This window comes from Anolis sagrei, chromosome 6, assembly GCF_037176765.1.
Source record: "Anolis sagrei isolate rAnoSag1 chromosome 6, rAnoSag1.mat, whole genome shotgun sequence".
NCBI lineage: Eukaryota > Metazoa > Chordata > Lepidosauria > Squamata > Dactyloidae > Anolis > Anolis sagrei.
In genome coordinates, this window is record NC_090026.1 from 26,904,279 (window position 1) to 26,976,367 (window position 72,089).

The following is a 72,089-nucleotide window of genomic DNA, read 5'->3' on the forward strand; positions in this document are numbered from 1 at the left end:
TTCTCTTCCTTTTTGGAAAAAGACATGGAATCATCCCACCAAAAGCCCTCCTCTGCCAGCCTCTCAGCCGACCTCTCAATCAAGGGGAGGGTTGTTTCTGAGACTCCAAGTGGGAGGGGAGAGAAGGTGTGCTCTGCGAATAGCAGGTGTGCTCGGCACATGGTGCGCATATGTGGATGAGGGAAAGCATGTGAGGGCTAATCCTGAGACTCCAAATGGAGAGGCGAGAGTAGGTGTGCTTGACACATGGCAGTTTGGTGCGCATGTGTGGGCGAGGGAGAGCGTGTGAGGTTACAGGGAGGTTCGCACTAGCGAGTCCCTTCAAGACATGGGAGTTTTGTGTGTGAAGTTTGGCCCAATTCTATTATTGGTGGAGTTCAGAATGCTCTTTGATTGTTGGTGAATTGTAAATCCTAGTATCGGGTATTTGTGCCAAATTTGGTCCAGTGGATGAAAATACATCCTGCATATCAGATACTTACATTGTGATTCATAACCGGGTCTGTGGCGCAGCTGTCCGAGTGTCAGCTGCATTAAGATCACTTCTGACCACAAGGTCATGAGTTCGAAGCCAGCCCGGGTCGGAGTGAGCTTCCGACCAATTGTGTAGCTTGTTGTCAACCTTTGCAACCCGAAAGACAGTTGCATCTGTCAAGTAGGAAAATTAGGTACCACCTATGTGTGAGGAGGCTAATTTAACAAAATTTACGAGGCTATAAAAAAGACTCCAGCAAAGCACTCCAGCAAAAGCATGCGGGGAATGCGGAAGTACTTCATCAGTGTCGCAGATGGACGATGAAAGCAACAGCTCCCCTGGCAGCCAGAAAAAGTTAAAGCCTCTGTCTGTTTGTCTATATCTGTTGTGTGTCTTTGGCATTGAATGTTTGCCATATATGTGTACATTGTAATCCACCCTGAGTCCCCTGCGGGGTGAGAAGGGCGGAATATAAATACGGTAAACAAATTAAATAAATAAATAACACTAGCAAAATTACAGTTATGAAGTAGCAACTAAAATAATTTTATGGTTGGCAGTCACTGCAACATGAAGAACTATATCAAGGGGTTCCGGCATTAGGTAGGTTGAGAAACACTGCTCTAAGCGCCACAGATCCTGGACTTCCCAGTATGTTCAAGCAAAAGTAACCCGCTGCAGCTTCTCTTATCAATTCTTATCTTGACCACAGTCTAATGTTGCTTGATCATATCTATCCTGGTGTTCATCTGTGAAACATTGAAAGAAAAAAGATTTCTGCTTTGAGTAACAAAGCCCATTTCTTTCCAGGAGACAAATCCAATGTTGGCTTGTTTGTTTCCAACAGAAATTAGTTGTATCCTGCAATCTCTTCATCAACATTTTAAGGCAGATGATAGCAACAGCTTAATAAGGAGAAAACCAACCATAAAACTTATGTAAACATCAGATTTAAAAGAAATGCATAAAACCACTGCAAACGTCAGATTAAAAAGAAAGGCGGAAAGTGATTATAATAAAGATTCCCAGTCAAAGCAGCTGCTTTGTTCCTGGCTTTTAGGAAATGTGAACTTTTTTGGACTGCACAGGGTGGGGAAAAGTTTACAAGGCAAAGGATCCAGATAGAAGCCTTAAAGCAGCACCACTTGTGTTGGTCTCACAGTCTGACAAAGGTAGGGTTGTGATTTATGTGTGTAAGAAATTTGTGTGAATCCTAGTAGCATTGAAAACCAGTTCCTATTTCAATCCTATTTATAGCTGAAGTTTCAAGAGATCTAAACCAGTGTTAGATATAATATTTCTAGGAGCTGGTGGATGTCTCCCCTCCCCTGAACTTTCTTATATTGTTGTACACCAGTTTAAAGGATTCCACTGATGACATGCAGAACGGCCTTGGAAAAACAAGAGAAGCTTGTTCTCTTTTCCCATAATCTTATCAGTCCAACCATAACATTAAATAATCCAGTCCTGGGGAATGCAAAAGCATAAATACAAGAGGTTTGAAAACTAGCAAGGCAGAAAAGGCAGGCTACAGACAGCAAGGAAAAGAAATAGTTGTTTCAGTAGGGAAATGGTATCAAGGGGATTATGGAAAATCTATACTTGCATTATAATTTTAAAACTAGAAGTTATCTAATACTGACCTTATTCTAATGATTTAACTCTGTTCATCCAAACTGTACATGCATTTCAATTTATCCAAGTTAAGGTTGTCTGAACTTAATCTATCAATTTACACAGTTTGACACTACAAACTCAATGGCTCAGTGTGATGGGATCTTGGGATTTGTAGTTTGGTGAGGCACCAGAACTCTTTGGCAGAGAAACCTAAAGACCTTGTAAAACTACAACATCCATGATTTCATTGAGCGGCAATTACAAGGGATGAATTGTCGAAGGCTTTCATGGCTGGAATCACTGGGTTGCTGTGAGTTTTCCAGGCTGTATGGCCGTAATCCAGAAGCATTCTCTCTTGATGTTTCACCTGCATCTATGTCAGGCATCCTCAGAGGTTGTGGGGTGTGCTGGAAGCTAAGCAAGTGGAGTTTATATATCTGTGGAAAGTCCAGCATGGGAGAAATAACTCTTGTCAGTTTGAGGCAGATTTGAATGTTGCAACTGGCCACCTTGATTAGCATTTAATGGCCTTGCAGTTTTGAAGCCTGGCTGCTTACTGCCTGGGGGAATCCTCTGTTTGGAGGTGATTAGCTGGCCCTGATTGTTTCTTGTCTGGAATTCTTTGTTTTTGAGTGTGGTTCTTTATTTACTGTTAAGATTTTAGAATTTTTTAATACTGGTAGCCAGATTTTGTTCATTTTCATGGTTTCCTCCTTTCTGTTGAAATTGTCCACATGCATTACAAGTGATGTCTATTTATAATTAGTGTTTTCCCATTTTTAATACGTATGCATATATCTGCAGTCTTTAGGACATAACAAAATCCCTGCTGCTCCAAGAGAAAAGAGAAATGACAGTATGCTTCATAACACCATGTAAAAGGGAGTCCTCCTAAGACCACTGTTACTTAAGGTAGTGACATTGGGCCTAATGCCAGTCTGTGAGTCATCTGCTTCTGATTCCCAGTGAGTTTCTGGGAAATTAACGAAAAGCCAATGGGCAGAAACATGATACCAGTTCCTGACACATTGGAGAAGAAATGCCAGTCCTTACATAAAATAGGATGGAAAGCACAGCACTTACCTTCCATGTCAACAATTACCCAGCTCCGCCACTGGATGTCAGACCTCCGACAAAACAATTGCAGCAGTGATGAGAAAAGGTGAAGAAAATGAGGTAGAATGAAAAGAGACAAGAAATAGACAGTCAGTGTATTTCATTCCCTGCCCAATACAACAACCTGCTACTAAGCTTTAGAAGCTATAATAGCTGCTAATACAAACAACCGTCTTGCGGTACCTTAAGGACTAACAAAAATTATTTGGCATAAGTATTTTGGGATTGCAAGCTAAACAAGATAATGCTAAATAAAACATATCTTCACTCTTGCAAGACTCACATTGTGGCTTCAAAAGACTAATAAGGCTGTCCCTCTTCAGAAAGCAAATTATGGGAAGTATATGCTTTCTGGGATGGAGGAGCAACAGCTCTGTGACTACCTTGAAGGAATCGAGTACAAAACAGAGGGTAAATAGTACCAGTTTTGCTTTATGGCCATTTACGCCAGACCATACATTTTTTATCTCTGTTTATATGTGCCTTCAAGGTTCCTGTTGATTTATGGCAAACCCAAGAGTTTCACAGGGTTTTCTTAAGCAATTAATACTTAGAAGTGGTTTTGACAGTCCCCGCTTTAGATAATATAGCCTGTAGCTTCTTAATAGTCTCTGATCCAAGTATTAACCAGGGCATATCCTGGTTAGTGTAAAAAATCAAGCAGGATCTGATTCCTTTATTGTATTTAGGCCTTTATCAGTCTTGTTGTTGTGTACCTTCAAGACATTTCTGACCTTTAGCTACCCTAAGGCAAACCTATAAAGAGTTGTTCAATGATTTCATGACATAATGCAGTGAAAGTGGAACCATAGTGCTATGTTTGTGCAGTGTAAAAGGGTCCTAAAGTACAGTCCAATGTGTTATCTTGGAACTACACTAAAAACCACACATGCACATTTACATACCCTCATATAATCCAGTTTAATGCAGAAAACCTGGGATAAGATCTCGGATATAGGGCCTGTCTGGAAGGGCCTATGATGTAATTGATAAGATTTGGGGCGCAACTGCACTGTATAATTATTGTAGTTTGACATCACTTTAACTGCCATGGCTGGATGCTATGGAATCATGGGGCCCTTCCAAACATCCCTATATCCAGAATATGAAGGCAGAAAATCTCACAATAGCTGATTTGACTTGTGTTACATGGGTTTGCCTCTGAAGACTGCCTGGAAGCTCCAACTAGTCCAATGTTCACAACCAGGCAGCTCACTGGGGCTGGGTACAGGGAGTGCACAACGCCCTTGTTACACCAGCTCCACTGGCTGCCTATTAGCTTCCAAGCACAATTCAAAGTGCTGGCTTTGACCTATAAAGCCCTTAATAGTTCTAGCCCAGTTTACTTGTCTGAACGTATCTCCCACTGTGCTCCACCTAGGGCCCTAAGATCATCTGAGGATACCCTGCTTGCTGTCCCCCCATTGTCGCAATCGTGTTTGATGGGGAAAAGGGACAGGGCCTTTTCTTTGGTAGCCCCTCGGCTATGGAACTCCGTCCCGAGTGAAATTAGATCAGCTGCATCCCTCTTGTCCTTCCAGAAAAAAGTAAAATCCTGGCTATGGGATAAGGCTTTTGGAGAGTAGGCTGACTTGCTAACGTGTTGACCTATATAGAACTGATGGACTGCCTTTGGATAATGTTTAAATCGGTGACCACTGACTGCTTGTTGTCTGTTTTTATACTGCTTTTATATTGTTCACATGGTTTTATACTGTTTATACTGCTTATATTGCTGTTTTATTATATTGTTGTTAAATTGTATATTCATGTTTTGATGTGGGCGCCATGGGTGCCGATTTGTTAGCTGTCCTGAGTCCCTCTGCAGGGGTTGAGAATAAATAAATAAATAATCTGAGGGCCTTTAGGGTCTAACCCAGGGGTCCTCAAACTAAGGCCCGGGGCTGGATACAGCCCTCCAAGCTCATTTACCCGGCCCTTGCTCAAAGTCAACCTAAGTCTGAAACAACTTGAAAGCACACAACAACAACAGCAGTCCTATCTCATCAGCCAAAAGCAGGTCAACACTTCCCATTGAAATACTAATAAGTTTATATTTGTTAAAATTGTTCTTCATTTTAATTATAGTATTGTTTCTATTTTTCCAAATATTTTTATTGGTTTTCTTAGAATACATCAATACATCAGTACCTTCAATAATCTTATATTCCATCCTCGATTCATTACATCAACCAAAGTGTGTATATACCTTGTATAGTATTGTTTCTAAGTGTTTTTTGCATGACAAATAAGATATGTGCCGTGTGCCTAGGAATTCATTCATGCTTTTTTCAAATTATAATCCGGCCCTCCAACAGTTTTGAGGGACTGTGACCTGGCCCTCTGTTTAAAATGTTTGAGGACCCCTGGTGTAGACTCATATAATCCAGTTCAATGCAGTTCAGTCTGCATTATATGAGTCTACGCTATCATTTAATGCTGTTTCAGAATGCAGATTAACTGCATTGAATTGGATTAGAGACTACACTGCCATATAATTTAGTTCAATGAAGTTAATTTGAATTCTAACACTGCATTATATGGTCTACCCCATTGTGCCACTGAGGGTGCTGAAATAGAACTGAAGAAACTGGGACTTTTAATATCCCCTTGCAACAGAATGTCTGCAATAAACTAAACTAAACTGGGAAAGACATCTGATCTTTCCATTGCCCTGTGTGTTATCCCACCACTGGTAAGGTAAACAGCAGCTGCCCCCAGAATCCTTTAGTGAATATCCCTATCAGCAAAACAGAATGCCTTCCACACAGCCTTATATCAAGGCAGACAATTCCACGATATCTTCTTTGAACTGGGCTGAGACCACACTCAGATAATGTGGGATTTTCTGGCCGGCTACAGGTTGTGCATGCCCAGCAGCCTTGTGGTCTGTTCTCACTTGAAGGGTTAATACCAGCGAGACGGAGCTGGCGGGCAAAGGGAAGGGCGGAGATAGCTAAGGAAACATCCTCTGTGGAGGGGGAGGGATGGAGGGCCTCCGCGCATGCGCCTGCGCGGGCGGCAGCGCGCTCGCGGACCGGAAGTGAGTCCGACTTCGGACTCACTTCCGGTCCGCGAGCGCGCTGCCGCCCGCGCAGGCGCATGCGCGGAGGCCCTCCTTCACCCACCCACCTCGGAGGGTGTTTCCTTGGCTTCCCAGGCCCTGAGGTTGGCGCGCCTTCCGGAGGCGCCTCAGTTCCCCCGCCGGAGCCTTTCCCCGGGGCTGCTTTCGGTGAGAGCTCCGAAGAAGGGAGATAGAATGGAGTCCTGACCGTCTATGCATAAATATCAATAGATACCTATGGGCGAGGAAGGACAGTGAGTGCGAGGGAAGGTCTACATTTGTGAGGAGTCGCCTCTTCTCCTTCCCCCTCTTTGTCTTTTCCCTCCTTTTTGAATTAGGCGGGATTATCCGTTTATATCCCATTTGGATATTAGTCTCTCTGTGCCCGCCGTTATTCTAGGATTGTGTGGGTGGGTGTGTTTGGGGAATGCCTTCGAAGCACCGTCTTTTCCATCTTCTAACTGAATGTCTGTTGCAAGCTGATTGAGACAAGGCCCTTCCACACTGCCATATAACCCAGAATATCAAGGTTAATAATCCACAATATCTGGACTATATGGCAGGGTGGACTCATAATCCAGTTCAAAGCAGATATGGTGGATTATCAACCTTGATATTCTGGGTTATATGGCTGTTGAAGATATTGACAAGCTGGAATGTGTCCAGAGTAGGCTGACTAAAATGATAAAGGGTCTGAAGAACAAGCCCAATGAGGAGCGGTTTAAAGAGCTGGGCATGTTTACCCTGAAGAAGAGAAAGCTGAGAGGAGAGATATTTTTTTTTTTTGGTCGTGTCAGGAGTGACTCCTGTTGTGAGAGAATTGGCCGTCTGCAAGGATGTTGCCCAGGGGACGCCTGGATGATTTGATGTTTTTATCATCCTTGTGGGAGGCTTCTCTCATTTCCCCGCATGAGGAGCTGGAGCTGATAGAGGGAGCTCATCCGCCTCTCCCCAGATTCAAACCTGCAACCTGTCGGTCTTCAGTCCTGCCGGCACAGGGGTTTAACCCATTGCGCCTCCGGGGGCTCAAGAGACATGATGAGGGCCATGTATAAATATGTGAGAGGAAGTCACAGGGAGGAGGGAGCAAGCTTGTTTTCTGCTTCCTTGGAGACTAGGATGCGGAACAATGGCTTTGAACTACAAGAGAGGAGATTCCAACTGAACATTAGGAAGAACTTCCTGACTGTGAGAGCCGTTCAACAGTGAAACTCTCTGGAGAGTGTGGTGGAAGCTCCTTCTTTGGAAGCTTTTAAACACAGGCTGGATGGCCATCTGTCGGGGTGCTTTGAATGCAATTTTCCTTCTTCTTTGCAAGGGGTTGGACTGGATGGCCCATGAGGTCTCTTCCAACTCTTATGATTCTAAGGGCCTCATGCCCTATGAGGAGCGGCTTAAAGAGCTGGGCATGTTTAGCTTCCAGAAGAGAAAGTTGACAGGAGACACGATAGCCATGTATAAAGTTGTGAAAGGGTGTCATAAGGAAGAGGGACCAGGGTTGTTTTCTGCTGCCCAGGAAACTAGGACCTGGAAGAATGGGTTCAAATGACAAGAAAGGAGATTGAACATTAGGAAGAACTTTGTGACGGTAGGAGCTGTTCAGTAGTGGAACTCTCTGCCTCTAAGTGTGGTGGAAGGTCCTTCCTAGGAAACTTTTAAACAGAGGGATACTTATGGCCCTTCCCCACAGCCAGATAACTCAGAATGTCAAGACAGAATAACCCACAATATCTGCTTTGATGTAGGGACCCTTCCACACAGCCCTATATTCCAGAATATCAAGGCAGAAAATCCCACAGATCAGTTTCTGCCTTAATATTCAGGGATATAGGGCTGTATGGAAGGGCCCTGGGTTATCTGAATCCACATTTGAACCCTCATTTCCCAGGCCCCTTCTACACTACCAAATAAAATTCAGATCATCTGCTTTGAACTGAATTATATGGCAGTGTAGAAGGGGCCCGAGACTCTTAGGGTGCATCTCATACTGTGGAATGAATGCAGTTTGACACCATTTTAATGGCCTTAAAACAATGATATGGTATCATAGCAGTTTGGTAAGACACTGGCTCTCTTTGGCAGAGAAAGCTAAAGAGCTTTGAAACTACAATTCCCATAAATCTGCTTAGAAAGGATGAGGCATTACTTGGTGACACAATGGTACTCTATGTATGCTTAGGGCCCTTCCAGACAGGCCCTATATCCCAGGATCTGATCCCAGGTTTTCTGTTTATCCCAGATTATCTGACAGTGCTGACTCATATAATCCAGTTTAAAACAGAAAACCTGGGATATTGAGCCTGTCTGGAAGGGCCCTCAGAGGTACATTCTTCTTTCATATGATTACATACATTTTAGGGCTGAGCTCTGGCTGTTGTCTGCCTTCAAGTCATTTCTGAATTAGGGTGTTTTTTCTTAACAAAAAAGTTTAGCCTTTGCTTTCTTTGGAGGCTGAGAGCATGCGACTTGCCCAAGGTCATATAATAGATTTCTATGGCTGAGTGGGCATTTGAACCCTGGCCTTCCAGTGTCTTCCAGGGCACCTACATTGTAGAAGTAGTGCAGTTTCATGCACTTTAATTGTCATAGCTCAATGCAATGGAATCATGGAGGTTGAAGTTTTACAAGAACTTTGGCCCTATCTCACTAAATTACAACTCCCAAGATTTCATAGCATTGAGCTATGGCAGTTAAAGTAGTGTAAAACTGCATTAATTCTACAGTGTAGGTACTCCCCAAGTGGCTGAACCCATTTTGAAGGAAGGCTTCAGTACCCTGGACAGCTTATTCAAAATTCATTTTCAAGCCCAGATCTAATTTACGAATCCTCTGATGTGGAAGCCACTGGTTACCACTGTGATGGTGGGATTATAATGTAATGGATTACTGACACAAGTTGGAAAAATTATTTTTGGGATTACAACTCTCAGAGTCACATAGCACATCAAGACTTGAAACAGAAGTAGGGAACTTCTTGCTGTCTAGTTCTTTGGTATTACAGTTCCCCATAGCCACGTGGTAGCATGGCTCATGATAAGAATAGTACAAGGAATAATCTAGAATAGAACTACTGAAAGTAGTAGTCCTTGGCCCAGCACTTATCCATGAGCCATAGTCAGATAATCCCTGACAGATTTCCAGAAAAGAAAGAAAACATTGTACCCAATGGGCACAAATTGGCACTTTAGAAGAAATTAATTGCTGCTCCACCACTTTAGATAACCTGAAAAGCACAGTTCTGGTACCTTTGGAGGGTTAAAGGTCTACATCCCTAGGTCTTAAGTTTATCTTTGGAAATTGCCAAGGAATGCATTAGCAAATGCATCCAAAAGAGCTTGCAGTGACACCATGAACACAAAAGCTAAAAGATCTGAGTACAGATATCTTACTCCATAATACCTTTCTGACCGCATCTTGGCCTACGAGCCCACGAGGACCTTGAGATCGTCTGGGGAGGCCCTTCTCTCGATCCCGCCTGCATCACAGGCACGGCTGGCGGGGACGAGGGAGAGGGCCTTCTCGGTGGTGGCCCCCCGGCTGTGGAACACTCTCCCTGCAGACATCAGACAGGCACCCTCCCTCATGCCCTTTCGAAAAAGCCTTAAGACCTGGCTGTTCGAGAGGGCATTTAATTAAGTGCTAAGCAACAAACAATACGGTAATGAGAACTGGAATGGTACAAGGAATATGAGACTGGCTATGATTCCACTAAGAGACGAAGCGGATTTTTGTGTAGTCTGTAATTGTTGTATAGTTATATGTTGTTGATACTGGCCTTTTGTAATTGTCTTTTATGTGTACTGTACACCGCCATGAGTCGCCCGTATGGGCTGAGAATGGCGGTTAATAAGTGCATCAAATAAATAAATAAATAAATAAATAATCCTAGATGCCTGGCCTGAGGGTGGTTTTATGTATTGATTTTTATGAACCTTCACTGTTGTGCCATTATAGCACCTGTAATGCCGCACATAACAAAGTGGAATTTTATTTTGTATGCTGGATGATATTTATTTATTTATTTACTATATTTTTATCCCACCTTTTTCTGCCTTGAAGGGGTTCAAGGCGGCTTTACATATGGCAACTATTCAATGCCTTTGGACAACAAACAGTTATAATACACTTAAGTTAAAATCAAATGCACATTAAAACATATAGAACATTTCATTCACTATTAAAATCACACCATCCTCAAGTCATAATCCGGGGCCATTCCAAAGATCAATTGCACATATTTCGAGGCTATTATTGCACTATAGATTAATCTGCAAAGTCTTGACCCCAGAGCCAGGTTTATGCCAGAAGGGTCTGATGCCAATAAGAAAGTTGTTATTTTTATTTCTTTAATAATTAGTTGTAATGCACTGTACTGCTCAGCTTTGGCAGCAATTTACACAAACCCTTTTTCTTTCTCTCCCCCTGCCCCAGATGGTGATGGAAAAGAAATGATACATGCGTAGAGTCTGAAGAAAAGTTATTGAGGAAAAGGATTGGACGGAATCTGAAGATCCTAAAATCACAGCAGCTGACTTGGGGCAGGTGGCCAAAGAAGTTATATCACTCTCTGTGTCCAACCATAAGCAGCTCAATTGGAGGAGAGGTGGGTCAAGGTGGGTGATTGTTTATCCTTCAGCGCAACTTTCTGAAACCATGGGAGAGAAGTCCCACAACTGCCCCTACTGTGGGAAAGGTTTCCGGCGCAACTCACATCTGACGCGCCACCTTGCCACTCACTCTGGGCTTCAGCGTCCCTTAGGTGGGAAACGCCTTGGGCAGCAGGTGCCAGAAGAAGATCGCCCATACCCCTGTAATTTTTGCGGGAAGACATTTGCCCGCAGTGCCCACCTAGCCCGGCACCAGGAAACCCATTCAGGGGAGCGGCCGTACAAATGCACCTATTGTGGGAAGGCCTTTGGTCGTAATTCCCACCTCACTCGCCACCATAGCACTCACACTGGAGAGCGACCATATGAGTGTGGGGTTTGTGGCAAAGCTTTCACCCGCAGTGCCCATGTCACCCGCCACCAGGGCACTCACACTGGGGAGCGGCCTTTCCGCTGCACTCACTGCGGGAAGCGCTTCACCCGCAGCGCTCATCTCCAGCGCCACCAGGGCATCCACAGTGGAGACAAACCCTTCAATTGCCGGGACTGTGGGAAAGGCTTCACCCGGAATGCCCACCTGGAGCGCCACCGTGCTACTCACTCAGGCGAAAAGCCCTTTAAGTGTGCCAGCTGTGGGAAAGGATTTGGGGCTGCCTCTCATCTTGTAAGGCACCAGCGGACCCATAAAGTTTAGTTGGTTAGGATTTCTTCTGTCTCCACCCAAACCAGGAGCAGAAATGGCCAGTATAGGATACTTCAGAGTGCTTTCATCTTCGTGCCAAGATGGCTGTTTTCCACTTTCTTCTCCAGTCTACAATGCCTAGATGTTTAGCTCATTGCCATTTATGAGAGAACTCTGTAACACACTTGGTGGTGTTTTCACATGGTCTACAGGGAGACCAATCATATCAAGTTCTCCCATTCAGTTCAGCACTTGCAAAGACATTTTAGATGCTGGGACAACAGACTCATGCCTGCTCCTTTCTTCCCAGATGGGAAGGCATAAATACTAAACTTGCATAACGCTATCTGTCTTTGTGTGTGCAAAGTATTACATGTGAAGGCTTGCTTTTGTCGTCTTAAATTTTCTGCCAGGAAAGATGCCACACTGAGTCTCAGACAAGAAAACCTCTCTGGAACCCCTGCAAGATGTGTCGAATTCTTCATTCCCCTCCAGCATCACTCTGTGTGTGGTTGTGTTATAAATACATCAGTGAAGATCAAACCTTTTTTTCCTGGCAGTTCTCACTGAATGAACCTAGAATAGCTTTTCCTTTGACTTGAAACCCTGGGGTTGAGGAAATGTCGGTTATCACATACTTACATTTCCTTGCATTTCCCAATGAGATGGTGTGGGCACGTAGAGATGCTTTGTCTGCCTCTTGAAAATTTCAGCACTCTGTAACTAGAAGGGACTATATATTTTTATTTTGAAGTTAACTCTTCCGTGCCATGGCCAGCCTGCATATTGCCATACAGTCATCTACAGTAGTCATCAATAGACTGTTCCGGTGCGAAGTGCTTCTGTTCTGTGTTCCAGCCAGCCATGCTTTCTTTTGGGAAACCATTCCATCTCCCTAGTTTTTGGCCCTCACCTCTGCATTCTCTGGCTACTGACCGGGTTTTGTCCTAATTGAGCTCTTTGAGGGTGTAGGCAGACAAATATGCTCCTTGACATTTTTAGATCTAAAGATTATTTCTCCTTTTGGAAAGTTGGGGGTTTCACTGAACATGCAGATAATCTCCTTTTTCTATCTCACTGGCCTTGTTTTGGTTGTAATTCAGCCCTTAAGTTTGTTATCACTAAAAGTAGTCATTTATGCTCACAACCATCCAGTAGAGCACTGAATAATTTGCAGATGAGGAACCAAGGAAGAGATAGTGATGTTTTTTACATCATCTTTTATGTGAGGCTCAGCAGACGTCTTGAAAAACTCTTGTATCTTGCAAGCTGTTTTGTGTCTCACAAGCCTTCAGCCTCCTTAGTGAATTTTAGCCGTCCCTGCCTCCTTATTTTACAAAAATAGTGATGGATATAATTAAACTGATATGCTTCACAGTGACATAACTCCAGTGTGATGTAGAAATAGTTTCAGAAATGACATCCTGAATTTGTTGCTTTTTATTTTTAGATGTCTTTTAAAAATATAACTTCTGTTCAATTTTAGAGTGGGATGTGTGGGTGTAGAGACAATATTATAAATGATACCGTCATCTGTCTTGGCCTAAAACATTCAGGATATTTTCTTCAAAAGATAACTGATGGGACAGTCAAAGTGTTATGTAAAGTATTAAAGCTGTATCATGGACTGCTCTGTAGCACACAAAAGTTGATGTGCCTAGCGGTTGCTATTGTTATTTTAAAGTACATGAAACAGTATTTTCACTCTTGTAAGGCACCAGCGGACCCTAGCAGTTGCTATTGTTATTTTAAAGTACATGAAACAGTATTTTCACTCACACTTGTGGCCCAGGGAAATGCTCGTTTGGTTTGCTGTGTCCCTGGAATTTTACCTAAATGATGTATGCCAGTACTTCATTCCCTGTGACTCTTACATAAGACTTCCTTCTTCAGTTTTGCAGCTGTTTGACACAATTCAACTCTTCAAAAATAATGACTACACAAAGGCTTGGCCATGTTTTTTTAGACCAAGGCCCAGACAGAGATCACCTACCATGCCACTAACCAAGTTAAATATGGCATTTGGCTTTGGCAACAACCTTGAGTACATAGCATGTATGGATTTTAGTCTGGGGTCCTTGAAATCAGGGAAATGAAATTACTCAGAATGACTGCAACTGGAGCAGAAAGAATAATAAAAGGTTTTGTTTCGAGAAGAAAAGGAAATGAGACTAATCAGAGCCAAGGACTTACTGCCATCTTCAGAAACATCCCTCCATTTGTTGTAGTAGAACATAATGTGTTTTATAACAATTTTTCCAGTTCTCTGAATAACCATCTTCCGATTTTTTAAAGCTTGAGTGTATCATAAAAAAGAGAACGGCAAGCTCAATCCAGCATTCTTTTCTCTCTGAGATTTCTGAACTCCTTGTTACAAATTGAGAAACCATTTCTCATACACCAGAATGCCCTCTTGGTGGCATCTTGATCTAATACAACAGACATGGAATCCTTGAAAAGAATACCAAGAATGATGGGTCGAAATCAAACTGCTAAATACTCCAGTGTCATTTTATATATTCTTCCTCTACACGTGTGTATACTGATCTTACATGCCAGCAAAGAGAGCTCAGCAGTAAGAATTTCCTTCTGCGTCTTGTGAATTTAAAACCAAGCTGAATCCAGAGTTTAATGATCTCTTTCTAAAGTGGCTACCACAGTGGAAGTACTGGAGCCACAAGCCTTTAATCCTTTTGTGCTGTTATTTGGTGTAGTAATGACTTGTGCTTGTTGGCTTTCTTTGCTTAGCGTTCCCAGCCATTGCTGGCAGTAGATAGTCTCCCTAATCTTAAATTGCCATTACAGCCTTTAACTGCCTCAGTGGTTCATTCTCCAAGGTCGGGCTTTGCTATTGTGAGTGGAGATTTCCCTAGTAGATTTGCCCTCCTCCCGATGATAAGATCTGAAAAGATGATAATTTCGTACTCTATTTAGACAGTGGAGCATTTAATCTCAAATCAGTTTAAACGTGCCAAAGTGAACAAGAATAGATTACTCATCAGTAGATTCAAAGTTCAGAGCATGCACTGTAACACTACTGTTTTTTAGGAGTGTTGATGTGTAAATGCATAGAAAATGAATAAAGAAATTCAGTGCCGTGCCCACCATTGGAAAGGCAGAAAATAGCCACCCTTTTGAATTAATAATGCTGTTTCTAAATTGAAGTGGAAGAATGATGGAAGAACCCACAGTAACAGAACCTGAATTTCTCCCTGCAACCTTGTGAAGACAAATGATGGCTCTCAGGAGAGCCTTATCACACTACACTGTTAATAGTGCTATATGCCACTTTAGCTGCCATGGCAATATCCTGTAGAATTTTGGGATTTGTAGTTTAGTGCGGCCTAAGAACCAAATTATCAATGTCCCTCCTTAAATTGCAAATCCATGATTCCGTTAGACGTTGCCATATCAGTTATATTGATACAATAGTGCTGTAATGGGGCAGTGTGATAAGGCTCTTAAGTCTGTCCGCTGTAATTTTGTAAGGAACAAGAGGGAAAAGGTTTACAAGTATCACTAACTTTGCACATTTCTCCAAAAACAAAAAAGAAAAGGAAAGAAAAGCTATTTTGATCCTGAGCTCACATGGTCATTTCTATTAAGATATGTTTGCATGCATTTACGGTATTTCTGCTGTACACGGGTACTGTTCTATGACTGCTAAATGTCAGAACTCGGATTGTTACTCAGTATTCCTATTATTTGTAATGATTCGTTTTTAAGAGTAGTTTGGTATGCATAACAACACTTTTATCATTACACTACTCTTAATATGGTTCCTGCTGAAAGATAAAGAAATTGACATTACTAGTTTCAATGCCATACTTTCAAGCTCTGCTAATTCTATGGGAAAATAGGTGGCCCCATTTCCAATGTTGTGAGGGTTGCAAAGGTGTGTGGATTTTATAGAAAATCTAGACAAAAACTGGAAGAAAATGGAGGAGAGTGTTGTTGTTCTACAGTCTTTCTTTGTTCATTTTTTTCCATCTGGGAAAAAATGGAGAATTCTGAAGGACAACAAAGAAAAGACACCTATGAAAACATTTCACTTGTGGAATGAGTGAAACTCTTTTGAGGTAAGTTTTTGCCCACTCAGAATGTATAGTACGAATATTTTTTATGAAAGACAATCTGCAGAGTTAAAGATATAATCCTTGTGTATATGTAGATATATAAAACACACGGTTCCCAGCAGCATTCCTGCAGATAAGGTCCTGTTGCCTTTAGGAGGGGAGCAGCCAGGGATTTTGTTTCTTGTGGATTGTTGCTTGCCTTATAGTATCAGTGTAGCGTGGAGGTAGTCATTTGAAATAAGTATCCTGCACCCATTGTCCCTTTCACTGGATCCCTTTTGGCCCAGTATGGATAACCCACTACAAAACTTATGGATTTTGTAGTTTGGGGACCGCAACCCTATACAAACATATCTGTATATAAGCTCCATGCATTTCTATGTAAAAATGCACAGGGTTCTTCTGCAAATTTAAAAACTATGCCAAAAGTAGTAATGTTCTATTTACCAATCAAATTGCAAACCATGAGTGTCAAGTTGTTAAAGCAGTAAAATAAGTTTTAGGTTCATTAGGAAATTTTGCCTAGAAGTCCACCCCACCCACCCTGTTCTGTGTGTATGTGCTTCTTTTTTCTTTTTCTTTTTTTTTTATAGAAATGGGTTTTTCCTCCCAGGGCTTCAGAAGTTCAGGAAGTGTTTCATCTTTGCTTAGAAAATCCTCATATTCACTGCACTGCAGCCCTCATGCTGGTTTGTTTCTGTGGCCTATGAATTTGATAAGGCATCAGCTGCAGGACAGAAGTGACAAGTGACAAAATAAATAAAAAAAATCCAAAATTATGTAGTGTACACAGATGATACTTTTGTAGAGCCAGAGGCAGTACAGGTTGATTATTCCATATCTGAAATGCTTAAAAGAATTATAGAATAATAGTTGGAAGAGACCACTTGAGCCATCTAGTCCAACCCCTTGCCATGCAGGAAAGGTACAAAGTACCTCTGACAGATTTCCATCCAGCCTCTGTTTAAAAGCATGGGACCACAAGTGTTCCATATATTGGATTTTAGAATACTTGCATACACATAATGAGATATAGTAAAAATTACTCAAGTCTAAACAAATCCATTTATGCTTCATTCTACACATGGCTTGGAGGTATTTTATACACACTGTTTTAAATAATTTTGTGCTGAAATCAAGTTTGTTTAGATTGAACCATCAGAAAGCATGTGGTCAATATTAGAGCATTTTGGAGTTGCAGATAATGAGTGCTCAACCTGTATTGTAACACAGTCATTGGTGATGCATTTGTTTTCTCTTGTGTTTGAAAGTAGACAGTAGTGAAAAAGAAGTTCACGTTTCAGTATATGAGTGCTTTAAGCCATCTTTGAATAAAAAACAGAAATGAGTCCCAGCAGAACTGTAATAGATATTTGTTTTTCCTACAGACTTTTTGAATGGTCGCATGCCCAAGTTGAGCCATTTTTTGTGTGTGTTGGCAGTCACCCTCGAGTTTATGATGCCTACTCAGCCCTACTCCCTCGTGTAATTTTTTTCAGATACCAGAAATTGTTTAAAGGATAAATGACATTATGATTGTGATTCCCTCCTGGGATGGTTACTGATGCATGTCAGAAAAGAGGAAAGCCATCACCAAAAGAGAGGGTCCTGATCTGGAGGTGATTATTATAATTTTAGCAGAAATACAGAATATTACTGTGGTGAGGAAAACTGTGGCCAAATGTTCTGTAGACCTGTTCAGCCTGCTTAATTAGTCATTTTGAGATCCCTGACGTCTTGGCCATATCATGATTTTTTTCTTTAAAATGGGCTAAACAGGCATCAAACAGAACAGTTTTTGAAAATATAAGTCCCCTTTGACAGATTTTCTGTTAGAGGACTGCTCTTTGTAAATGCCATAGCCCTATGTGGTTCGTGGTCTCACACCTGAAGCAGGTTTTATTAAGTTTTGCTTAGTATATGAGCCCAATGTTTTAAAAGACAGAAAAAGTGAATTCCTTTTTTATTATTATACCTTCCTTTCCTTTAAGAAGACTGAGTCACCATCTCTTGAATCACCCAGGCTTTGAAGCTGCAGGGCCCTTAATCCAACTGGCCAATTGCAATATTCACACTTGCCTCAAACAGACAAGAGTTCTTTCTCCCACCCTGGACATTCCACAGATATATAAACCCCATTTTCCTATGAGGATGCCTGCCATAGATGTAGGTGAAACATCAGGAGAGAATGCTTCTGGAACATGACCATACAGCAACCCAGTGATTCCAGCCATGAAAGCCTTCGACAACACAGTTTCTGCATTCACACTCACAATAGCGTGATGAATTCTCATAATAGAACCTGAACCCATAGTAGGGTGGTTTCCTATAAATCTACTATGATGAAGAATTAGCACAATTGCTATTAAGTGATTATTGTGTGCCTTCAAGTCATTTGCAACTTATGGTGGTCCTCAGGATAACTATCACTTGGGGGTGAAGCCATGATTTATTTAAAGAAGGATTGACTTGGTTTTCCACTAGGATAAGAGATTGTGACTTGCCTCTCTCTGCATAATGACCCCCTCACCTATCCACAATTCATATCACAAACCATTATTTTGGCCCCAAAATCTGCTCTTGACTTATGCGTGAGGTCAACTTATAATTGAATCTGTATATGGCAAGAATTTCCTGGACAATGCAGTGTCTGCTGTAGTGAATTGAACCTTTCTGAAATGTTTGGAACCAGAAGTATTTTCAGTTTTGGAATTTTCTTTTTGGATTCTGGAATACATAGATTTGTACGTAAGTACATAATTGAGATATCTTCAAGATGGAAACCAAGTCTAAACATGAAAATCATTAAATATCAGAAAGCAAAAGCGTCAATATCATAGAATATCAAGACAGAAAAATCCTACAATATCTGCTTTGAACTGGGTTTTCTGAGTCTACACTGCCATATATTCCAGTTCAAAGCAGACAATGTGGGTTTTTCTGTCTTGATATTCTGGGTTATATAGCTGTGTGGAAGGGCCCTGGAATTCCAAAATTCAAAATACTGTGTGGAAGGGGCCCCAGATAAGGGATGCTCAACTTATATAATTAATCTCCTATCCACAGGTAGTGAAATCTGAATTGGGAACCTTTGGCTCTACAGATGTTTTGAATTACAGCTCCCATTATCCCCTACCCAAACCAAGAAAAAAGCCAAAGCTGCTTCATCTCTGATTTAAAGCCTATTGTACAGATGTGATAAAAACCCTAGAATTCTAGCTCTGTATGCTCTCAGGAGTTTGAAAAACCTTCTTTTCATTTAAAAACATTCATTACAGCAGTAGAAAGCTTTTATCTAAGCTGTCTGCAGCCATGATAGTTTTCTATTTGTCAAGTATATTGGCACAGAGGTGTCTTTGAAAAGAGGCTTTCTTGGCTGTGGTAGGAATTGTCAAATCCCTTTTCATTCAGTTGCATGTATAGGTCAGGTCTCATTCTTCCATAATTGGACATGGATGGATTAATAGTTATTTTCCGTTCACATTCATCAATGTTTTTACTTCATCCACTGCTTTCTGAGAGCAATCTTGAACTCATCGCACTCAGTTTAGAGATTAGAGAGGCAGGGAGCAACAGAAGGGACAGTGTGTGTTTTGGAACATTTTCTCTCCTATGCGTTCAGTTACTGGAAGAAAAATAATTTGATTTCCCATTTATGTTCCCTTCTTTAAACATCTTTCTCTGAATTCAAGCTTCCCAGTTTGGGCAGAGCCTACTTTCCAATAAGCAGGCTCATAATCGAAGCATTATTTTAATTTCCAATTTTTGGTTTAATGGGTGATGCCAGACAAAAGTTATCACCTCTGACTTCTATCTAATAAAATAGATGAAAATATGTATCATTGCATAGAAGGCTTCAGCAATCTGTATGTGTGTGTGGGCAAACTTCGTTTGATGTGGGCAAACTACTTGTTCCCGTTCCTAGTCTGGTGCCATCTCTGAGATGAACTCTGTTAAGGCACTCTTCATTGGTTCAGCTTGACCTTCCTGAATCTATCTTCAGCTTTTTAATAGGGTGGGGCAGGTTGATCTTAGTTTGCTTTTGTATTGTTTGCGGGTGGGAATATGCTGGGGTTGATTTTGAGTTCTTTTGACCTTTTTTTTGTTGTGGTTTTCTTTTAGTACTAATGCCACTGGGTATGCCTTAAAAGTAGTCATGACTGCTGTTGCAGCTGTATCATAGCCAAACTGAGATCTAAATATTCTACTACCATCTATTACTTTTCCAGGTATTGCCCTTGGTAACTGACTTTATTTTCCTATTGTACTAACAGTGTCTGTCTTTCCTCTGTATGAAATAAACTTTACTTTTTGGATTCTGAAATGCCTCATTTGGTGATTAATCTCAAGGAGACAATATTCTTTCTTCTCATTTACAGCATGGTGGCATGGTCTGAGGCCTTGGGTAGCCAAAATATAAGCACAGAGGCCACATAGCTACCACACTTTCCCATTATAATGGGTGCAGATTGCAGTGGGCCACCTCTTGCAGATGGGTTAATATTAGTATTTCAAGGATCTTCCTGAGGACGAGATTAAGAAGTGATACAATGGCCATCGTTCAATGTCTGGAAGGTCACAGAGGAGGTGGAGTGAGTTTGAGGGTTGGATCCAAACTATTTGATGTAACTTACAAGAAAGGAGTTTCCAACTAAATATCTAGGAGAACTTCCTGATGCTAAAGACCCTTCAGCTGTGAAATGGATTCCCTCAGACGATGGTAGACTCTTCGGGCCTTTAAACAGAACTTGGATGCACACCTCTCAGGTTACTTAAATGGTTAAGGGGGGGGGGGGTGGACTACTTTTCGTGTTGGAAGGGTCCTTTGATACCCTTCCAACACTATGATTCCTGAAAACTTCTCACACATGTGCATGGAGTACCTCTTGAGATCCATAAAAGGATTGGCTTTAATAACAACTATCATTTTCAACAGTTCCTGTCTTGAGTTGGAGTAAGGTTTTGTCCAGTTTAGGGTGTCTCCAGGACTGAACACTTTGAAGGGAAATGAAATTTAGGAAATACTGGAAGGGGAAGAGATGCACACAGACAGTACACTTATATTTGGAAGTCATACTGGGGCTACTGGAAAAACTAAAACCATAACAATAAATAAAGAACAGCACTCAAAAATGGGAATTCCAGACAAGAAACAATCAGAGCCAGCTAACACCACCCAACAAAGGATTCCCCCAGGCAACCAGCCAAGCTTTGAAGCTGCAAGGCCATCAAATGCTAATCAAGGTGGCCGAATGCAACATTCACACTTACCTCAAACAGACAAAGAGTTTTTTTTCCCCCACCCTGTACATTCCACAGATATATAAACCTCACTTGGCTAGATTCCAACAGATCTCTCAACCTCTGAGGACGCCTGTCTTAGATGGTAAAATGTCAGGAGAGAATGCTTCTGGAACATGGTCATACAGCCCGGACAACCCAGAGATTCCGGCCATGAAAGCCTTTGACAATAAATTGGCCACCTTGATAAGCATTCTCTCCTGGCCTTGCAACTTCTCTCCTGGCCTTGCAACTTCAAGGCAAGAATCAATCAAGGCTAGCTAACACCTCCCAACAGGATCCCCCAGGTAGCAATCAGTCAAGCTTTGAAGCTGCAAGGCCATTCAATGCTAATCAAGCTGGCTAAATGCCATAGATGTGGGTGAAATGTCAGGAGAGAATGCTTCTGGAACATGGCCATACAGCCCGGACAACCCAGAGATTCCGGCTATGAAAGCCTTTGACAATAAATTGGCCATCTTGATAAGCATTTAATGGCCTTGCAACTTAAAAGCAAGAATCAATCAGGGCCAGCTAACACCTCCCAGCAAAGGATCCCCCAGGCAGCAACCAGTCAAGCTTTGAAGCTGCAAGGCCATTCAATGCTAATCAAGGTGGCTAAATGCCAGAAAACTCACAGCAACCCAATACAAAGGAAACGCTGTGTTTCCTTTGGATTGGGTTGCTGTGAGTGTTCCGGGCTGTATGGCCATGTTCCAGAAGCATTCTCTCCTGACGTTTTGCCTGCATCTATGGCAAGCATCCTCAGAGGTAGTGACCTCACTACCTTTGAGGATGCTTGCCATAGATGCAGGTGAGACATCAGGAGAGAATGCCTCTAGGCCATATAGCTCGAAAAAACCTACAACACCCCACTAAACATAAATTTGCCGCTTGTGAAGTCAGTCAGTTGAACTGAATAGTCTGTAAACCATGCAACCGGTTTCAACCATATAATAATAATAATAATAATAATAATAATAATAATCGATGTCTTGTTTTTGCACTCCTGTATTTCTGTACCTCTGACTAAAAAACCACTGCAAAAGAGAGAGAAAGGGGTGAGCAAGACGGCACAGGGCTTTGATGGTTGCATCTACACTGCTGCTTTAATGCGTTCCATCCATGTTCAACATTTACACAAATGACCAGCCACTGCCAGAAGGGACAGAGAGTTTCATCTATGCTGATGATCGTGCCATTACTGCTCAAGCAGGGAGCTTTGAGATGGTTGAACAGAAGCTCTCTGAAGCTCTAGGTGCTCTTACTGCCTATTATAGGAAAAGCCAGCTGGTCCCTAACCCATCTAAAACACAGACATGTGCTTTTCATCTTCAGAACACACAAGCATCCTGAGCTCTGAGGATTACCTGGGAAGGGATCCCACTGGAGCATTGCAGCACACCCAAATACCTAGGACCATGCTCTGGCCTACAAGAAGAACTGCCTGAATATCAAGCAAAAAGTGGGTGCTAGAAATAATATCATACAAAAGCTGACTGGCACAAACGGGGCATCACAACCAGATACAGTGAAGACATCTGCCCTGGCGCTATGCTACTCTGCTGCTGAGTATGCATGCCCAGTGTGGAACACATCTCACCATACTAAAACGGCAGATGTGACTTAATGAAACATGCTGCATTATCACGTGGTGTCTGCAGCCTACACCACTGGAGAAATTACACTGTTTGGCTGGTATTGCACCACCTACCATCTGCCGGGAAGTAGCAACCAATAGTGAAAGAACATCTCCAGCTTATCCCCTGTTTGGGTATCAGCCAGCACGCCAACGACTTAAATCAAGAAATAGTTTTCTATGATCTACAGAGACACTCGCTGGAACACCCCAGCAAGTGAGAGTCCAAAAGTGGCAGGCTCAAACCCAGAACCTCAATAAATGGCTGATACCAAATGAGACTCCCCTCTGGGCGACTTGGGAGGTGCTGAAGAGACTGTGCTCTGGCATCACGAGATACCATGCAGCTGTGGACAAGTCTACATTGAGACCACCAAATGCAGCATTGCCCAAACAAGAATCCAGGAACATGAAAGGCACTGCAGACTACTCCAACCAGAGAAATCAGCCATAGCAGAGCACCTGATGAACCAGCCTGGACACAGAAATGCTGGACCACACCAACAACCACCGTGTCAGACTACACAGAGAAGCCATTAAAATCCACAAGCATGTGGACAATTTCAACAGAAAGGAAGAGACCATGAAAATGAACAAAACCTGGCTACCAGTATTAAAAAACTCTAAAATTACTACAGCAAAACAGCAGAGAGGAAACAACCAGGCACATCTTAACACCTCTCAACAGAACATTTTCCCAGGCTCAGCCAGGCCTTCAAATGCTAATGAAGGTGGTCAACTGAAACATTCACACCTAGCTTCAGCAGAGAGCTCTTTGCCCCACCCCAGTCATTCCACAGATATATCAACCCATTGTCCTATTTCCAACAGACCTCACTACCTCTGAGGATGCTTGCCATAGATGCAGGCGAAACGTCAGGAGAAATGCCTCTAGAACATGGCCCTATAGCCCGAAAAAACCCCACAAGAACCTAAAATCCCTTTGATTCCCACGGCCCAGTGCGATGGAACCATGAGGAATGTGTCTTCAATGAGGTCTGTAGAGTGTTGCCAAAGAGTGCTGCAGTCTCATCAAACTCCAGCTTCCACAGCCTTGAGCCTTGGAGGTTAAAGCGGTGCCAAACCGCGTTCGTTCTCCAATGCGGACGCACCCAAAGCCGGCTTCCCTTGTCGTGGCTCTTGAGGCGCAAGAGGAGGTTCTTCTTTGGGGTTTTGTTCCGCGTGTGAAAGGGAGGCGATGCCGCTAGAGGGCTCTGGCCATTGTCAAAAAAAGGAGACGCACACACACACACACACACTCACAGAGAGAAGGGACTGCTCTCGTTTTTCTTCCCCCCTCTTTTTTTTTTTCTCTACCGCTGACGATTTTTGGGGGCTGAACTTCCCAGGTCAGAACCAGCGAGAAGGGAAAAGCCCTGTTGTTGTTTCGCCTGCTTGCGTTGCAGCCGCCGACGCCAACGCCGCCTTGGCTCTCCTTTGGCTTTCCCCCCATACCCACCCGACCCTCTTCTCTTTTTTTCCACCCTTCTCCCTTTCTCCAAAGGGCGAGACTTTCCAACTCTTGCTCCAGCCCGGAAGCCACGGGAAAGACTTTGATTTCCAGGTAAAACTCCCGACCATTTGGGGCTTGGGCGCCCACCAAAGTCCAGCCAGGCAGCCAAGCAACTTCCTGGTTTTTTTTATAAAGCGGGTGGAGGAGGAGGAGGAAGAGGGATACAAATAGAAATACAAATGTATACAAAGGGAGGAGACGTCTGGCTCCGAGTCCCTGCGCGCCTTCGCCTCTGCGCCTTGCTCTTCTTGGCTCTTCTTCCCCCTCCTGGGATTGCATCCCAAACACCCGGATTGTTCCCAGAAAGATATTAATCACAGAGGTTGGAAAATAAAAATAAGAAAGGGTGGGGGGAATGGATAGCAAAGGGAGGCCTTTACAAACGTGGGGCTGACGTAGGGCCTGACGTGGAATGGGGAGGGTTGGGAGGGACTACTAGGAAACATGGACATTTCTTTCCCAAGTAAGTGCCTCAAAAGCAGTGGTTCTCAACCTGTGGGTCCCCAGGTGTTTTGGCCTACAACTCCCAGTTTCTGGGAGTTGAAGGCCAAAACATCTGAAGACCCACAGGTTGAGAACCATGCTCTAAGGGAAAAGAAATACCTTGTTGCCATGGGCAAGAGGATCAGAAGGTGAAGCCTTGCCCCATTGGCCGAAGAGGGTTGTTTTTGATGCTCCTCCAGGTACAAAAGAAGACTCACCTGTTGAATTTTTGGTCCCTTACTAGGGGTCCATCTACACCAGGTATGGGCAGACTTTGGCCCTCCTTTGAGATGTTATGGACTTCAACTCCCACCATTCCTAACAGCCTCAGGCTGTTTGTTGCCTAGTTGGTGTTTGTTGCCTAGATGGTGCAGCATAGTGCTGATGCGCATTAAAGGTTTTCCTTTGCACACTACAGTGAGTGTTTGTTGCCTAGATGGTGCAACAAAGCACTGATGTGCATTTACAGCTTTCCTTTGCACACTATAGTGAGTGTTTGTTGCCTTGATGGTTCAACAAAGCACTGATGTGCATTAAAGGCTTTCCTTTGCACACTGCAGTGAGTGTTTGTTGCCTTGGTGGTTCAACAAAGCACTGATGCGCATTAAAGGCATTTGTTTGTACATTACAGTGAGTGTTTGTTGCCTAGATGGTGCAGCATAGTGCTGATGCGCATTAAAGGCTTTCCTTTGCACACTACAGTGAGTGTTTGTTGCCTTGATGGTTCAACAAAGCACTGATGTGCATTAAAGGCTTTCCTTTGCACACTATAGTGAGTGTTTGTTGCCTTGATGGTTCAACAAAGCACTGATGTGCATTAAAGGCTTTCCTTTGCACACTGCAGTGAGTGTTTGTTGCCTTGGTGGTTCAACAAAGCACTGATGCGCATTAAAGGCATTTGTACATTACAGTGAGTGTTTGTTGCCTAGATGGTGCAGCATAGTGCTGATGCGCATTAAAGGCTTTCCTTTGCACACTACAGTGAGTGTTTGTTGCCTTGATGGTTCAACAAAGCACTGATGTGCATTAAAGGCTTTCCTTTGCACACTACAGTGAGTGTTTGTTGCCTTGATGGTGCAACAAAGCACTGATGTGCATTAAAGGCTTTCTTTTGCACACTGCAGTGAGTGTTTGTTGCCTTGGTGGTTCAACAAAGCACTGATGCGCATTAAAGGCATTTGTTTGTACATTACAGTGAGTGTTTGTTGCCTAGATGGTGCAGCATAGTGCTGATGTGCATTAAAGGCTTTCCTTTGCACACTACAGTGAGTGTTTGTTGCCTTGATGGTGCAACAAAGCACTGGTGTGCATTAAAGACTTTCCTTTGCACACTACAGTGAGTGTTTGTTGTCTAGATGGTGGGAGTTTGTTGACTGGATGGTGGGAGTTGGTGTCCAAAACACCAGGAGGGCTCAAGTTTGCCCATGCCTGCACTAAATGGTCAGTGTAAATTTGGCCTATACTTCAAAACCCGTAGCTTGTTTGGGGGCTGGATGGTGGGAAAGACTACATCAGCTTTAGAGTATTAAAATGTTTTTCTGTGGGCGAGCAGATGGCGACTACTGGACGGCATATGTTCTGTATCAGAAACTAGAGCTGATGTGGCCCATCCCATGCAATTTTCTGAATCAGCACCCCAAATAACCAAACTGAATCTAAAGTTGACCAAAAATTGATTCATAAGCCTTTTGGTAGTAATGTTGGAGAGTGATCCCTGGTCAAAGTGGTCCCTGGTCAAAAAAAAGGCTGGGAACCACTGCTGTAGAGTGTGTTTGTGACATGTCACCTCTAAATCAGTGGGTCTCAACCTGTGGGTCTCCAGGTGTTTTGGCCTACAACTCCCAGAAATCCCAGCCAGTTTACAAGCTGTTAGGATTTCTGGGAGTTGAATGCTAAAACGTCTGGGGACACACAGGTTGAGAACCACTGCTCTAAATACTATACACTGAAGCTGCCTTCAAATTGCAATCAATGGTCAGTGTAGATGTGCCCTTAGTTGTTTAAAAGCACCTCGGGAACCTTGCCTGGGGAGGCATGAGAAGGAACAAGGCTGCAAGTTGGAACATATATCCCATCCTTCCTCACCACAGATGATGCTAGCCAGGGATGTTGGGAGCTAGAGTCCCGACAATAGAAAGATTTTTCATCCCAATGAGAAGAATAGAAGCAGAGAAACCAGGATGGTTTCAGAGGGGTGTTCATCTGTGAGATCAGGAGAGAGAAGATGCTGAAGTCAAGGGGCCACATCCGCATTACAGGCCCAAGGTGACAGGGTTGGTTTTGGATGCTGAGCAGGGGACCCTTATTCTTTCAGAGGCCACAGCCTTCTGCAGAAGTGACTGATGTATTTTGCTGAGATACAGTGGGCCCTTCTGGACCCATGCCAGAGACCTGTCTACAGGGACATTGTGCAGGACAATTATGGGACTCTCCTCTCGCTAGGTAAGGACCTTTTTATTTATTTATTTTTTCTTTCTTTCTTTAAAAAAAGGAGTGCAGATTTGAGATTGCAAATTCCAGGTTCCTTTTAAAAAGGAGCTCAGACTCGAGATTCCAAATCCCAGTTGGTTGAGGATCATTGCATTGATTTCTGCTGGTTTAAGAATATGCCCACTTTGGAATTACACAGAACTCTTGATCACAGGATTTCTGCGTCAACCCAGAAGAAAGCATGTTGCTACACCAGCAAAATGTGCTCTGGTAAAAACTTATCGGGACCATATGGTCCTTTGTAAGGTACTTAGAAAAGGTTCTGAAGATTAGGAAAACTCCATTCTGTTGTGGATGGAGAGATGATGGGGGTGGGGGTGGAGTTATGCACATATTTCCCATTAGTATTTGGTGGCAATCAATAAAATGAATAACTCGGGTGGAATTCCTTTAAAATTCTGCCAGTGAGACAAATGTGAGGAATTAGATCAGCATTTTTCAACCTGGGAGTCGGGATCCCTGGGGGTGTCATAAGGAGGTGTCAGAGGGGTCACCAAAGACCATCAGAAAACACAGTATTTTATGTTGGTCATAGGGGCTCTGTGTGGGAAGACTGGCCCAATTCTATCATTGGTGGGGTTCAGTATGCTCTTTGATTGTATGTGAACTATAAATCCCAGCAACTACAACTCCCAGATGTCAAGGTCTATTTGCCCCAAACTCCACCAGGGTTCACATTTCGCCATATTGAGTATTTGTGCACAATTTGGTCCAGATCCATTATTGTTTGAATCCACAGTGCTCTCTGGATGTAGGTGAACTACAATTCCAAAGCTTAAGGTCAATGGCTACCAAATCCTTCCAGTATTTTATGTTGATCTTGGGAGTTCTGTGTGCCAAGTTTGGTTCAATTCCATTGTTAGTGGAGTTCAGAATGCTCTTTGATTGTAGGTGAACTATAAATCCCAGCAACTACAACTCCCAACTGACAAAATCAATCCCTCCCCCAACCCCACCAGTATTCAAATTTAGGCGTATCGGGTATTTATGCCAAATTTGGTCCAGTGAATGAAAATATCAGATAGTTATATTACAATTCATAACAGTAGCAAAATTACAGTTATGAAGTAGCAACAAAAATAATTTTATGGTTGGGGGTCACCACAACATGAGGAACTGTATTAAGGAGTCACAGCATTAGGAAGGTTGAGAAACACTGAATTAGATTCACTAGAATTTGCAGCAGCTGCCCCTATCTCCTTTGCATACCCTCGTGGTCTTTTGTACCACACCTCAAGGTTGGTCTTCTCAAGGTGACAACCTCCTTCAACCCATCAATGCTCTTTGAGTTGCAACATGGGTTTAATTTTTACAATGTTTTTAATTATGTTGTTTGACTCATTGTATCCGGACTAGCTAACACCCCATAAAAAAACACAATGATCCCTAACTTTCAAGGTAAAGTATCCATTGAGACCTAAGGCATGCCTATGGAAATAATGCCACTTTCCTCCCATGCTGGCTTCACTCTCTTTCCTTTGGTAGATGGAGGAACTATGAACCCTAATCCACAGCCCGGAGGTACCGAAGCCATGCAGACCCAGAAGCAGGTCCTGGGACGGTCCGATGGGTCTGCTTTCCCAAGCAATAGTCAAGCTGGGCAGCAAGGGGAGGATCAAGGGAAAGGATGGGCCAAGCCACCTCTTCTTCCTCCAGCGCCGAAGGAAAACCCTCCTCTCCCGCCCCGGGTATACATGGGGCCCAGTTCCAGCTTGTGCGTACAATGTGGGGAGAGTCTTGCCCAGGCTCAGAATAGCCTTGTCCAGGCTCAGCATAGCCTTGCCCAGGCTCAACAGAGTCTTGCCCAGGCCCAGAAAACACCCCGCTTGACTGATAAGCTTTACCCATGTGCCGACTGTGGGAAGAGCTTTGGCGTGAGCTCCCACCTTACAATTCACCGGAGAATCCACACCGGAGAGAAACCGTACGAGTGCAGCGAGTGCGGAAAGCGATTCAGCCAGAGCTCGACCCTGGTCCTCCACCGCCGCATCCACACGGGGGAGAAGCCCTATAAGTGTGCCGATTGTGGGAAATGCTTCTCCGTGAGTTCCCACCTCACCAAGCACCAGAGAGTCCACACGGGCGAGAAGCCCTATGAGTGCCAAGCATGCGGGAAAAGGTTCAGCCAGAGCTCCACTCTTATCCTCCACCAAAGAATCCACACTGGAGAGAGGCCTTATAAATGTGACGAATGTGGGAAAACCTTCAGTGTCAGCTCCCACCTGACCATCCACCAGAGGATCCACACCGGGGAGAAACCGTACCGCTGCATGGAATGTGGGAAGTGTTTCCGACAGAGGTCCGGCCTCAGCACACATCAGAAAACCCACATGATCCTTGTGAGGCCTTACAAGTGCCCTCCTTAAGACCAGGACCTGAGCCAGCTTGCCAAGTCACATCAAACCTTTGTCTAATGATCTGAAACAACAACAGGACAGAGACTGAACACATTCAAAAGTCTCTGCTTTTGGAAATACAAAAATTTATCCTGATTTTTTTTTTCTGTAATGTCAAAGAAGAATGGAAAAAGACATATGGAGGCCTTAATTTGCCTTAATTTGCATGCTTTATTGTAGATCCACCTCTGGAGAAATGAGGACTTTTGTTCAACATGTTTGTGGTTATAGTTTAGAAGATGGGTGTAAGGATCCTTGACACAACAACAGTTGATAGGCGTGTGGGAGATGAGCTGGGATACTACGACAATGGCTATTTTAAGTTACTTGTTGAGCCTGCCTTGACGGTAACATTAAATGGAGCTGGAAGTCTATCCATGTTAGGAGGATTTGAGTTTTTGGATCAGAATTGGTTGGCCTTTTGCCCACAGCTTTTGGCGATTGCTGAATATTGGCAGAATCTCACAGGCTGTCAATCCTACTCCATTTCATAAAAGTCTGACAGAACCGTATATGAGACTTTGGGTACTGCTCATTGGGTGGATCCATCCTTCTCTGCAGTATACAGAGTTAAGACCTTTCAGAGGTAACCCATGAGATCCAGATGTGGTCACACAAAGGAAACACCTCTATGTCAAAAGGGATGGCCATTTCCCAAGCAAGTTCATTTCAGTGTTGCATTCCCAGGAACACTGCCATTGTTTCTCCAGCTAGCTTTCTGGAGAGCTGCCTTGAAGGGTGTGTTTGTCCATCATAAATGTGTGTCACAAACACTGACTGGCTAGTGTCTGTGACGTCATGGATGCTCTTTTACTTGCCACCCTTTTTTTGGGGTGTTCCACAAGTGAGGAAACATTTCTGTAAATATTTCAAAAGGAGACAGTGAAGAGATTAAAAGGGTGCAATCCCAACCAGGCTACGCTTCTTTGCCGCAATGCTCTGCCATTTTATCAACCCGTTCTTTTGCTCCGTGGCTCCATCTGTCATTGCTGTTTTTAAAATGATTTTTACTGTACTTGTCAGTTATTTTCTGTATTGTATGATTCATCAATAAGGGGTTAGGGGATTGTTTTCATTGGGATAGCAGCACAAATAATAATATATCAAACTTCTTGTTCAGTTACAGTCAGCCTTCCACATTCAAAGGGGTTCATGGCACAGGACACTGGTGAAAGTTTTTTTTCCCCATGTCAGGAGTGACTTGAGAAACTGCAAGTCACTTCTGGCTTGAGAGAATTGGCCATCTGCAAGGATGTTGCCCAGGGGACGCCCGGATGTTGTGATGTTTTACCATCCTTGTGGGACGCTTCTCTCATGTCCCTGCATGGGGAGCCGGAGCTGACAGAGGGAGCTCATCCACACTTTCCTCAGATTTGAACTTACGACCTGTTAGTCTTCAGTCCTGCCCACACAAGGATTTAACCCAGTGGTTCTCAACCTGGGATCCCCAGGTGGTTTTGGCCTTCAACTCCCAAAAATCCTAACAGCTGGTGAACTGGCTGGGATTTCTGGGAGCTGTAGGCCAACAACATCTGGGGAACCCAGGTTGAGAACCACTGATTTAACCCATTGTACCACCTGGGGCTCCTGATAAAATGAAAACCTGGGAATAAAGAAATGTCAGTTTTTTGTTTTTTTTACTTAAGACAGTGGTTTTCAACCTGTGGGTCCCCAAATGTTTTGGCCTTCAACTCCCAGAAATCCCAAAAGCCTTAAACTGGCTGGGGTTTCTGGGAGTTGTAGATCAAAACACCTGGGGACCCACAGGTTGAGAACCACCAACTTAAGAGAACACCTTGTTAGGAATTTCTTTGCCCTTTAGAACAACTCTGTGGTCAGTATCTGCTGGAAGCTGACGATAGAACCACACTGGAGAAACTAGAAATTCCTAGAGATTACATTTTAATTAAATGCACAAAGTCGGAGAAGGGTCTGGAAAGCATGCCACAGCATATCCGTGTTACTGTTGTTGGATAAGAACCAGACCTTAGGCAAAGTTGCTTTTTTATACTGCAGTTTCCAGAATCCGCCAAACCAAAATGTCTTAGGGTCATGTTTGCTAAAGGATTGTGGCCACTGTAGCAACAAATAGTAATTTCTCTGAGCTCGCACAACTATAACACTAAAGAGGCAGTCTTTTTTCCTTTCATTTCCAGTTGTCCGGATGCCTGTTAGATAGCTGAACAATCAAGTTATGAGACGATTGTAGTTTTAAGAGGTTCTTCCTTTCCATTTGTATTTTTTCTTCTCAACCGTCATTTACATTTTTTCATCCACAAATCCTGCAGTAATGCCTAGCTTCATAATTGCCATGGCTTCATTCAATGTGTATTAAAATTCAAAGAATTGCATGGAAGTGTGTTTGTGTGGTCATTTTTATGTCACAAGTGAAGCTGGACACGTTAGTATTTTTGGGACGACATTTCAGGATAATGGAGAAGTAAGTGGAAAGGTAACCTTCGTGGAGGCTGTCACTGTTCGAGCCATGATGAGAGGTGGCTAACAACGACAACAATGGTGATGATGATGATGAATATTATTACGATTGAAGGGATGAGGGACATAGCACCCTCCACAATAGTCATAATCCCTTGCTGCCAATGGCTATGCTGCCTAAACTGGTGGGAATTGCAGTTTCAGCCATAACTGGAGAACCATATATCCTGTAAATAATTTCTCTCAAAATGTTGAACTGTGGTTCCCAGTACCCTTAGCCACCAGGAGATGGAGGGCTGCATAATTCCCATAAACTAATTCCTGTATAGGAGAAGATTCAGAACGTGTTACTATTTCAACAATGTAAAGCTTTCCATACTCACTGCAAAGTGTCATTTGATGTCAAGTCAACTTTCATTTACAGCAACCCTATCTCCAAGAGCCTCAGAGTGTCTGCATTGCTTAAGTCTTGCGAACTCAAGATCATGTTTTCCTTGGTTGAGTTAATCCATTTGTAGTATAGTCTCACATTTTCTATTTGCCTTATTTTCCTCTCACTCTAATCATATTTTCCAGTGAGCCATGTTGGCTCATGATATGTTCAAAGTATGATAGCTGGTGGCACAGTGGGTTAAACTGTTGAGCTGCAGAACTTGCTGACAGGAAGGACAGCAGTTTGAATCTGGGGAGCGAGGTGAGCTCCCGCTGTTAGCGCCAGCTTCTGCCAACCTAGCAGTTCAAAAACATGCAAATGTGAGTAAATCAATAGGCACCACTCTGGTGGGAAGGTAGCGATGGTACATGCAGTCATGCTGGCCACATGACCTTGGAGGTGTCTACGGACAACGCCAGTGATTCGGCTTAGAAATGGAGATGAGCACCACCACCCAGAGTCAGACACGACTAGACTTAATGTCAAGGGGAAACCTTTACATTTACTGTGTTAACCTTAGTCATCTTTGCATCCTGTGAGAGTTCAGGCTTTGTTTATGTGGCTGCCACAAACGATGTTGAATTTGTTATGAGATATTCATTGAAAAACTATAGCAAAATGTGATTGGAAAATGACATTTATAATCCAGGAAAAAATCGTGTTACATAATGTTATGAGAGATGGGAGCAAGAATTATTTGCAACAGGCAGCAATCCTTTTCCATCAGGCACTGACGTTATTGGAGTGTCAGGTTTAAAAAGAAAACTGGTTCTGAATGTCACTCCACCACCTTACACAAGGTTTAAATATTGAAGCGCCTTCCCCAAAAGTACCAACTTCTGTTCATTTAAAGTACACGGACCACTCGGATTGCATCATGTGTAGATTGTTGACTTCCATAGTTTTGGGTAACTCATATTTGCAACTGCGGCCTGTTCATTGGGAATAAAAAAATATTCCCAAAGTTTTTTACTACTATATCACACTAGAAAAAAAAAATCCACTTAACATCTGTTTGCTGCCTCTTGCAGAATTCTGGGATTTGTAGTTTAAGGAGGAGGCTTTAACAGCCTCACTAAACTACAAACCCCAGAATTCTACAGGAAGCAGAAACCAGATTTTAAGTGGATTTCTTCTCTAGTGTGATGAAGAAATTACAGGGTTGTCAAAGGCTTTCATGGCTGGAATCACTGGGTTGTTGTAGGGTTTTTTTGGGCTATATGGCTATGTTCTAGAGGCATTTTCTCCTGACGTTTCACCTGCATCTATGGCAAGCATCCTCCGAAGTAGTGAGGTTCTTCACCTCATTACCTCTGAGGATGCTTGCCATAGATGCAGGCGAAACGTTAGGAGAAAATGCCTCTAGAACATGGCCATATAGCCCGAAAAAAACCTACAACAACCCAATTACAGGGTTCTTGTTCCTCTGTCTTTAAGCACAGAATTTCTTTTTGAAAGTTCAGCCATTTCTGTTGCTTCCTCTTGGCCCTAGAAGGAGATTATTTACCCATTTGTTCTTGAATAGTTTCTTTTTGCTGGCTACATGTTTCCACAATCACACATTTCCTCTGTTTTTGTTGTTTTTAATGGGGTCATTTATACTCAATGTTAGCTAATGACCAAACACCATCCCTCAGTTGTAGTGTGCCTTCAGGTCATTTCTGACCTATAGTGACCCTCTAACAGGGATTTCCTGGCAAGAGGTAATTTTTTTTTTTGTCGTGTCAGAAGCAACCTGAGAAACTGCAAGTCGCTTCTGGTGTGAGAGAATTGGCCGTCTAAGCAAGGACATTGCCCAGGGGATGCCCGGATAATTTGATGTTTTATCATCCTTGTGGGACGCTTCTCTCATGTCCCCGCATAAGGAGCTGGAGCTGATAGAGGGAGTTCATCCACCTCTCCCTGGATTCGAACCTGCGACCTGTTGGTCTTCAGTCCTGCTGGCACAAGTGTTTAACCCACTGCACCACCAGGAGCTCTGGCAAGAGGTAATTAGAAGAAGTTTCCCATTGCCTAGTTTCCAACAGACCTCACTACCTCCGAGGATGCCTGCCATAGATGCGGGTGAAATGTCAGGAGAGAATGCTTCTGGAACATGGCCATATGGCCTGGAAAACTCACAGCAACCCAGTTTTTCCAGCCATGAAAGCCTTTGACAATACATTCAAGAGAAAGAGCTTCTGATACAAAATGTAGGCCTATTACTCCAATAGTAGTAGTATTATTTTACTCCTGTATGATTTTAAAACTCTTGCCTGATGAAGAAGTCCGTGGAGCATCACAATCATGCACAATGTGTTTTGTGCTTTTGGGTTGTCTAAGAAAGCTATCGCTCTTTTCCTGGATTATGGATTTTTTTTAAGCCTGCAAAATAGCTATTTCCAGAATTGGCCTTTTATGGGAAATTTCCTTTTATCCCCAGCAGGGGAAGCTCGAATTCACATGTCACAATCACACGGAAACCATAGAGACAGACGTGACAACAGCCGAATGGAAGTTGTCAGCTCAGTGACCCCAGGAAATGAAAGGCACCTGAAAGCGAATCTTGGGATATATGACTGCCTTTTGTTCGTGTGCTAAATGTTACTGTCATTGCCAAATTCTCCATGAAGACTGAAGAAAATGGAGATAGTTGGATTTTATTTTGAGGAATTAAAGCTCTTTCCCTTTTAGATTTTTGAATAAAAAATGCAATAAAAGCATGTATTGTATGAACTGCATCCACTTTGTGATTACAGTTAAGGTTTAGAGTGCATCTGTATTGTACGAGGCTTGAATGAAAAGTAATGCCTCCACCTTCGTTACTTGGGTTTGGATGGGAATATTTTAATAAATCAAATGCAGAAATAATCCTTAGAATGTGCTCTTTAACTACCACTATTCACTTTTCCACATAATCACCAGACAATTGGATACATTTCTGTCAACAATGAACAAGTTTTCTGAAGCCATCACGGAAGAAGTCAACACTCTGTTTTCACAACCCATTGTGCACAGATCTTTCGATAGCCAAGCAAGGCAATAATGTGACCCACACGTTCTTGTGAAATGCCGATTACGCTTGAAATTTCTCTTTGAGTGATACGACAATCATCCTGAATCAATCTGTCAACCTTCTGCTTGTGAAACTCAGTGGTTGCTGTCACAGGACATCCAACTCTTTGTCGCACAAGTCAGATGTTGCCACCTCAACATCTTTAAACTTACTCGTCCAACAATGCACAGTACTCACATCAACACAATCACCATAAACAGCTTGCATTCTCTGATGAATCTTCTTTGGGGTGACACCTTCTCTTGTCAAGAATTCAATGACTGCACGTTGCTTAAGTTGCATTGACCGACCGTCTGCGCAGGGTTCCATACTTCGCACTTTAACAACACAACCATTCAATGCTAAGGCTTCCTGCCAAAATGGAACTGTAGAGGAGAGTCTACTGAACAAACCAGTACCTGCCGCATACCAGTACTGCCATCTGTTGAGGAGTTCCGAAGGTGGAGGTAATATTTTTCATTCAACCCTCGTAGAATTAATGCCATTTCACAACACTTTATCTGGTATGGAATCTTGGGAATTGTAAATTTACAAGGTCTTTAGAATTCTGCCCTAAGGAGTACTGGTGCCTTAACAAACTACCACAATTCCATAATATTGCACTATGACAGTTGGTGGTGTAAAAATGCATTAATTCTAGAGTGTAGATCAGGCATGGCCAAACTTGGGTCCTCCAGGTGTTTTGGACTCCAACTCCCACAATTCCTAACACCCTTGGGCCCTTTCCTTTTCCCCCTCAGCCACTTAAGCGGCTGAGGGGGAAAAGGAAGGGGCCCGAGGCTGTTAGGAATTGTGGGAGTTGGAGTCCAAAACACCTGGAGGGCCCAAGTTTGGCCATGCCTGGAGTAGATGTACCCTTCTATGATTTTTTATGGTAGCCTGATGTAGCTTTATTATTGCAAGAACTCAAAACTGAGTTCCTTCTGCAATCCTCTGAGGCTGAGAGAATGTGACTTGCCCAAGGTCACTCAGTGAATTCCCATGCCGAGCAAGATGTTTGGAATTACAGCTTCCATAATTCCTTCTCACCAGACATGTTTTCTGAGAGCTAAAGCCCCAAACCATCTGGAAGGTCAAAGATTCCCAACCTTTTCACATGGACACAGAATTTGTGGATACAGAGGATTGACTGTAATTGCTTGGATGCATACTAGAGACTCCCTAGTAATTTAATTAAAGTTTTTTGAGCCTAGTATCTCACAGTAGCCAAGAGATCAAATTGAAAATCTGTATCAAGACAGATAAATCTATTTGGTGGCCACAGGCAAGTCACTATCAGCCTCGGTTTTGCTGTCTACAGCATTTGTAATCCATCTAAAACACAGACGTATTCTTTTCACCTTAAGAACAGACAAGCATCTTGAGGATTACCTGGGAAGGAATCCCACTGAAGCATTGCAGCACACCCAAATACCTGGGAATTACTCTGGGCCAAGCTCTGACTTACAAGAAGCACTGCTTGACTATCAAACAAAAAGTGGGTGCTAGAAACTGTTAGGGACTAACTGCTCCTCATTGAGGACTTGAGACTTGGGCAGTGTGGGATTGAATTCCAACAGAAATAATATTATATGAAAGCTGACGGGCACAACCTGGGGATCACAACCAGACACAGTGAAGACATCTGCTCTTGCGCTTTGCTACTCTACTACTGAGTATACATGCCCAGTGAGGAATACATCTCACCACGTTAAAATGGTGGATGTGGATCTTAATGAGACACGCCACATTATCACAGGATGTCTATGCCCAACACTGCTGGAGAAATTATACTGTTTAGCTGGTATTGAACCACCTGACATCTGCCGGGAAGTAGCAGCCAATAATGAAAGGACCAAGGAGGTACATCTCTGGCCCATCCTGTGTTCGGATATCAGCCAGCATGCCAATGCCTTAAATCAAGAAATAATTTTCTAAGATATACAGAGACACTTGCAGGAACACCTCAGCAAGTGAGAGTCCAAAAGTGGCAGGCTAAAACCCAGCATCTCAATCAATGGCTGATATCAAATGAGAGACTTCCTCCTGGGCACACAGAAGACTGGGCAACTTGGAAAGCTCTGAACAGACTGCACTCTGACACCACGAGACGCAGAGCCAACCTTAAAAAATGGGACCACAAAGGAATCCATGACATGTGAGTGCGGAGAAGAGCAAAGCATAGACCACCTACTACAATGCAGTCTGAGCCCTGCCACGTGCACAATGGAGGACCTTCTCACAGCAACACTAAAGGCACTTCATGTAGCCAGCTTCCGGTCAAAAGGAAATTTAGCATAATGCCAAGTATTTAACTTTGTTTGTGTTTTTAAATACGTTATGACTGTACCCAATTTGCTTCTGACACAATAAATAAATAGCAGGGGTATAATAATAGACAATTGAAAGAAATGTTGCTGTAGTTACACATAACGTATCTGAATGTCTTTCATAGTTGAAAGCACTATTTAAAATGACCACACCACATCATAAGATGATCTAATACAATCTGATACCATCCTATCTTCTGTGGCTTTCTACACATTGATATTTTCATATAAGGTTGCTTCTTGGATGGTCTTGGATCTGTCAGCTGCAAATCATGGTTGGAGCGAACCAGACTCCATTCATGGCACTGGCAACATCCTTGCATTGCTTTCCTTTTTGTTATCTCATTATATATATATTAAAATCCTCCCTGGAGGGGGAACAGGTCTGTTGGGGGAAGTGACAATAATGACCTTTAATTGAAGCAACTTTCAAAGGGATTGGTTAGAAAGACAGGTCTCTTGCCATTGCTCCGCCTGGGGCATAAATAAGCTTCAGGGAAGGGTTGGCAATGCCTCCGATCCTCCTACCCGGAGAGACAATGGGTTAATTAGCTCTCACTGGATGCTATTAAAAGTTTTCACATTTTGAGAACAGTCCAACTCTGCCAATAGCCTCTCCGGAGATGGAGGAGGCAGCTGGCATGTTCACCTTTGGTTTGCTGCCAAGAGAGAGGTCTCCTCCCCTTCCTTCTGCTCCTCACACTCTGTTCTGCTTTTTCGCAGCAAAGGCATTGTGCATTGTCTAAGGCTGGAGCAGATGGTGGGAGAGCACTGGTGGCAGCCAGTTCCCAGCGGAGGCATGGCCCATGTGCACAACCACTTTATTTCCTCGATGCCAAAAGCAAACAGCCAATCTGTGCTCTTGGGACACCCAGTTAGTGAGCAATGACCAGACACTTCCATAGTGACAGGTGACTATTTTTCAGCAACTGCGTTGCAAGAGTGATTACAGGACAAAGAAACTGGCGGCAAACAGGAGATACAGATGGTTCATCTACACAATGATGACTGCCGAACATGGATGCTGTTTCCATATGAATAAAAAAAATCCATATATGTGAACTCACACACACATATACAAGTGGACCCTTGGTATCCATTGGGATTTTTTTCCCCCACGAGTCATCTATACATTCCAAAATCTGCCAATGCTGAAGTCACATTATATGTCGTGGTGTCCTGTATATAAAATGGAGATACAGATGGTTCATCCATACAATGATGACTGGCGAACATGGATGCTGTTTCCATATGAATAAAAAAAAATCCATATATGTGAACTCACACACACATATACAAGTGGACCCTTGGTATCCATTGGGTTTTTTTTCTCTCCACGAGTCATCTATACATTCCAAAATCTGCCAATGCTTAAGTCACATTATATGCAGTGGTGTCCCATATATAAAATGGGATTTAAAAATATGTTTATAGCTATGGATTGCTTAATCTGTGCAGGATCAATTGATACAGAGACAGACTGATGTACCCCTATGTCTCAAGATATATTTGGGGACCCTTCCACACCACATGTAAAGTACTATGATTCACTTTAACTGCCACGATCTGGAGTTTGGTGAGGCAGTTCTTAATGCGTGGCCTAAAGTAGTCACGCAGTGGGCTAAACTTGCTGAACTTGCTGACCGAAAGGTTGGCATTTCGAATCCAGGGAGCAGGGTAAGCTCCCACTGTTAGCTCCAGCTTCTGTCAACCTAGCTGTTCGAAAACATGCAAATGTGAGTAGATCAGTAGGTACTGCTTCTGCAGAAGGTAACAGTGCTCCATGAAGTCATGCTGGCCACCTGACCTTGGAGGTGTCTACAGACAACGCTGCTCTTCGGCTTAGAAATGAAGATGAGTACTAACCCCCAGAGCCGGGCACAACTAGACTTAATGTCATGGAAAACGTTTGCCTTTATGCATGTTCTTGAATGGTTTGCATTCATGAGTCCTGTGTATCCCCTAATTTAAGGCAACTGAAGTAATTACATAGTTGATAGAGAATTCTGCCAATTTTCCCAACCTATGGAATTCTAGGTTTTGCGGTTTAGAGAGAAGCACTTACAATTCTTAGCCGGAGAGCTCCACTGGTTTACCAAACTACAAAATCTCAGGATTCTTTAGGATGTTTCTATAACAGTTAAAGTGGAATACATTTCAGGCCTCCATACCCACGGATTTGACCATCCATGTATTCAAAATAATTCAAAATATCCCGCTCCAAAAACAAACCTTGATTTTGGCTTTTAATATAAGGGACACTACTTTGCTATCCCATTGTACGAGGGTTGAATGAAAAGTAATGCCTCCACCTTCATTACTTGGGTTTGGATGGGAATATTTTAATAAATCAAATGCAGAAATAATCATTAGAATATGCTCTTTAACTACTACTATTCACTTTTCCACATAATCACCAGACAATTGGATACATTTCTGCCAACGATGAACAAGTTTTCTGAAGCTGTCACAGAAGACGTCGACACTCTATTTCCGCAACCAGCGTCTCACAATTCTCTCAATGTCTTCATCAGAAGCATAATGATGTCCCCGGAGATCTTCTTTCATTATCGGGAATAGATGGAAGTCAGACGGTGGTAAATCTGGACTGTATGGAGGATGTCGTAGGGTGGTGCGATCCAGTCTCTGAAGTTTCTTCAGCATCCTGGGTACCCATCGTGCACAGATCTTCCGATAGCCAAGCAAAGCAATAACGTGACCCGCACGTTCTTGTTAAATGCCGATTATGCTTGAAATTTCTCTCTGAGTGATACAACAATCATCCTGAATCAATCTGTCAACTTTTTGCTTGTGAAACTTGGTGGTTGCTGTCACAGGACATCCAACTTTTTGTTGGTCATGCAAGTTAGATGTTCCCACCTCAACATCTTTAAACTTACTCGCTCAACGATGCACAGTACTCACATCAACACAATCACCATAAATAGTTTGCATTCTCTGATGAATCTCGTTTGGGGTGACACCTTCTTCTGCCAAGAATTCAATAACTGCACATTGCTTAAGTCGCATTGACCGACCGTCTACGCAGGGTTCCATACTTCGCAGGGTTCCATACTGACCCGGGGCTTTGAACTTGCAACCTTTCAGTTGATAGATCTTATAATTGCTGGTGATTTACCAGCTGTGCTAAACCCATGGCGTTTCCCCAGCTCTACCTCAGATCTGGTCACCTATCGGGAATCTGTACCAAACCTTTCATTATTGAATGAAACCATGATTCACGGAAACAATGGCATATCATGTCACACTGATTGTGTATCCAACTCAGTGTTGTTTATACTGAAGTATTTGGAAAAATGCTCTAGCTGCTCATTGGAGGGATGGATATTAGAGGCAAAGATAAAGTACTTTGGCCATATAATGGGAAGACAGGAAAGCTTGGAGAAGATAATGATGCTGTAGAAAATGGAAGGAAAAAGGAAGAGGGACCGACCAAGGACAAGATGGATGGATGGTATCCTTGAAGTAACTGGCTTGACTTTGAAGAAGCTGGGGGTGGTGACGGCTGATGGGGAGCTCTGGCGTGGGCTGGTCCATGAGGTCACAAAGAGTCGGAAACGACTTTATAATAAACAAGCAAATTTGGAAAAATAACGTATGTTTTGTCCAACAGTTTCCAGAATGCCCCAGCCAACATGGATGGCGTCCTTTTTGGGTGAGATATTACGTAGACTGCCAGAGAATATCAGGTCCTGTAAGCTATATGTCAGATGACATAACTGTGAAAGACACCTCCACATATTCCTTTAAAAAACCCAATGAAATGTATGGAGTCACTATAAATACATAGGCAATTTGACGGTGCAGTCCGAAAAAGTAACTTTTTCAAGCTGTTGTGACTATCAGAGGTACTCCAGCAAGGAGACATCTTTCATGCAACAGATTGCCAAATATTCTTATAACCAGAGGTTGAATCTGTAATAATAAACATGTAATACAAATACATAAGAGTTATGATCATCCTCCAAAATTCCATCAAATGCTATACATTTCTGTAGTTAAGGAATACAAACACGTACAGTTTTATTTCCTGTAGAGAATGGTTAAACAGTAGGAAAAGGCTCGGACAATATCATTAAGGTCCACCACCTCACCCCTTTTTTCAGAAGCCTCATAATCTAACCATAATACTATTAAGCCAGTTTTCCCTGGTAACATCTAAATGTATTGGGAGTTGTAGTCAAACACAGATAGAGGCCAGCAGTCTCGGGAAAGGCTGCCAGAGGTCATAAAAATAATATACCCAAGGCTGCCCACTCAATTATTATTTTTATATGGCAGTAAAGAATGTGCATTTCCAGTTTCTTGTAACTGAACCCAAGAGCAGCTCTGTTAGATCATCTGTTAGATCATAGTTTGCACGAACTTTCCTAAAGAGATTAGCCCGATGCCACTGGGAACAAGACCATCAAAGTAACATCTTTCTCCTGCTTTCTCCTGTTGTACTGTGGCTATTATTCATGTTGGACCACTGGTTCATGTACCCAGCAATGTCCAAAACTCAGAAAGTTCCTTCTCAGTACAGCATTAATGGAGGATCCTTCAGCTGGAAAGGTAAACAGCGCAATCTGTGACTTTATCGAAGCAAAGCATGTTCTACCACTACATTTCAGGCAGGCTAGGGATGCTGTTGCAAACATTACAGCAAAGGCAGCTATGTCCCCAACCCTCCGCCCAAAACTCTGACCTAATACGAGGGGCGTTCATTAAAGATTTCCCCTGACCCACTTCCTGTGGACTGAGAGCAACGAAACTTGACACAGTTCTCAATCCTTCTCTTCATAGGTGCCACCTAAGACACACACTTCTCCCATCTTTTTAAGCAACTGTGAACACCTCAATTGTAGAAGATGACAGGTTGCTCCAAAAGCCATGTAGTGACTTTGGAAATCAGTCTTATCATCATGCTTGCCCTTCAATAGTAACTTCATTGTTGGAAAGATGTGGAAGCCCGATGGTGCGAGGTTGGGTGAATAAGGGGGATGCGGTAGAATTTCAAAGCCACAGGAGTATGCTTCCATTTGGGCAACATATGAGTTGTGAACTGGTGCATTGTCTTGCAGAAGGCAGACACCTTTGGTGAGCATGCCACGTCTCTTGGTTTTGATACCCTCCTGCAATTTCTGCAGCAGTGAAGCATAGTATGCCCCAGTGATCATGGTACCCTTTGCTAGGAAATCCATCCATACTACTCCGTGCTGGTCCCAAAATCCTGTGAGCATGACCTTGCCTGCCGAGAGTTGGACACGTGCCTTCTTTGGAGGTGGCGAGTCATGATGCTTCCATTGCATTGACTGGACTTTAGTCTCAGGATTATACTGATGGACCCAGCTTTCATCTTGTGTGATCAGTCTGTTGAAAAAGTCCTCCTGGTTTCCATGGCACATCATCAATAGAGCCTGAGGGCATTCAACTCGTTCCTGCTTCTGGAAAAGTGTGAGCAGCCAGGGGACCCAACGAACAGATATCTTATGCATATGACGATGGTCTTGGATGATTTTTTCCACAAACCCCACAGTAATCCTGACATTTTGGGCTAGGTAGCGAATGATTACACAGCGATTTTCCAAAATGGCGACCTCCACTTGCTGGATGGTGTGTTCATCAATAGCAGAGTGGGGTCGCCCTGGAATTGGAGCTGTTTCCACTTATTTATTTTGTATCAAAAGCATTGCATAAATTAGGATAAAGCAGATAAAAACAGAATGAGCACAAGCGGCTAAGTATCTTTTGACCAAAAATGGGCAACAGAAACATATTGTCTGTAGCCTCCAACAGTTGTTCTTCTGTACATGAAGCAGGGCATAGTGGGCAAGCATACAGATGCAGAGTTGTCTGTTTCCACTGACATCTGACCACATTTAAATTGACGATGCCAGTTCTTGATTACATCATATGATGGGGAATCATCACCATAAACCTCTTTCATGTCATCAAACGTCTCCTTTGTTGCACAGCCTTTCAAGTAAAGGAACTTGATGACTGTATTTCACTGGGTCCATTATCAAACCTCACACCACTTCAGCACCTGTAAAACAGATACTTATACCATTACCCATGTGCAGTTTCAGCATCCTGTGATAAATAGAAGTGGGTCAGGGGAAATCTTTAATGAATGCCCCTCATACATCCCAGATGCATGACACTTCCATGCTTCACATTTGAACCTACTGGTTGCCTCGCTTACACAGCAGCCTCTGAATTATTATTATTTTATTATTATGTTTATTTATATCCTGTTTTTTCTCTCCATATGGAGACTCAAATATCTGCCCCATAGGAGCAGAAGTCTTGGATAAGAGAGTGTTCCAAGCCACAGAATGATGCAGTGGAACACCCTCTAAATGAAACAATTCCAGGCTGGAGTGCAGGCTGTCATGGCACCTTTGTCAAATATATCACAACCTCTTACTTCCTATTGCCCTATGCTGTGTGAGGCTGCATGGACGCCTCTGAAGCTGGATCCCCTTTCCAGGCTGCAACCGACCCTTCTCCTGTTGCCTCCCCCTTCCAACCCACAAGGTTGCCATCCCCAGGGGCTGGATCTCCAGCTTTCCAAGCAACGATGGCACTCTCGGCCGATGGCTCCCCAGTCTTCCATGCTGCAGTGGTGCCAGCGACGGTGCCTTCGATGGCCGGCACAGTACCAGCAACGTTAGGCTTCTCCTTCCAGTCAGCAGAAGAAGTGGCTGGTGCCATGGCCACTGGGACCTCGGGCTGCCCACCTTTCCAGGCAGTATGGGTGGTCATGTGGCGCTCCAGCAAGGTGCGGTGGGAGAAGTACTTGTTGCAGATGCAGCATTGAAAGCGTTCGGGGCGGTGGGTGCGCATGTGGACATTGAGGGAACTCTTTTGAGTGAAGCGCTTGCAGCAAATGGAGCACTGGAAGGCACGCACCCCTGTATGGGTCACCATGTGCTTGAGCAGGTAGTCTCTCAGGGAAAATGAGCGCCAGCAGATGCTGCACTGGTGGGGCTTCTCACCTGCCGAGGAAGAAAAACAACAATATTTAAGTTTTCCATTTTGGTGGCCTACCTTGTTGATCTATGCTTCATTAACATGCTGACTGAAGACAAGGAGGAACTTGTTACCAGGAGCTTTTTTTCCTATGGCTTTGTTCCTAAAGTATTGTAAATATATAAGGTATGTATAAAGTGGGTTTGGGTTTTTTCCAGAAACCCTTCAGGATACCAAAATCTAAAGATGCTCAAGTCCCATCATATACAGTAAAATGGTATCCCTTATATAAAAAGTAAAGGTTCCCCCTTGACATTAAGTTTAGTTGAGTCTGACTCTGAGGGATGGTGCTCATCTCCATTTCTAAGCCAAAGAGCCGGTGTTGTCCATTGACATGTCTAAGCCAAAGAGCCGGTGTTGTCCATAGGTCATGTGGCTGGCATGACTGCATGGAGCACCATTACCTTCCTGCCAAATAGACCTATTGCTCTATTCACATTTTCATGTTTTCAAACTGCTAGGTTGGCAGAAGCTAGGGTTAACAACAGGAGCTCACCCCATCTGTGGATTTGAACCATCGACCTTCCAATCAGCAAGTTCTGCAGCTTAGTAGTTAAACCTGCTGCACTGCTGCAGCCTTATATAAAGTGGCAAAATCAAGGATTGCTTCTTTGAACATTATTTTTAAAATTTCAAGCCATGGATGGTTGAGTCCATCAATGCAGAATCCATGGCTACAGAAGAGCAACTGGATGTAGATGCCTGTTATCAAGATCTCTGACAAACAAATTCCCTTTTGCAACTAAATTCCTCCTTGTCCTCTGTAAAGAATTAAAATACTGCATGATATGGGGAAAACAGATTGCACAGTTCTTAGCAGCAAAAGGCTTTCTCTTGCCCACTCAGCAACCAACACGGGGCAGGAGTGAGCAACTGTGGCCTTTCAGGTGTTATTAGTCCCTAACTCTATCACCGCTGGCTATGCTAGAATGGGCTGATCAAATTTGTAATTCAACAAGATCTGGAAGGTCATGTGTTATTGATTCTTGCCTTACCATTTTTAAAGCAAGTGATTTGTAATGCATGTAGGCAGTACCAGATTCAATCACTAAATCATCTGATATACTACAAGGCAGCTTTTTATCCAATCAAGCATGACCTCAACTTTACACTTTTCTTGTGCCTTTCCTACATCTTATCAACATTTATCCATCTTTTTAAAATTCCCAAAAGTAGTCCCCCAGATATGTTTGGACTACAACTCCCATCACTCCACACAATTTGCTACAATGGAGGATTTAATTGGTGTTGTAGTCTACCCATATCTGGAAGCCACTCTCCCCAAGTCTTGTAAGGGGTTCAAACTGTGAACAAATTCATGATGTGTCTATTACTGACGTTTTGCCCACAGAAGGCCTTGCTTGGCTCTTCCTCACCCAAACCCAGACATTCTAACACTCTGTATGTGCATTACCAGAATGGATGAACATATGTTTGGTGTAGTTTTTGCGGGAGCTGAAGGTTTTCTGGCAATGGCTGCATTGGTAAGAAGGTTCAGAGCACCGAGAGGGACCTGGCTGTTGATTCTGCTGCTCTCCGCTGTGCATGGCACCTGAGCCCATATTGCTGGGGCCAAGCTGCACCATGTTAGTGCCACCTGCATCCTGCTGCTGTGGTTGCTGCTGGATACTGTAGAAGCTCTGAGCCACCCCACTAGGCTGGGGCAGATGAAACTGGAAGATGCTGGTGGTGCTGGTGGCTGCGTTGGCACTGCTGACTTCGGGTTTAAGCTCCCTCTGGATACCCAGCGAGGAGACAAATGCCAACCCCCCACCACTGTTAGTACTGCGTGGTGGGAATGCCGGGGAGGGTCCGCCCAAGTCTGGCTTAAACTCTCCTGCCAAGCTTCTCAAGTTGGAGATCTCCAAACCGCAATCCGAGTGGAACTTCTCCCTGTCTCGGGTGACGGAAGCCGTGGCCTCTTCGTTGCTTTCTTCTCCCTGCCAGGAGGGGATGAAGGACTCTGAAAAAACATCCTGGTTCCCAAAGAAATCCTGGCCCTCTGCAGTGGCATAATCCATGTGGATGCTCTCCTTCCGGTTAGCTCCACTGGTGTTCCCAGCATTCTTTGAATCTGTCTCATCAGGAAACCCAGCAGGGAAGTTAGTGCTCCCACTACACTCGGCAAAGCAGCTCAATTTTCCCTCTGGTTCTGAAGTGGCAGTAGATGCCACCACACCTTCCCTGCCTTCTCTGCCCGCCTCCTCTTCGTCCTTGATGATGACAGGTATGGCCTCAGACAGCTGGAGCCTCACCGGCTGGCGCTGCTTGCGGCTGTGGCAGCTGGGTGTTGCCTCTGCTGGGTGCAAATAAGCCCCTCCAGCTTCCCCATCACTGATGCCCCCCTCGCAAACAGCTCCCCTTGCCTCCCTGTGTTGAGAAGAGAGCAGGTCCCGCAACTTATAACGCACCTCCGAGGCACAAAGCAACTTGGGAGCTTCGAGGTGGGCTGCCTCAATGTCACTAGGTCGTGAGACACTGGCAATAGCTTCTTTGGAGGTCAGCTGCTCTTGAGGCTTGGCAGGGAGAGTCCTGGGGATAGAGAGGGAAACGGGTGGAGGGGCCGTGGGGGGCTTGGGGCTGCGACTCTGTGAGATGATCTGGGTGCATTCATCGATGACGGTCTTGATCTGGAGGATGGAGGCTGCCGTGAGGATCTGCAGAGCCTCGGATTGGGCGACCACCAGTGAGCCACTGTACATGAATTCCACAAGCTGGCGTACCACCTGGCTAGGCACCACCGGCGGCACCTCGATCTCCGAGTAGCCCAGAAGTAGCTTATCGTGGAAGAAAGGGCTGCCAGCGGCCAGCACACATCGGTGGGCACGGAGAGTGGCCTCTTGGATATGCACCGTCACATCACAGAAATGGCCCCCCAGCCGCTGCCCGTTCAGGGTCTCCAGGAGGGATTTGCTGAAGTTCTGGAGGTGGATGTAATGGACAGCTTCAGCCATGCCAACTTGTGTCCTATGGTCAAACCCTTCTGAAGGATAGTGTTCATCAAAAAAGGGGAGCTCTTGCGAAGAATTCTATTGTATGATTCTGAAATATAAGATGGGAAGAGAATAAGCAAAGCAGATGTAAAGGCTTTTATTACAGTGGACTCTCAGTATCCATCCTCATGTATCCTTCACAGATACCCTACACACACCCCCCCCCCCCATGCATGCTCAAGTCCCTGATAAAAATGGCAGAGATGACAACGATATCAAAAAAACACGCATGTTACTTTGTTTCATAAAGAAGTAAATTGATAACTTTCTAAAAGAATGGGAACCATTTATACCATTTATAAAGAAAAAAGAAAATGTAAAAATGCTTGCAGGTTTTGAAGATTGAGTCAAACACTGAGATAGCAAAGTAGAATGAAAACAACTGTCTATAAAAGATTAACAGGATTGTAATAGGTGGGTTGCTGTGAGTTTTCCGGGCTATGTGGCCATGTTGTGAACATGCATGCACACATGCAGTAGAGGAACAGCTGCAGTGGGGACAAAATGAAGACTCTGTTCCCATAAATAAACATTCTGCCCGCCCCCAGAAATATTTCTTCAATACCTACGTTTCTAGCAGAATGTAGCACTGAATATAATACCAACCTAAAACTCTTCTATGTTTGTGTATTGCCATTCTCTTAGGCCCCTTCCAGACAGCTGAATAAAATCCCACATTATCTGCTTTGAACTGGAATATATGGCAGAGTGGACTCAGATAACCCAGTTCAAAGTAGATATTGTGGGATTTTCTGCCTTGATATTCTGAATTATATGGAAATGTGGAAAGGCACTTAGTAATGTTGATTGCTTTCATGGCCAGAATCACTGGGTTGTTGTGAGTTTTCCAGGCTGTATGCCGTGTTCCAGAAGCATTCTCTCCTGATGTTTCACCTGCATCTATGGCAGGCATCCTGAGAGCTTGTGAGGTCTGTTGGAAACTAGGACAAATGAGGTTTATATATCTGTGGAATGTCCAGGGTGGGAGAAAGAACTTTTGTCTGTTTCAGGTAGGTGTGAATGTTGCAATTGGCCACCTTGATTAGCATTTAATGGCTTAGCAATATTACTATATTGTACTATACCATTATATTGTAATATTATTGGTAATATTACATGTAATATAAAATATACAATTATAATATTGTATTATTATTATATTGCATTACATTATAATACTATAAATATTATATGTATATACAATATATTATATTATACTATATTATTAGCATAGCACAGGAATGCTTATCCGAAATGATTGGGACCAGAAGTCTTTTGGATTCTACAATATCTGCCTATACATCATAAAATATCTTGGAGATAGGGCATAAGTCTAAACATGAAATTCAATTACATTTCATATACACCTAATTAGCATAATCTGATGTTAATTTCATTCACAATATTTAAAATAGTTCTGCACATGAAACAAAGTTTTTGTTCAGCGAACCACAGGCAAACAAATGCATTACTATCTCAGCTATTTTGGATTTGGGAGGACTTTGGATTTCCGGATAAGAGATCCTTAATTACTCAACTTGTATTGGGTCAGAGGTAATTCAATTTACCATGACTAACATAACACTAACAATGATAATTAATTTCTTCGGGAGAGGAAGAATTTCCATCAGCCAGAAAGTCCTGTCTAGAGAAGTGTAGAATCTGCATAGAGAGGGTGACACAGTGGTACTCTACGCATGTTCAGAGGCACACTCTGCTTTCCCGTGACTGTATATATTCAAGGACTGAGCCCTGGCTGTTGTTGTTGTCGTTGTCTACCTTTGACTTAGAGCAGGCATGGGCCAGCTTCGGCCTTCCTCCAGGTGTTTTGGACTCCAACTCCCACAATTCCTAACAGCCTACCGCTTTGGTTAGACCACACCTGGAATATTGTGTCCAATTCTGGGCACCCCAATTGAAGAGAGATATTGACAAGCTGGAATGTGTCCAGAGGAGGGCAACTAAAATGATCAAGGGTCTGGAGAACAAGCCCTATGTGGAGCGGCTTAAGGAGCTGGGCATGTTTAGCCTGGAGAAGAGAAGGCTGAGAGGAGATATGATAGCCATGTATAAATATGTGAGAGGAAGCCACAGGGAGGAGGGAGCAAGCTTGTTTTCTGCTTCCTTGGAGACTAGGACGCGGAACAATGGCTTCAAACTACAAGAGAGGAGATTCCATCTGAACATGAGGAAGAACTTCCTGACTGTGAGAGCCGTTCAGCAGTGGAACTCTCTGCCCCGGAGTGTGGTGGAGGCTCCTTCTTTGGAAGCTTTTAAACAGAAGCTGGATGGCCATCTGTCAGGGGTGATTTGAATGCAATATTCCTGCTTCTTGGCAGGGGGTTGGACTGGATGGCCCGTGAGGTCTCTTCCAACTCTTTGATTCTATGATTCTACTTTAACTGCCATAGCTCAGTGCTGTGGAATCATGGGAGTTGTGTTGCCTCACCAAACTACAAATTCCAAGGCTCCCTAGCAGTTAAATTGGTGTCAAACTGCATCCATTTTGCAGTGTAGATCAACCCCTAGCCCAATGCTGTCAAGCCACCCTGGCTCTTAAAGGCACAGCCCTGCTTTCCCTCAATTGTATGCTTCCCAGGGCTGAGCCCTGCCTGCCCCCTTTCCCCGCCATTCCGATGATTGACAGCTCTGAGGCCCGCCTCCCAACAAGAAAAAGAACCCAAGCCATCACATTACCTGCGAACCCAACAGATAAGCAGAGAGCAATGGGAGCCGAAGGGGGCGTGTCCGCCAAGGCGCGGTGGGCGTGGCTTCCGCGCGGGCCGAAGGGGCGGGGCCGTGCTCGCTTACTTCCGGTGACCTTCCTCCTTCCGCACACGTCTCCTTCCCTCCTCCTCTCACTTCCCCAACGCTCGCCCATAGAGATAGGAAAGAGTAGAGCCACACAACACCAGTGGGGATCGAAGCACTCTCATCCCACAGTGGTCCCACAGTCAAACCATTTCCAATGGTAATGATACAAAAGAGTATTGAAAGGCTTTCATGGCCGGAATCACTGGATTGTTGTGAGTTTTTCGGGCTGTATGGTCATGTTCCAGAAGCATTCTCTCCTGGCTATCAGTATTAAAAAAAGAATAAAGAACAACACTCAAAAACAGGGAATTCCAGACAAGAAACAATGGGGAACAGCTCATCACCTCTCAACAAATGATTTCCCCAGGCAGTAAGAAGCCACACTTTGAAACTGCTAGGCCTTTAAATGCTAATCAAGGTGTCCCACTGAAATATTCACACCTACCTCCAACAGACAAGAGTTCTTTCTCTCACCCTGGACATTCCACAGACAGGAAACCATCAGGGACAGCTAATCATCTCTCAAAAAAGGATTCCCCCAGTCAGTAAGAAGCCACCCCTTGAAACTGCTAGGCCATTAAATGCAAATTAAGGTGGCCAGTTGCAATAGTGACACCTAACTCCAATAGATAAGAGTTCTTTCTCTCACCCTGGACACTCCACAGCTAATCACCTCTCAACAAAGGATTCTTCCAGGCGGTATGAAGCCATGCTTTGAAATTACTAGGCCATTAAATGCTAATAAAGGTGGCTAATTGAAACATTCATACCTACCTCCAACAGACAAGAATTCTTTCTCTTGCCCTGGACATTCCACAGACAAGAAACGATCAGGGACAGATAATCACCTCTCAACAAAGGATTCCCCCAAGCAGTAAGAAGCTACACTTTGAAACTGCTAGGCCATTAAATGCTAATCAAGGTGGTAGGTTGCAACATTCACACCTACCTCCAATAGATAAGAGTTCTTTCTCTCACCCTGGACATTCCACAGACAAGAAACAATCAGGGACACTTCTCAACAAAGGATTCCCCCAGGCAGTAAGAAGCTACACTTTGAAACTGCTAGGCCATTAAATACTAATCAAGATGGCCAGTTGAAATATTCACACTTGCCTCAAACAGACAAGAGATCTTTCTCCCATCGTGGACATTCCGCAGATATATAAACACAAATTTCCTAGTTTCCAACAGACCTCACAACCGTGGAGTTCTTTTTCTCACCCTGGACATTCCTCAGCCAAGAAACAATAAGGGACAGCGAATCACCTCTCAACAAAGGATTCCCCCAGGCAGTAAGAAGCCACCCCTTGAAACTGCTTGGCCATTAAATGCTAATCAAGGTGGCCAGTTGCAATATTGACACCTACCTCCAATAGATAAGAGTTCTTTCTCTCACCCTGGACACTCCACAGCTAATCACCTCTCAACAAAGGATTTCCCCAGGCAGTAAGAAGCCAGACCTTGAAGCTGCAAGGCCATTAAATGCTAATCAAGGTGGCCAATTGAAACATCCACACCAACCTCCAGCAGGCAAGAGTTCTTTCTCTCACCGTGGACACTCCACAGCTAATCGCCTCTCAACAAAGGATTTCCCCAGGCAGTGAGAAGCCAGACCTTGAAGCTGCAAGGCCATTAAATGCTAATCAAGATGGCCAATTGAAACATCCACACCAACCTCCAGCAGGCAAGAGTTCCTTCTCTCACCGTGGACACTCCACAGCTAATCACCTCTCAACAAAGGATTTCCCCAGGCAGTGAGAAGCCAGACCTTGAAGCTGCAAGGCCATTAAATGCTAATCAAGATGGCCAATTGAAACATCCACACCAACCTCCAGCAGGCAAGAGTTCCTTCTCTCACCGTGGACACTCCACAGCTAATCACCTCTCAACAAAGGATTTCCCCAGGCAGTAAGAAGCCAGACCTTGAAGCTGCAAGGCCATTAAATGCTAATCAAGGTGGCCAATTGAAACATCCACACCAACCTCCAGCAGGCAAGAGTTCTTTCTCTCACCGTGGACACTCCACAGCTAATCGCCTCTCAACAAAGGATTTCCCCAGGCAGTGAGAAGCCAGACCTTGAAGCTGCAAGGCCATTAAATGCTAATCAAGATGGCCAATTGAAACATCCACACCAACCTCCAGCAGGCAAGAGTTCCTTCTCTCACCGTGGACACTCCACAGCTAATCACCTCTCAACAAAGGATTTCCCCAGGCAGTGAGAAGCCAGACCTTGAAGCTGCAAGGCCATTAAATGCTAATCAAGATGGCCAATTGAAACATCCACACCAACCTCCAGCAGGCAAGAGTTCCTTCTCTCACCGTGGACACTCCACAGCTAATCACCTCTCAACAAAGGATTTCCCCAGGCAGTAAGAAGCCAGACCTTGAAGATGCAAGGCCATTAAATGCTAATCAAGATGGCCAAGTTAAACATCCACACTAACCTCCAGCAGGCAAGAGTTCTTTATCTCACCCTGGACACTCCACAGCTAATCACTTCTCATCAAAGGATTTCCCCAGGCAGTAAGAAGCCAGACCTTGAAGCTGCAAGGCCATTAAATCCTAATCAAGATGGCCAATTGAAACATCCACACCAACCTCCAGCAGGCAAGAGTTCTTTCTCTCACCCTGGACACTCCACAGCTAGTCACCTCTCAACAAAAGATTTCTCCATGCAGTAAGAAGCCACCCCTTGAAACTGCTACGCCATTAAATGTGAATCCAGGTCTCCAGTTGAAATATTCATGCCCACCTCCCACAAGAGTTCTTTCTCTCACCCTGGACATTCCACAGACAAGAAACAACCAGGGACAGCTAAACACCTCCCAACAAAGGATTCCCCCAGGAAGTAAGAAGCCACCCCTTGAAACTGCTAAGTCATTAAATACTAATCAAGGCATAAAGTTGAAATATTCACATCTACCTCCAACAGACAAGAGTTCTTTCTCTCACCCTAGACATTCTACAGACAAGAAACAATCAGGAACAGCTAATAATATCTCAAAAAAGGATTCCCTCAGGCAGTAAGAAGCCATGCTTTGAAACTGCTAGGCCATTAAATGCTAATCAAGATGGTCAGCTGCAACATTCACAACTACCTCAAACAGACAAGAGTTCTTTCTCCCACCCTGGACATTTCAAAGGTATATAAACCCCATTTTCCTAGTTTCCAACAGACCTCGCAACCTCTGAGGATGCCTGCCATAAATGCAGGCAAAACGTCAGGACAGAATGCTTCTGGAACATTGCCATTACAGCTCAGAAAACTTACAACAATCCACTTAAAGAGAGGTGTTCACAATCTTCCGCCAGGGGGAGCCGGTGCTCACCAAATAGACCCAAGGATTTCATAGAATGATAGTGGCTGGACCTAAACTGCCCTCTATCCCAGGATCTGATCCCAGATTATATGTTTATCTCAGATTATTTGGCAGTGTAGACCAGGCATGGGCAAACTTCAGCCCTCTGGGTGTTTTGCACAGCCTATCAGGTATTAGGAATTATGGGAGTTGAAGTCCAAAACACCTGGAGGGCTGAAGTTTGCTCATGTGTACTCTAGATCATACGATCTCCAGTATAACAAAGTTTAAACATCTTTCCTATGATGCTACAATGTTTTGTTTATTCTTTCAGTTGCTTCCAACACTTTGTGACCTCATGGACCGGCTCACACCAGAGCTCCCTGTTGGCCGTGGCCACCCCCAGCTCCTTCAGAGTCAAGCCAGCCCTTCAAGGATACCGTTAATCCATCTTGCCCTTGGTCTACCCCAATTCCTTTTTTCTTCCATTTCACCCAGCATCATTGTCTTCTCCAAGCTTCCTTGTCTTTTCATTATGTGGCCAAAGTACTTCATCTTTGCCTCTAATATCCTTCCCTCCAGTGAGCAGTCGAGCTTTATTTCCTGCAGTATGGACTGGTTGGATCTCCTCGCAGTCCAAGACACTCTCAGAATATTCTTCCAACACCACAGTTCAAAAGTGTCTATCTTCCTTAGCTCCTTATGGTCCAGCTCTCACATCCATAGGTTACTACGGGGAATACCATTGACTTAAGTATGTGGATCTTCGTTTCCAGTGTGATGTCTCTGTTCTTCACTATTTTATCGAGATTGGTCATTGCTCTCCTCCCAAGAAATAAATGTCTTCTGATTTCCTGGCTGTAGTCTGATTCTGCAGTAATCTTTGTGCCTAGAAATACAAAGTCTGTCGACTTGAATCAAGAAATAGTTTTCTAAGATCTACAGAGACACTTGCTGGAACACCCCAGCAAGCGGGAATCCAAAAGTGGCAGGCTCAAACCCAGAACCTCAATCAATGGCTGATACCAAATGGGAGACTCCTCCCTGGGCACACAGAAAACTGGGCGACTTGGAAGGCGCTGAACAGACTGCGCTCTGGCACCACAAGATGCAGAGCCAACCTCAAGAAATGGGGCTACAAAGTGGAATCCACGACATGCGAGTGTGGAGAAGAGCAAACTACAGACCACCTGCTGCAATGCAACGCAACCTGAGCCCTGCCACATGCACAATGGAGGACGTTCTTGCAGCAACACCAGAAGCACTTCAAGTGGCCAGATACTGGTCAAAGGACATTTAATCAACTACCAAGCTTGCAAACTTTGTGTTTTGTTTTGTTTGTTTGTTTGTTAAAAAATGCAACACAACTGTTAGGTCTGCTCCTGACACAATAAATAAATAAATAAATAAATACTGCCTCCATGTTTTGTCCCTCTATTTGCCAGTGATCAATAGGTCTGGTGCCATCATCTTGGTTTTTTTAAAATGTTTAATTACAATGTATCTACAGCTTTTGGGCTTTGCCAGCACTTTCCTCTCCACTCCTATACTATGCATCCCCCTTTCGAACATTTGCGTGAGCACAGAGAAGAGAATAAACTCAAATAAAGGGGAGTGACCTTTCCTATCCTTTGTGCAGCCAAGACAGACCCCCACTTCTCCCTTAATTCCACATATATGAACTTATGCTGTAGTCTCACTTGATTCCTATTTTTATTATTTGATAATACTTTATTTTATACATCAAATGGAAGGCAAAGTAAAATGAAGTGGTTTAATCTCTTGAGTCATCCCAAACATTCCAGGAATTCTCCCCTGCCCTGGGTGGAAGGCACAGCTTGGACCATAATCTTTTGGAAATGTCTTTCCTGGCAATCTGCCAGCCACCTGAAACCTCCCTTCCGGGGATCCAAACTGCCCACTGGACAAAGACCCAGGAAAAGACTCTGACACCTTCATCTCCAATAGAGAGTCTTGGACATCGTCTTTGCAATATGAGAAGTTGTCTGAGGACTCAACACTCATTGACCCTTGCATCTTGGACTTGCTATCTACATAATCCTATCATTCAGCCATCCAGACTCTTATTGCCTCCAGTATTCCATTATCCAACACCCATAGGTGGGTGCAGCACCTTGGAGACCTTCACAAGAGCTGTCTGCACCTGCTGATTGGAGGCCCCAGGGCTTCCCGGCCTGGCTGGGAGGGCATCCCTGGGCACATCATCACCACCTCTGCCAATCAGCATATGCACCAGATAATCTTGTCCCTCAGCCAGTCAGGGGCCAGGAAAATGCCAACCAGCTCATCAGCTCCACCCAATCAGGGAAATGGGAGGGAAATTCAAACCCTAGTAATGCTAATACATGGAAACTCTTGTGGATAAAAATGATTGCATTTCCCACATGCGTTAAGCTTGTACGTATTAAGGCCCTGTTGCCGTAAATGCGTCCTTTCTGCAGATTGAATAAAGCTTCTGTCGTTTGCCTTCAAACTGATGAGATCTTCATTTCTGTCCTGTAACATTCACAGTTAGTAGAACTTGCCAGGTGGCCCTCTAGTTTCCGCAGTTTCTTGGAAAACTGACATTTTTTGCTTCAATTGTTAATCATAGTGTCTCAGTGGAGGCTCAAGAGATCCCTAGAGAGTATGATTTAAATCAAATTCACGAATAACCAAATCCTCAAAAAGTCAATACCACAAGGGATGACTAGTTGTCCTTGGAGTTGTACCTAGGAGCAAGATACGTTTGATAGTCTATTTTTGGAAAATGTAAAGCCCAAGTTAAACTGGAACTGTTTCTATCTTGGTAAAACTGCACCAGTTCCTTTATTAGTTGGGTACTTTTTTCAAAGATGCCCAGTTCTTTGTTTCTAGGCAATGCTCTGCCTTCTTTGAACCTCTGAACAGCTTTCTTTTATGCCTCTGCCTGTTTATACTGTTTTCTCTCTCATGGTAGCTACTTCCGCTGCCAAACAAAGACTGTCTGAGAAGGACTAATTGGGCACTGGCACAAATACCTTCACAACGAAGCTAATTCCTTCTTCATGATTATGCCAGCCTCTTTGCAACAAGGATCCTGCTTGGTTTACAGGCTTGCTTTTCAAACAGTAGTGTGAGAAAGAAGACAGATAAATCAGTGCAGTGAACAAGGTTTTATTTGGGGTTGGGGGTTGGACTGGGTACCTTCAGTGGGCCCCATTAGCTTGAAGGGGGAAGGGCAGGAAAAAGAAAAAAAAATCCCCAAGGCAATTCTCTTAAGACATTGTACAGATAATAAAGCTTGGCAAAAAACTCAGCTTTGGTCTCAGGACTTGCTTAAAGGACACACTGTGCTATTTGACTGAAACAAAGCAGGTTTGAGGTTTGGTAAGTGCCAGAAGGAAGACTATCTAGGACCCCCATGAATGCTATCTTGAGTTTTGCAATGGAAGAGCAGCAGGTTTAAATGTACTCAATCAGAGTTTTTCAAACATTTTGTCTTGGCAACATACTTTTTAAGCATGCATCATTTTGCAACATGGTAGTTTGGTTTACTGCCAAACCGAAGGTTAAACCACCCCCTTATAAGAGACACTGACATATACATGTAACAATGAAACATATCTAATGAAAATCTTTCATTTACACTGATTATTTCACATAGACCCAGGGGTTTCTTGTTCTATTTGTATGACACACCGACACACTGCAGGCAACACACTAACATGTCACAAAACACACATGTGCATTCTTCATAACAAGGATTTCTTTCCCGACCACTACCCTGCTTCGTCCACCAGATCTTTGTCCAACTGATCTATTTAAGACCTGGCTTTTTACTAGAGTTTTTGATCTTTGTTAATTTTATCAATATCTGTATGTATATATTTTTATCCTTTACAATTTTAGCTTGTAAATCGCCTAGAGCATCTTGGAAGGAGGGCGATTAATAAGTAATTAAATGATGATGATGATTACAAGATGATGATGATTTATTCCCCAGACTGGGAGAAGACATCACTTGATCTCAGCCCCCATCATCCTTTGTCAACAATTTGAGTGATTATAGGAGATGCGATCCAACAAATTTCAGGGGATCACAAATTCTCCACATCTGTGGTGCTCCAACAGGAAAGTGCGTCAAACCAACCCTTCCACCTGGAAACTGATGCCCTCATTGTGGGAGAAGATGGAGATCAAGAATAGGGCTCCACAGTCGCCTACGGACCCATCCCCAGGATATTTCACTTGGAGGACCATCATTCTCAGACTATGAGGGATCACCCAAGTAAGTAAGTAAGTAAGTAAGTAAGTAAGGTGCTCCATTCTAGTTGTTCCTTTTTAAGCTTTTGTAAACTTATAGAAGGAGAAGGACAAGAGAGCAGGTCTAATGGGAGCAATTCTGCTCCATTCCTTGACCCGTTCATATCCTTGAAATCTCTCATTCCAAATGCCACTATAGTCTGCTGTGAATCTTACTTCCCCCTAGTTTCCAAACTTGCTGAATGACTGAGGCCCCTTCCACACAGCTGAATAAAATCCCACATTATCTGCTTTGAACTGCGATACATGGTAGTGTGGACTCAGATAACCCAGTTCAAAATTGTGTGGAAGGGTCCTGAGCAGAGCTCTCTCTTTCTCAATCCCTATGTGTAGGGGTCTCTCTTCTAGAATGATTACAGTTCAAGTTGTCTTATTTTTTTTTCATAGTGTCAAAGACAAAGGCAAAACTAAATCTGGATTGTGATGTCAGGAGAACCATTCCATAACCCCTTCTTTTTAAATTCAGGGCCCTTCCACACAGTCCTATATCTCAGAATATCAAGGCTTACTGTGTGAGAATACTACCAAATACTGTCCGAACGTATCTCCCTCTACGAACCACCAAGGACCTTAAGATCATCCAGGAAGGCCCTGCTCTTGGTTCCACCGCCATCGCAGTCGTATTTGGTGAGGACATGAGACATTGCATTCAATGAACTCAGCGGGGAAGAAATGAGAAGGGACAAAATCCTTCCTTTCCCAGTAGAGCAGAGGAAAGCAAACAGCTGCAGCCTCTCCTAGGTTATCTTTCCTTTCCCACGTAAAACCTTTGCAATCTTGACCGCACTCTGATTTTATCAGTGAAATGTTGGAGGCTGTGACATTTAATAGTTCATACTCTGTTTAACTTTCAAAGTAACTGGACATCAAGTCAAGCTTTGGAAAAACTATTTGGCTTTATTAATTACATGAACTCCATTGACATCTTTCCCAATCCCTGCCCTACACTGTACAACATATTTGAGAGGGATTTACTGAATTTAGAGTACATACAGCCTATTCTCTTTAGGCTTCTTGCTCACTGGTATGACTGGAGTTTATTTGTTAAAAGTTAACAAAAAAAGTTAACAAATGCTCCTGCATACCTACCACAAACTGTGCCCTAGTTGATTAATGTTTATTTATTTTATTTCCTAGTAATGATTTTTAGCCTATTCCTGAAGAACTGAGTTAGTTATTATGTACATAAAGTATCTCCCCCTATGAACCACCTTGGGGATTAAGATCCTCCGGGGAGGCCCTACTCTTGGTACCATTTCCTTTGCAGGTTGGTGGGGATGAAAGACAGGACCTTCTCAGTGGTGGCCCCTCGTCTGTGGAACTCCCTCCCAAGTGACATCAGATTAGCCCCCTCCCTCCTGACCTTTAGGAAAAAACTGAAAACTTGGATGTGGGACCAAGCAACTTGGATGTGGGACCATATTGACTAGTGCAATATGTGAACATGGAATGGTGCAATGATAATTGGAAAGACCTGGACTATGATATTAGATTATGTGATTTTAATAATTTTAATGTTGATATGTCTTTAGAAGATGTTTTAATGCATATGTTTTTATTTGCTGGATATGTATTGTATGTAATGTATGGCATCGAATTGTGCCTCCATGTGCACTGCTCTGAGTCCCCTTTGGGGTTGGGAAGGGTGGGATATAAATATGGGAGATATAAATATTTACAATTACACAAAATATGATACTTCTGACACATTATTTGTATGCCCAAAATGTAGGTTGAGTCTACATGTAACCAAAATCTGATGTAAACTGCCCGGTGACACTGTGGGTTAAAGTGCTGCACTACTGAACTTGCTGACCGAAAGGTCGCAGGTTCAAATCCGGGGAGCGGCGTGAGCTCCCGATGTTAGCCCCAGCTTCTGCCAACCTAGCAGTTTGAAAACATGCAAACGTGAGTAGATCAATAGGTACCGTTCCAGTCATGCCAGCCACATTACCTTGGAGGTGTCTATGGAAAATGCCGGCTATTCAGCTTAGAAATGGAGATGAGCACCAACCCCCAGAGTCAGACACAACTGGACTTAATGTCAGGGGAAAACCTTTACTTTTAAACCGCTCCAAACCTACCTTGAGGCTGATTTCTTGCACCATAGTCTTCTTAAACTTGGCACTCATGTATTGAGAACTTCAGTTCAGTACACTTAAATTTTCCATGCCTGATAACCGGGATACATGTGGCCAAGCTATAGCAGAGGTCAAAATGGCAAAAGTTATTAATGGGGAAGAACATAAAAGCTAGGAGAGGCTGCAGCATTTTGCTTTCACCTCACCCTACTGAGAAGGGCAAGGCGATGCCTTTCCTTATCCCAACAGAAAGTTATTTGAAAACTACTTATACGTTTAGAAGTAAGCAAAGAACACAGAGAACAAGTGGAAGCAAAACAGATTTTAAAAACAGAGAATTAATCAGGACCATCCCTGTAGGGTGTGGAATTGTGCTTATCTGCATCTTACAGAATTGAGATCTCGATATAGACATGTATATACATGTGTGTGTTCCAGTCTTTCAAGTGATATAGGATAGGAAGGTAGCCACTATGGTAAGAGGAAGGAAGCCTGTGCATATCTTGTTCTTCGAGGATACTAAAAACGTGGTTCTGATGCACTTCATTCACTTGCCAATTTATTTCTGCAGGAGCATACACGCTCCGGAAAATTGAAGCAATCAACATCAGGCAGCATCATAGAAATGGCATGACTATGAGAAATAAAGGCAGAAATGGTTCAACAAAACTTTGGATTTGCCAATTGACCCCATATGGAGCGGGTGATGCATGGTGTAATCTAGGCTCTGCGCTGGTTTGAAAAACAAAACAAAACAAACAAACATGAAGCAACTTGGTATAAGCAGATAGGGAACCAAGATTGGTTCCCAAGATTAAGTTTACAAAATTTCACTCTGTGATGGTGTCATCCTGGAATGAACTCTTTGTTATCATTTCTTCCATGCAACAGTTCCCATTAGGCTTTTTGTTGTGTGTGGCATTTGAGATGTACTAGGTGTGCACCAAAACACTGGACTTCACATTTGGACCTCCCCAAATGTACTGGAATCCACCTCTGACTCTCCTTTTGACCCTAGATGTTGCTGGGCCCCAATTCCCATCAGACTTGGTGACTCTGTCTAATGGTGAAATATGATGGGTCCAATAGTTCATCCACATCTGGACGGCTGAAGATTCCTCTTTCATCAGCTGTACGTTTCTCTTGATCCTTGACTCTAGGGATCACACATCTAAACTTCCTTTCTTTTCAAGTTTACTGCACAAGGTTTATTTATTTCAAACATTTGTGCCCCGTGCTTCTCAACCCCCGAAGGGGACTCAGGGCGGCTTACAATCGGCAGCAGTTTGATGCCAGCATATACACCATAACAAAATAACACAGATTCAACATTAACTAAAACATTAAATAATAAAATAGCAATTTAAAACATTAAAAACATTATTATTACAATAACAATATAACTGCATCCAAGTTCAATTGAGAGACCTAGTCCAGAGCCTGTGCATTATCAATTAAAATGTAACATTGAAACTGCTATTTGGCCTGCTGCCCAAATGCCTGGTCCCAAAACCATGTCTTGAGCTTTTTCCTGAAGGAAAGGAGAGATGGAGCCGATCTGATTTCTCTGAGGAGTGTGTTCCACAGACAGGGGGCCACCACCAAGAAGGCCCAGTCGCTCAACCCTGCCAATTGCGTTTGCGAGGAGGGTGGGACCGAGAGCAGGGCCTCCCCGGACAATCTTAAACTCTGAGGTGGATCATAGAGGGAGATACGTTTGGACAAGAAAGCTGGGCCAGAACCATAAAGGGCTTTATAGGCCAAGACCAGCACTTTGAATTGTGCTCAGAACTGGACTGGCAGCCAGTGGAGCTGATATAACAGGGGGATGGTATGTTCCCTGTACACCGCTCCAGTGAGTAATCTGGCTGCCACTTGTTGGACAAGTTGGAGTTTCTGAACAGTCTTCAAAGGTAACCCCACGTAGAGTGCGCTGCAGTAATCTATTCGGGATGTAACAAGAGCATGGTCCACCATGGCCAAGTCAGACTTCCCAAGGTATTTCCAAATGCTTGCTCACAAAGCCAGGTTTTAACTTTTTTACAAAATGTTAGGAGGGAGGGGGCCAATCTAATATCTCTAGGAAGGGCGTTCCACAGCCGAGGGGCCACTACTGAGGAGGCCCTGTCTCTTGTCCCTGCCAAACGCATCTGTGAAGAAGGCGGGACCGAGAGCAGGGCCTCCCCAGACGATCTTAGAGCCCTAGATGGTTCTTACATCATGCCAACTGGAAAATATATCTCAAACATCTTATTCAATAGGCAACAACCAACCTGGTTGTAAGTATGAAGTCAATCACTCTTTCCTTGGCAGATTACAGTTGTGTACCTATATTCCTTGAAGTATATTGCAAACCTCAGCTGCTGGGCACAAAGCCAGGTCTACCATTAGGGAGGGTGAAATGAATACCTTGAGCAACAGATGTTGGCACTGGGATGAAAGTGGTAGCAAGGTGTGCTATGAACTGGGCCACCCTTAGCTATGTGTGGTCATTAGGTATGCTATTACATTTGTCTCATCACCATTGCTGAAGTCAGACTCATTTGCCTGCTCAGGTTGAACCCACAATGCAGAGTTATAGCCATTGACATCACATTAACTGCCATAGTATACTGATATAGAAAACTGGGATTTGCAGTTTTGTGGGATATTTGCACTTTTCTAACAGAAAGCTCTGATGAAACAAACTGCAAATCCAATCCCAGGATCCCATAGGATGGAGTTATGACAATTAAAGGATATAACCTGAGCAGTGAACTCAGAGAAGACAGTTGCTTGAGATGTTTGTTTTCTATCTACCAGTAATTAATATTATGGGGGAGCCATTCAAACAACTGACTTCATTATCTTGGAACTTGAAGTGTCATAGTCCAAGGTAAAGTAAACAGGTTTTAGTACCTGGTGGCTGAGGACTCCACCCTGAGAGGTTTTTTTGTAGCATAGGTTTGTTATATCATTCATTACAATCTAATTAAGCAACGATCCATTTGCAATAACTCTTATCTGGAATATACAGTATGCTTGTAAGCAAAAACAGGAGTTCAGTGGGTCTTTGGTATCTATGAGGGTTGAATGAAAAGTAATGCCTCCACACTCGTTACTTGAGTTTGGATGGGAATATTTTAATAAATCAAACACAGAAATGATCCTTAGAGTGTGCTCTTTAACTACCACTACTCACTTTTCCACATCATCAGCAGACAATTTGATACATTTCTGCCAACGATGAACAAGTTTTCTGAAGCCGTCACGGAAGAAGTTGACACTCTGTTTCCTCAACCAGCGTCTCACAATTCTCTCAACGTACCCATTGTGCACAGATCTTCCGATAGCCAAGCAAAGCAATAACGTGACCCACACGTTCTTGTGAAATGCCGATTATGTTTGAAATTTCTCTCTGAGTGATGCGATAATTGTCCTAAATTAATCTGTCAACCTTTTGCATGTGAAACTCAGTGGTTGCTGTCACAGGACATCCAACTCTTTGTTTGTCACGCAAGTCAGATGTTCTCACCTCAACATCTTTAAACTTACTCACCCAATGACGCACAGTACTCACATCAATACAATCACCAGAAACAGCTTGCATGTTCTGATGAATCTCTTTTGGGGTGACACCTTCTGCTATCAAGAATTCAATGACTGCACGTTGCTTAAGCCGCATTGACTGACCGTCTGCACAGGGTTCCATACTTTGCACTTTAACAACACAAACATTCAACGCTAAAGCTTCCCGCCAAAATGGAACTGTAGAGGAGAGTCTACTGAAGAAGCCAGTACTTGCCGCATACCAGTACTGCTATCTGTTGAGGAGTTACGAAGGTGGAGGCATTACTTTTCATTCAGTCCTTGTACCAGGGTTAGGTTTCAGGATCTCTTGTGCATACCAAAATCTAATTATGCTCAAATCCCATTGTGTCCCTTATATAAAATAGCATAATCAGGGTTTGCCTTTTGGAATTTTTTTAGTATTTTAAAACGTGGAGGTTTGAATCCTTGGATACAGAATTAGTGGATATTTGGGGGGGGGGGGGGCGGGACGACGACGACATACATGTTGCAGTCAATACACATTATTCATGTGAGCATACACTCCACTGCTTTGATTTGGCAGGAATACTTTGGATTCATTTCTTGCTATCTCGCTTTTTCAGCTGCTTTAAAGTGTCCCAGTTTCTCTCTTCTTCTCCCATTTTCTCTCCCTTTACCTTCAGCTTCCTTCAGTTGTTGCAAGCTGAGTATTGAACCACAAAATCAGATTACAACCACATCTTGGCTGGTGGCAAGGAGTGCATCTATGCTAAAGCATTAATGCAGTTTGAGGCCACTCTTAACTGCCATGGCTCAGTGGTGTGGAATTGTGAGAATGGTAGTTTTAGCAGGTTTTTAACCTTCTCTGCCAAAGAGAAGGTTAAACAACAATTCCCAAGATTTGGTCGCATTGAACCATGACAGTTAGAATGGTGTCAAATGGCATTAATTCTACAAGGTACTTACAATAATTTAAGGTCTAAGTCCACTTATAACACATTCTGTTCCTGGTTTGAAAGTATTATTTCCTGTTTAATTGTGCTGTACTTACTTTGAAAGTAGTTGTTATACTCCAGAAACTTCATTTTTGTGGCTGCCACAAATTATGTTGAATTGGTTGAGACTATATTAATTGAAAAACTATAGCAAAATGTGCTGCAGAATGTCCCACAAAAAGTTTAATAAATATTTCCATGTTTTTATGTCAGAGCATTTATAATCCAGGAAGAAAAAATGTGTTACATAGTGTACTAAAATTCATTAAATACAATGTTGTATTAAAACCATGTATAAAACAGTAAAACTAAGGTTTGCTTTTTGGGGATTTTTTAAAAATACTTTCGAACTACAAATGGTTAAATTTGTGGATACAGAATCTATGGAAAGACAGAGGTCCAACTATATACCACTAAATATATAGTATGAAGGAGCCCCCGGTGGCGCAGTGGGTTAAACCACTGAGCTGCTGAACTTGCTAACCCAAAGGTCACAGGTTCAAATCTGGGGCGCGGCATGAGCTCCCGCTGTTAGCCCCAGCTTCTGCCCACTTAGCAGTTTGAAAACATGTAAATGTAAGTAGATCAATAGGTACCGCTCCGGTGGGAAGGTAACAGCGCTCCGTGCAGTCATGCTGGCCACATGACCTTGGAGGTGTCTACAGACAACACCGGCTCTTTGGTTTAGAAATGGAGAGTACCAACCCCCAGAGTTGGACTCAACTAGACTTAATTTCAGGGAAAAACCTTTATCTTTACCTTATGTAATATGAAAGGGTAACATGGTATTCCAAAGCTACGAAGAAAAACAAAAATCCCACATTCTCTATTGCTCCTGGTTTTATGAAGGCTCAGTGCCAGGTTACAGGGAGTTTCTCTCCAGCCATGTCTTTTGTCTTTGGTGCCAGGGCTTCCCTGATGAGATAGCTCATGCACTGCAATGCTACATTCCACTCCCTACTCCTGTAAAAAGGAAACAAACCAGGTGAGGCTTCCCAATGAGGGATTCATGCTTTAGGCAGAGGATTTGGAAGATCATCCATCCGAGCCCCGTGTTCGGGGTCTTGGACTTTTAGATTTGGGTTTTCAGATAACATCAATTTAATACCTTCTGGATTGGTTTCTTGAGCCTTCCCTGACATATTGACATGTGGATGTCTTGGTGGGCTTGTGTGTGGCAAGCGTGACCTGACTCTTTATCACACTTGATAGAGGTTTTCTTTTCTCTGCTACAAATCTTGAGATCTCATCTGTGTCTTTTAAAACCTCTTATTTGTAAAAAGCAACGTGGTCCTGTCACCTTTTCCTTATCTGGCCTCCAACATTTAAAAAACAAACCCAAAACTCCTGTTTTGTAGCATTTCCCCCTCCACGTGTCCCCCTTTCCTGAGCTGTGTTTGACTGCCTTCAGCCAGGCTTGCCCAACTCCTCCTTCGAAGTGACCTGTGCCCCACCAACGAAGACCTGATCTGTATATAGCCTGTATTTGAAAGGAAGGCATTACCAAACTGTCTGCAAGGATTCCCTGCCTAAGAAATCCTTGTGGTATCTCTGGTCTTGATAAAAGTTGACTTGAACTTGAAGGCACACTCATGCACACATCCCACATTTAATAGCATTTTGATTTCTCATACTTTCACCCTTTGTCCTCAGCTTGCTTTAGATGCTACAAACTAAGTTCAAAATGCAAAAGTAGGTTGCATTCAATTAGCCATAAGTTAGGTGTGAATTATAGTAGCCCTTGATAGCGCAGTGGGTTAAACTGCTGAGCTGCTGAGTTTGCTGACCGATAAGTTGCAGGTTCGAAAAAGAGGAAAAACTTTCATTGTCTTATGTCTGATATAACAGGCTGCGTTTTTTATTTAATTTTAGTTGTTACATTATAATGTGTGTTTATATGTTGGGTTGCTAAATTTATTACTATGGATGTATTGTTGTATTTGGAAAACCCTGTTTTGTAGCAAATTCATAGTGGATTTATTCCATGGAATAAAGAGGAAGGAAGAGGGAGGAAAATCCCTTGCTCTCCTGCTGCATCATTTCTCCAGGCCAGGAGAGCCAGCCGAGGCTTCTAATGGAGGGCACATAAGTTTTTATTACTTTTCTAAGGGGTATGGGGGTTTGGGGAAGGGGGGTAGGGCCTCCATATGTTTTCTCAGGCTAGTCCTGAGTGAATGTCTGGACACCCACACCAGAAAGCATGCACTTTCTTGGGGTGTGTCGACAGGCACCCAGAAACATCTGTATTTTCTAATGCTGATGTTTCTGGGATAAAGTCCTATCTGGATCCAGCCTCAGATAACCCAATTCCAAGAAGATATTGTGGATTATCTGCCTTGATATTCTGGGTTATATGGCTGTGTGGAAGGGCCCTAGGAATTCATAGGTCTTCTAATGTGATTTTGTGGTCAACTTCCTCTGATCATAATGGAAGACCTAGAGCAGTGGTTCTCAACCTGTGGGTCCCCAGAAATCCTAACAGCTGGTAAACTGGTTGGGATTTCTGGGGAGTTGTAGGACAAAACACCTGGGGACCCACAGGTTGAGAACCCCTGACGTAAAGTTTTCTAGAGAGAACACTGTTTAGGAATCCCTAGGTCTTCCGGTGCAATTCTGTGGTCAGCTTTCAGTGGAATTCAAGCATAGAAGAAGGCCTAGAATTTCCAAGAGAGGTATTCTTTCAGTGGAAAAAAAGCAATTTATTCATGTGCGATTTTTAACCCATATATGGCCCCTGTGCTCCTAATCCCAGAGAACATGGAAGGTTGCCTGTATATAGCTGCGTTTCTCAAACTGTGCTCCTCCAGGTGTTTTAGATTTTAGTTCCCAGAAATTCCAGCCATTTTACCAGCTGTTAGGAATTCTAGAAAGGAATGCTGAACTGATGTTTGCTTGGATAAACTCACAGCTTGGAAAAGTTACTTGTTGGATTTCACTGCTGTAGCCCACAACTTAAGTTTACAAAGCTCTGCTCAAATTTCAAAATTCAATTTTAAGAACTCTACCAGCTTCCCAGTTTCAATTTCCAAGCCCATGGGAGGTAATGGGCAAATTGTTCCCGTCCCCCCAAGGTAAACGATACACTGTCTCTCTTCATTGCTATGAGCCTGCTCGAGTCCTATTGAGCGTAGACTACCAGGGGAACCAAACACACAAGGCTCTTTGTCTTGGTACAGCAGGCCTGACCTACATTCCTACGGGAGTGCTCTCGGTTTCTACAGCACAACGGGCTGAGAATCCAGAGGGGAAACAAAATGAAACAAAGCAAAACCGGAGAGCAAAACAGCACACCTTGAGCTAAAAGAGGACTGTGAGGTGTGAATGGGGGAGGGCAAGCATTTCAGGTTGAAACAAATGGGTTACATTTTTCTCTTCTTCTGTATTTCAATTTCCATTGAAATCAGCAGAGGTGCCAGCAATGGGAAGGAGCTCAGATGGAGCTCTATTGCTGGCTAGGAGCGGATGCTGTCTAGGGTCATCAGCCCTGGATTCGGCACAAATTTAAATCTGGCTGTACTGCTTGGTGTAGATGTTCTCCTAAGGTCCGTCCAGACAGTAGCTTTATTACGATACCTCCTGCAATAAAGAAGGGGCTATCCAGACAAGATCCTGGTTTGTAGCGAATTAATTAGATAGTGGATTTATTCTGCACCTTCTTGGAAGGTGCAGGATAAATCCAATATTTCTGGTGTCTGGACTACAGTCTAGACACCATTCTCACAGTTTACCAGGCTAAATAAGCCCGGAAAACTGTGGGAATACCCACCCCCTCTCCCCGAAGCTCCCAACCCCTTAGAAAAGTAATGAAAACTTACCCGGCCCCCACTACAGGCTACGAGAACCTCTCCTGGCACTTAGAAATGACGCGCCAGGAGAGTGGAGAGGGGGAGGAAAATCACTCCCTCCCACTCCCCTGGGGTATCATTTCTACGTGCCTGGAGAGCTGCTCAAAGCCTGTAATGGGGGACGGGTAAGTTTTCATTACTTTTCTAAGGGGTTGGTGGCTTCAGGCGTGGGGAGTAGGGCCTCTAGACATTCTACCAGGCTAGTCCTGGGAGAACATCCGGACACCCACCCTAGAAAGCTTTGTAGATCCACCCTTATGCTAGATCTACACTACCCGATATCCCAGGATCTGATCCCAGATTATCTGCTTATCCTAGATTATCTGATTATCCCAGATTATCTGATTATCCCAGATTATCTGGCAGTGTAGACTCATATAATTCAGTTCAAAGCAGATAATCTGGGATCAGATTATCCCTAGATCTGGGGATATAGGGCAGTGTAGATCCAGCTTTAGTTTTCATACAGCATGTGTAATCTGGGTTTACAAAAATATTTTTTCGATTATATCTAATTACAGGAATGTGTATAAAAATAACACAGCCCACCCCCCATTTCAAAAAAACCTTTTCTTGGTTTCTTGGTTTCTTGGTTTTTAGGTTTGTTTCTGGCATTATTTGGGGTGCTGGTTCAGAATGTTGCATCGGGTAGGCTACATCAGATCTAGTTTCTTTGATATGGTTATAATGATTTTCTATGGGCGAGCAGGTGAAGACTGGTAGATGATGTATATTCCGTATCTCAAAAACTAGCGATGATAGGGGGAACTGGTGTCATTTATGGGAACCAGTGGGTCAGATATACCCAGAAACAGGTCTAACATTTGAGGCACCAATATGTGTCTTGTCCAGTGTAATAATGCATTTATGCTGAAACACTGCATAACAATTTTATAGATGATCATTTTGGAGTCACCTCCCTGATAGTATCATCCAGTACAGACTGCACCCTCTGCACCTCCCTAGTGACACCACTGCCTCATTGTGAAAGATCAGTCTTTGAAACCACACAGCCTATGTGGCTGTCCCTTTATCTATATAGATTCCTATGCATTAAAGCTGCACACTTCTCTTGCCCATTCAAACAGCAAATTCCAGCAAATAAATGGTTTTAAGAGAATCAGCAGTGGTGTGGGTACACACACCTGTTTCAGTTGTTCCTCCTGCTGTCTCTTGTGAAATATGTATTGCAGCTTTTTAGAGGCATGGAAAAAACCCAGGTTGGCTATTGCAACTACACAGCCTAACCCCCCAAAAATGTTTTTTGGGTGTCTTGGTTTTTAGGGCTGTTCTTTTGGAAGAGTGGGCACTTGATATCTGCTAGGGTTTGGCTCAAGGACCTCATTATATGTTGGAGCATGTAAAAATCATTTGGTGAGTGTGTTGACTAAAAAATGTAAAGCATGAAGCTGATTTGTTAGGCAATGACCGAGAAGCTAGCTGAGCCTGGGAGTTTTGGCAACAGTTACATGTTTAAGTTTTCTGTGCAGGAGCTTGCCAAGACAGTTAGCATTTTTGCTTCTTGGCTGCTGGAAGAAGATCCTTCATATGGACTCCTAAGGAGATGTTTGAATCGCTCTTAAAGGACACTGTGTGAGTCAATGCAACTGTCCACATGACTGTATATAAGTTGCTCTGCATAAACATCTTATTCAAATTTGGACTTTGATTCCAACTTGCTTGCTTTTAGAAACTTCTGAATTTCTTGTTGACTTCTGTTAATCTATATATTTTGGGAGTGAAAAGAAGCCTTAGGCCTCATCTGCATTGCTATATCATTGCATTGAACTGCATTATCTGAGTCTACGCTGCCATATAATACAGTTCAATACACTTATACTGCATTATGAAACTGCATTATATGGCCGCGTAGATGGAGAGATGGAGCCTGAGATACCAAAGAGTCGTCTTAAGGAGCATTCACACTGTTAACCGCTTTTAAAAATGTCACCCTCACATTAACTGTAATCTTCCATGTCTCCCCCATCATTTCATAACACACTTCCTTAACTGGGGATTATGAGATAACTGGGGATTATGAGATTTTCTCCCTAAAATTCAGAGTTGGGAAACGTTATTTGAAAAACTAATGGTTTAGTACCTTGATCAGGGTTGGGAATCATGTGGCCCACCAGTTATTGTGGGACTACAACTCTCAAAAGTGGACATGGCTCTTAATGAGATATGCCGCATTATCACAGGATGTCTATACCTACACCACTGGAGAAATTATACTGTTTAGCCAGTATTACGACACCTGACATCCTCTGGGAAGTAGCAGCCAATAAAGAAAGGGCCAAGGCAGTGACATCTCCAGCCCATCCCGTGTTCAGATATCAGCCAGCATGCCAATGCCTTAAATCAAGAAATAACTTTCTAAGATATACAGAGATACTCGCAGGATCACCTCAGCAAGCTAGAGTCCAAAAGTGGCAGACTAAAACCTGGAACCTCAAGCCATGGCTGATACTGAATGAGAGACTCCCACTTGGGCACACAGAGGAAAACTTGGAAGGTGCTGAACAGGTTGCCCTCTGGCACCAAGAGATGCAGAGCCAACCTTAAGAAATGAGGCTACAAAGTGGAGTCCACAACATGTGAGTGCGGAGAAGAGTAAACCAAGACGAATTACTACAATTTAGCCTGAGCCCTACCACATGCACAATGGAGGACCTTCTTAAAGCTACACCAGTGACCAGCTATTGGTCAAAGGACATTTAGTATAATGCCAGATCCATCATTGTTTGAGTCCACAGTGCTGTCTGGATGTAGGTGAACTACAACTCCAAAACTCAAGGTCAGTGCCCATCAAACCCTTCCAGTATTTTCTGTTGGTCATGGGAGCTCTGTGTGCCAAGTTTGGTTCAATTCCATCACTGGTGGAGTTCAGAATGTTCTTTTATTGTAGATTAACTATACATCACAGCAACTACATCTCTCAAATGACAAAATCAATTCCCAACCTTACCAATGTGGGTGTATTGGGTAATTGTGCCAAATTTGGTCCAGTGAATGAAAATACATCCTACATATTAGATATTTACATTATGATTAATAACAGTAGCAAAATTACAGTTATGAAGTAGCAACAAAAATAATATTGTGTTTGGGGGTAGCACAACATGAGGAACTGTATTAAGGGGTCGCGGCATTAGGAAGGTTGAGAACCACTGCTCTATGGTAAAATATCCCTGGAAGGTGACTACAGAATTGCACTGTAGGAGCTGGAGATTCTTAGACAGAACCTCTTAATCAAATCCATGAACAATCTAATCCACAAAAGTCAAACTTGTAAATGTGGAGGGCCAACTGTACTTGGGCCAGGAGTATATCATAGAATAGCACTGGTTTTCATGCTTCTCTGGTTGGGAGGGGGATATAATATTTTTGGAGGGTGGGCTGATGAAACCACAGAGATAAAATTATTTGATAAAGGGGTCATGCTATATTTCCAAGCTGTACCAAGTTGGAGCTGACTTTGTAGAGTTCTACCCACGAACTAAACACAGTGAA

The 72,089-nt window shown here is 43.3% G+C and overlaps 3 protein-coding genes across 5 annotated transcripts; 2 read left to right on the forward strand and 1 right to left on the reverse strand.

Annotated features, from left to right (window-relative positions):
• Positions 1–6,291: 6,291 nt before the first annotated feature.
• LOC132778064 (zinc finger protein 436-like) lies at positions 6,292–19,961 on the forward strand. The gene is made up of 2 exons (XM_060780682.2): positions 6,292–6,440; positions 10,704–19,961. Exon 2 carries the CDS (start codon positions 10,926–10,928, stop codon positions 11,571–11,573), a length of 648 nt encoding a protein of 215 aa, XP_060636665.1. The 5' UTR covers positions 6,292–6,440; positions 10,704–10,925; the 3' UTR covers positions 11,574–19,961.
• A 3,770-nt stretch (positions 19,962–23,731) lies between these two features.
• LOC132778063 (zinc finger protein 664-like) lies at positions 23,732–31,789 on the forward strand. 3 transcript variants are annotated; one of them, XM_060780679.2, is made up of 3 exons: positions 23,734–24,120; positions 26,867–26,994; positions 28,528–31,789. In XM_060780679.2, the coding sequence occupies exons 2-3, from the start codon at positions 26,895–26,897 to the stop codon at positions 29,406–29,408; spliced, it is 981 nt and encodes a 326-aa protein (XP_060636662.2). In that variant the 5' UTR covers positions 23,734–24,120; positions 26,867–26,894; the 3' UTR covers positions 29,409–31,789. The 3 variants fall into 3 exon arrangements, with proteins under 3 accessions (XP_060636664.2, XP_060636662.2, XP_060636663.2); XM_060780680.2 differs by lacking the exon at positions 23,734–24,120 and adding an exon at positions 24,497–24,532; XM_060780681.2 differs by lacking the exon at positions 26,867–26,994 and having other exon boundaries at positions 23,732–24,120.
• Positions 31,790–41,690: 9,901 nt separating this feature from the next.
• Positions 41,691–50,493, reverse strand: ZBTB45 (zinc finger and BTB domain containing 45). The gene is made up of 3 exons (XM_060780683.2): positions 50,400–50,493; positions 46,124–47,751; positions 41,691–44,675 (listed from the first exon to the last, which is right to left on the reverse strand). Exons 2-3 carry the CDS (start codon positions 47,661–47,663, stop codon positions 44,116–44,118), a joined length of 2,100 nt encoding a protein of 699 aa, XP_060636666.2. The 5' UTR covers positions 47,664–47,751; positions 50,400–50,493; the 3' UTR covers positions 41,691–44,115.
• Between the last annotated feature and the right edge of the window lie 21,596 nt (positions 50,494–72,089).

Excerpts from the sequence above, each read along its gene's own strand:
- LOC132778064 (XM_060780682.2), top strand. The coding sequence starts at position 10,926 with ATGGGAGAGAAGTCCCACAACTGCCCCTACTGTGGGAAAGGTTTCCGG.
- LOC132778063 (XM_060780679.2), top strand. The coding sequence starts at position 26,895 with ATGTATTTTGCTGAGATACAGTGGGCCCTTCTGGACCCATGCCAGAGA. Across the intron at positions 26,995-28,527 it reads TGGGACTCTCCTCTCGCTAG|ATGGAGGAACTATGAACCCT; the intron begins GTAAGGACCTTT and ends TTCCTTTGGTAG.
- ZBTB45 (XM_060780683.2), bottom strand. The coding sequence starts at position 47,663 with ATGGCTGAAGCTGTCCATTACATCCACCTCCAGAACTTCAGCAAATCC. Across the intron at positions 44,676-46,123 it reads ACATATGTTCATCCATTCTG|GTGAGAAGCCCCACCAGTGC; the intron begins GTAATGCACATA and ends CTTCCTCGGCAG.